The sequence below is a fragment of the Zootoca vivipara genome, chromosome 11 (assembly GCF_963506605.1).
Source record: "Zootoca vivipara chromosome 11, rZooViv1.1, whole genome shotgun sequence".
In the NCBI taxonomy this organism is placed as follows: Eukaryota; Metazoa; Chordata; class Lepidosauria; order Squamata; family Lacertidae; genus Zootoca; species Zootoca vivipara.
In genome coordinates this window covers 25,210,600-25,282,688 of record NC_083286.1, presented here as the reverse complement: position 1 = coordinate 25,282,688, position 72,089 = coordinate 25,210,600, and positions in this window count along the sequence as shown.

The window sequence follows — 72,089 nt, the reverse complement described above, 5'->3', positions numbered from 1 at the left end:
AGTGGAAGACAGGAGTGCCTGGCATGCTCTGGTCCATGGGGTCACAAAGAGTCGGACACGACTAAACGACTAAACAACAACAAAATAGCATTCACACACACACACACACACACACACACACACACACACACACACTGACCTAGAAGATTGGATACTCAATTTGGTATGAGTGTAAGAAGAGCATGTGGGACCAGGCCTCTGGTCCATCTGGTACAGCATCCTGTTCTCACAGTGGACAACCAGATGTCCATGGGACATCTGCATGCAGGACCTGAGCACAATTGCCCTCACTCTTCCTGCAGTTTCCAGCAGCTGGTATTCTATGAAAGGCTAGCTATGAAAGGTAAGGACCTGTGAGTACAATCTACTCTATAACTGACAGTGGAAATCTTCTGGTTGTGCCAAGGTGAACTAGTCGTCTGTGGTCAGGATATTTTCCTAGGGGAGGCATACACTAATATAATTGACGCACAGTGGGATCTACAAGCAGGGGAGTCCTTAAGATTATACAAGCCCCAACCAGCAACAAGCTGTCGAATGTGTATGCATTTTCTATTACATACTGAAGTATCTACTCTTACATCGAGAGATGAATTTGTACACAGAGATAAGCAATAGCACCTCTAAGCTCCCACTTCTTATGTCTTGACTCAGGACATGAGTATTTTTATAATACTGTTCCACACCTGCTTGCATTTGTCGGTCAATTTTCTCCCATTGAATTTGCTTGTTAAATTTGTATCCTGCCTTTCCATGAAATGATGCTCAAGGCAACTAATGGCAACTATACAAATACAATACAATAAAATAAAAACACAGAAATAAAATACAAGGTAAAACTGCAGAGAAATAAGGCAGATCAGCATACATAAACACAACCACCTAAAACCAATTTATGCCACATTTTCAAGTCAGCTTATGAGATAAAGAGCTGTCTAAATAAAAATGCATTTGCTTGCTGGCAGAAGGTCATCAGAGATGTGAGTACTAGGTCTCATAAGGAGTTGCAAAGCCTGAACAGCGACTGAAGAGGCACTCTCTCAAGTTGCTGCCAAATGTGCTTCAGATGTTGGCAGGACATATAGAATGTATAATCTGGAAAATGAATATGAGAAGTAGCTGTATTTAAGGAATCTACCACTTCGCATGTGGAAAAGAGCACCTTTAAATGCCTCTTCCTCCAAGGAATAGCACCCCTTTTTATGGAGACATAAATGCATTTGTGGATGACTGACATGTTATAACCAGATACTTGGAGAATGCCCTAGAAATTTCCTGGGCCTGTTGTTGTTCAACATCTTTATAAACAACCTGGAGGAATGAGTTGTTGTTGTTGTTGTTGTTGCTGCCGCCTCTGTGACAAACCCTCCAATATGAAAATAGGGACATCCATAATAATAATAATAATAATAATAATAATAATAATAATAATAATAATACAGTAATGATAATAATAATAATTTTATTATCTATACCCCACCCATCTGACTGTGTTGCCCCAGCCACTCTGGACGGCTTCCAACATATATAAAACACAATAAAACATTAAACATTTTTTTTTAAAAAAACTTCCCTATACAGTACAGGGCTGCCTTCAGATGACTTCTAAAGGTTGCATAATTACTTATCTCCTTGGCTCAGGGGTTGCATAGCTCTATACCCTCCAACATTTTTCTGATGAAAATAGGGACATCCTACCATACCCTCCAACATTTCTCCAATGAAGATAGGGACATGTCAGGATCAAATCAGAAACTGGGACGGCTTCTGTAAATCTGGGACTGCTCCTGGAAAATAAGGACACTTGGAGGGGCTGTTGTGATAACCCCAGCCACTACACAAATTCCAACCTTCATCTCAGACCTTTTCTCAAGTCTAGCAACCACCACTTCAGACTAAGAAAAGGGACAAATATTTCTGTGTTTAAGGGCGTCCGGTCCAGCGCCAGCGCCGATCGGCGGGGTCTTTGTCTCGCTCCGAGACAGCCCGTCTTTGCTAGAGGAGGGAGGGCAGCGAGAGCAACGCTGCACCCCATAGAACCCCGGGTCGAGCGTCCCGGGGGCAAAACTGCTCGGCAGAGCCCCAAATCGGACTCCCCAACTATCCGGCCGCCCTAGTAAGAGTGCCGGAGTGAGAAGGGTCGAAGTCGCGGGGGCCATTTTGAGCACCATCGTCGCTCTAGCGGAGAGAAGCTCCGAGCCGGAGGCGGAGAGCGCTGGATTCTTCCAAAAGAAAGAATTAGAAATCAAGACTGTAAGTAAGCTCTCAAATTTGGATTGGATATTGAATATTAATTTGGATTAATTTGGATTTAGGAGAGAGGGAGACAAAACGGAAGCCACCCCCTCCCACCGGTAGCTAAGGAACAGTAAAATAAATACCCGAAGCCACGAACTGAATGGTTAAAAGGTATCCTCAAAGACATAAAAAAGTTCTCCCCTGGATGCAGGGTAAAAGGGGAGAAGGACGATACCCTGCAGAAAGATGAAAAAGAATGAGGAAAGCCTTTTGTTTCCCCGGGAGCCGGCAGCCCAGACAACCCAGCGAGCTGACGAGGATTTATAAATGAGCTTTATTTTATTTAGACTTTTAAGAAGCTAGGAGTATATGCTTTTGAAATGTTTGGATTGTGAAATGTTGGTTTGGATCTTTGTGAATATGGAATTGGAAAATGCAACTACTTTGCTGAGACTGGGAAAATAAGCAGCGACCATTTTCCACCCCACACGATAAGTAGTGACCTTGATAAGACGGAACTATGTCAACAAAAAGGTACTCGCCTGAGTTCCAGCGGATTGTTTTGACAGCCATGTGGGAACTAAAAATAGGACTATGCCGAGATGAGACTCAACAGCAAGAACTAAAGCAGCAATTTCAGATGGTGATTGCTGAATATGATTTTTCAGATGATGAAGATACTGAAATGGAAATGGAAGAGGAAGATAGTGACAATGACAGCGACAGCAATTTGGATGACTTTGACAATGAGGTGGATTCTGATTTGGAGTATGAAGATAACAATGATGATGACTGGGACAATACAACACAAAATGAAGCACACCACAAGGGAAAAGTTGACATTGTTTTACAAAAAGAGAAGCGGAGTATCCCTCCTTTGAGGAGGGAACGACAGGAACCAATGGAATTACAGATTTCCCACAAGGAGAAGGACATGAACAACTTAAGAAGGGGAGAAACTCAGGGGGGGTCTCATGGATATTTGGGGGGCAAAACATTGGAAAAAGGGGGTGGGGTGAAGGAAGAATGGGAGTGTAATTATTAGGATGGATTATCAAGATCAAATTAGGATTGTCGACTACGGAACTTGCTGGATTGGAGGGAGGTAGCCGGAATTTGGGGAAGAAAGGTTAAATTGGGATTTGTTAGAGTGCAAGAGTTGATTATGGGAAAAGTTAAAATAAAAGAAGTCTAGGGATTTAAAAATTTTAAGAAGTCTATTGAGGGGGAAAAATTAGGCAAGGGAAGAAAAATTGGATTATGAATTATAGGGATTAAGAGATTTAGTGAAAATGGTATTAGCTAAGTTTAAAAATTTTATGAAGAGGAAAAGTAAGTATTTTATAGATAAGGAAACTGTTAAAGAGGATAGTAAAGGGATGAAAACCGGGAAAGGGGGGAGGTAGGGGAAGCCCATAAAACATGGTTTATCAATGTAAGTTTGAAAAAGATTGTTTTTATGTTTGTTTTCTGTCTTTTTTCTTTTTTATCATTTTTTCTGAAATTTTTTCTTTTTTTAGTATAGATTTTTTCTTTCTGGATAGCTGGGTGGTTGTCTCCCTGCTTTCTGCCCCTGGAGCTCTCTGGTGGCAGGAGGGGACTCTGGGGGGGTGGGGGAGGGGGGGGACATAAACTCAACCACAAAATGGACCATCTTCAACTGCCCACCTGCATGGGATTCTCCTGTGGCAGGGGAGGGCCCATGGGAGGGGGGTGGAAAGAAGGTGGAAAATCTGACTATGTAAGTGTCTCTTATATATATATCTTTTTTGTAATCTGTAAAATTAATAAAAATTAATTAAAAAAAATATTTCTGTGTTTAAACCTTGACAAAAAAAGGTATTAGGAATGAACGTGTGGAGAAGCAAGCACAACTGTTTCCCTATAATAATAATTTGTTATTTATACCCCGCCCATCTGGTCGGGTTCCCCAAGCCACTCTGGGCGGCTTCCAACAAAATATTAAAATACAGAAATCCATCAAACATTAAAAGCTTCCCTAAACTGGGCTGCCTTGAGATGCTTTCTAAAGGTCTGGTAATTGTTGTTCTCTTTTACCACTGGTGGGAGGGCATTCCACAGGGTGGGTGCCACTACCGAGAAGGCCCTCTGCCTGGTTCCCTGTAACTTGGCTTCTCGTAGTGAGGGAACCGCCAGAAGGCCCTTGGTGCTGGACCTCAGTGTCCGGGCAGAACGATAGGGGTGGAGACGCTCCTAATGTGGCAGGCAACAGTTGGACATCCCTTGCGAAGCCAAAATATATTTTCTAGGCTTCTGAACAATCAGAGACCAACTCATTCCTGCATGTATTATACAGACATCTATTCTTTTCAGTACACATTGGATGACATCTCATTACCGTGTCCATGGGGATGGGCTACAGTTGAACAGCAATGAAGGGAAGAAGGGAAAGAAGCAGACAAATGGAAATAGGTGAGGCAACAGACAAAAGTAAAAATCCCAAAGAGTAGAGAGACAAATTTATACATTGATTATTACACATATAGCTCAACTGAACTGAATTGGACCAATTCAGGGAGATCTAGGCTTCAACCAAGTCAAATGGAGACAGCCCTAGATTGCCATGGGTCAGTTTGGGTGGCTCAGGGTGATTTGGGTCTATCAGGGGGTGGAGTGTTTGTGAAGCAGCACGCAGGGGGTCAAATTCTCCACTCAACAGGTGCTGAGCACTTGTAGGGGCACTTGTAAAGCAGCACCCACAGGACTGAAAAGTCTTGCTCTTCACCAGGAGAAGCGGAAAGAGTCACAGTGCTTCCTTCTCCTGTCCCCTCCGGAGAGTATGTTAAATTTTCCAAACCCTAATTAAAGATTAGCTTTCCCCACCCCATGTTTATTCTCACAGGAACCCTAAGGGGAAAGTGAGGCTGAGAGAGTGAGTGGCTGAAAATCAAGTCCAAAAGCACACCAGTGCAAGTAGATCAATAGGTACCACTGTGACGGGAAGGTAAACGGCATTTCCATGCGCTCTGGTTTCCGTCACGGTGTCCCGTTGTGCCAGAAGTGGTTTAGCCATGCTGGCCACATGACCCAGAAAGCTGTCTGTGGACAAACACCAGCTCCCTTGGCCTGAAAGCGAGATGAGCCCCTCAACCCCATCGTCGCCTTTGACTGGACTTAACCGACCAATGATCCTCTGCCTTTTTTTTTTTTTACTAAACATTTTTCTCTGGGGTCACACTTTCAGAATAAAAATTTGCTTGTGCAACACAGAATTTATTGATAAGAAATGCCTTAGGGAAGAAAGAAACAACTGCTAGCAGTGCCTGATATATAACACAGAGCACAATATGTTCATGAGAGATCCAGATAGTATAAAACAATGCAGCTACGTAAGAACATGAATCATTCCCAAAATATAATATTGGCCTTGAATCTTCCTGTCACACTTGACATCCTTTCCTGCCATACCCTTTGAGAACCACTGCTCCATCCAACTATATACTCAAGATGGCACAAATCCATATTCAAAGGAATGTTGGAACTGGCTCCAAACCACTCACTCAACAATAGCCTATTTTTACAGCCACATGATTGCCACCATCTGGCTATTATTTCACTATTAATTTATATATGCTACTCAGTAAAGCTAACCCCAGCCTTCTACTGACAGGGTTAATCAGATATGGGATATAGTACCATGCAATTTATATAATGTACTCTCTCTGTGTGTTACCATTTATTGGGCTCTGTTGAAGTTGGATGTACGAAATATTATATGTACAGATTGTATAAAACCTGGCCTAAAACTTAACATTTGGCTTAAATTGCAACTTTTAGTCCAGCAGGCCATTTGAAGGTCACATGCTCTAAATCTAATTAGTTTCTTTCATATATCACATGTTTTTATGCCCTCATCGTTCAATAGGAAACTCACCTGTCTTCATGCTTCTCCTCAACATGCAGTTAGTTACCTGTATACTTAACTCAAAAGCCAATAAAAACCACACACAGATGCCTGTGACAGATGGTGTAGCAGATATTGAGAAATATCTTTTGCTATAAAATTAGCAATATTGACAATTATGGAACACAGTCCGTCAGAGTAGAGTGCAGAGAAATGTCAAGGGTTTGACTAAGAGAAAATGGTCCTTTTTAAATATATAGGAAACAACAAGCTGACATGGCCTGAAGCTGGTGGGTTTATTAACCCAATGGGAATATATTCCATCTCAGATTGAAAACACAGGATGATACTGTTGTGACTCCCTTTGGAAGAATGAGTTAGGCGGGTAGATTACTTAGGAATTAAGATTTCTAGAGTCCGTTGTAAGCAGGAATCTTAGAGAATATCACACATATGTTCCAGATCCAAAAGCTACCCCAAACGCAGGGTGAGGTGAACAATCCCCTTCTCACATCAAAGAATATTTGGGCTTACAGTGGTGCCTCGAGTTACAAACACCTCAGATTACAAACACTTCAGGTTACAGACTCCGCTAACCTGGAAGTAGTACCTCGGGTTAATAACTTTACCTCAGGATGAGAACAGAAATTGTGCGGCAGCAGCAGCAGCAGGAGGCCCCATTAGCTAAAGTGGTACCTCAGGTTAAGAACAGGTTCAGGTTAAGAACGGACCTCCGGAATGAATTAAGTTAGTAATCAGAGGTACCACTGTACTAATCATTCACTGAGAACACTTCAAAATTTAAGATGGTCTTTGTTGCTCCCACCCCATCCAGTCTCTTCTTCATAATAAAGGAAGTGTAATTGGTAGTCTGGCTCACTTGGTGCTGGCTGGCTGGCCGGCCTGCCTGCTGGACAAATTCCACAGCTTAAAACGATGCCCCAGAGCACATCTAAAGTGTCTCTATTACAGGTGTGAATTTCAGGCCTATTTGGGCCTCATAGTGTCCCCAGACCCCACACTCCTCCGTTGCTGCAGGGGGCACAAAAGTAAGAGACAGGTCAGGGTCATCCCTCCCATTAGGTGGAGTGAAGCGCACATGCCTGGCAGCAGATGTTGAGGGATTGGGAGCAGACAGAGGTATGCACGCTAAAGAGTCTGGCCTCCTGCTATGCAGCCCTGCGGCCCTCATGTGCAGTAAAGAACTCTGTCCCATCACCGTGTGGAAGTAGAATTCAATCACCAGTCTGGAAGCTCTTGATCATGAAATGTGGGGAGGCACCATCATGTTGTTCCCCTCAGGCAGCAAAATATTTCCATGGCACAGTAGTGGAGGGTTTTGTTTTGTTTTGTTTTGTTGTGGCAAGCTGCCACAGGATGTCTTCTCGTTATTCAGCCAGCATTCTGGAATAATGTACGAAAAATCCCCTTAAACCAAACACTTTTTCTTCCACCACAAAAAAATCTCACTTTTGTTAAGGATCCAGAATGGACCCACATTATTTCCATTTGTGTGGTGTGTGTACATGCATTGTCTTGTGACTCTGCGTGGAGGGGTTGGTGGACATGGTTTGGGAGACATTTATTTCCCTTTGACCAGTGCAAACTGTGAGTTTGTAAGCTAAGTGCAGAGGAGAGAGAAAGATGGTTCTGAAGAAAAGTACAGCTCGTGGCAGCAGTCATTGGCTGCAGACAAAATTTCAGCACATAACCAGGTTCACCATAGCCCAAGCAACCATGTGCTTCCTCCTCTGATCTCCTAAACTCCCACAAGATTAGAATTCCAGAATACTAGCTCTAAACACCTGCATGGGAACCTACATCAACTGAGGTGTCAAGTTTGGACACCTCTGCAAAACAAAGTTACTGTAACTCCCATTTGGACTTCTGAATCCCCCCCACCCCACAAACACAAGAGATTAGAATTCAAAGGGCAAACATCTGCAGACTGAATAAAGGGAGTTGTCATTTGATTATTGATAGCTAAGCAGCAACACTCCACTGTGGAAGGAGCTGCATAATAATCTACACTTGGCACCTATCTGAATCCATGACATTAACCATGAGAATGCAAAGCTTCCAACTTTTATGTAGTTTTATTTCCATCTATATGGGGAAGAGAATGAAAGGACTGGGAAAGAAGGGAAACAGGAAGAGTGTTTGGGAACTTGGGCAGAGTTGATAGTTTGAATACGACTGCTAATCTCAATGTGTTAAAAAGACTTTAAAAAAAGATATTCTGTTCAGTGATGAGAGTGAAAGGAGATCAGTGGAAAATGGAATCTATTTTAGAACATGAATTATAATCTAGTGAACTCATATACTCGAGTATAAGCCTACTTTTTCAGCACAAAAAAATGTGCTGAAAAAGCCGCCCTTGGCTTATGCTCGAGTGAGGCGGGCGACAGCGGAGAAAGGCACAGGACTGGGGGTTCGGAGAAGCGCTGTGCTGCGACTCTCCAAACCCCCGTCCTATGCCTGCTCTGTGCATGGCGGTGTAGAGGGAGAAGCGGTGAGGAAGGGATCCTTCCTCCCCACTTCTTCTCCCACCCCGCTGCTGACAGTTGGAAAAGGCATAGGATGGTATTTATTTTTATTTTTGAAATTTACCAGTAGCTGCTGCATTTCCCACCCTTGGCTTATACTCTAGTCCATGGGTGTCAAACACAAGGCCCGGGGGCCAAATCCGGCCCGCCAGACCTCGTCATGTGGCCCGCCGAGCGCCCCAGCCAGCGGGACCCAGCAGTGGGACCTTGCTGCTGAAGCGCCGCACCAACAAAGCGCTGACAAACAGCTGGGGCCGGGGAAATGCTTTTTGCCCCTGGGTCCCTTCGCGCTCTTTTCTGGCGCTGAATCAAGGCGGCGACCCCCCACTTCCCTTTCTTTCTTCCTCTCTCTCGTTCTTATTCTTTCTTTCCCTCTACTTCCTTCCTTCTTTCTCCCTTTCCGTCTTCTCTCCCTCTTTCTTTTTCTTTCCTTCTTTATTCTCTTCCTTATTTACTACTCTTCTTTCTCTCCCCTCTTTCCTTCCTTCCTTCCTCTCTCCCTCCCACTCCCTCTTTTCTTTCTTTCTTTCTTTCTTTCTTTCTTTCTTTCTTTCTTTCTTTCTTTCTTTCTTTCTTTCTTTCTTTCTTTCCTTCCTTCCTTCCTTCCTTCCTTCCTTCCTTCCTTCCTTCCTCTCTCCCTCCCACTCCCTCTTTTCTTCCTTCCTCCCTCCCTCCCCTCCCCCTCCCTCTCCCTCTCCTCAGAAACATAGGATGCTGCTTTATACTTCTGGCCCTTAAACCCTGGAACCAGGAGAGCAGCTCCAGTGAGTCAACCTCAGCCAGTCCCTTTGGTGAAGGGTGGTGGCTCACTGGCAGAACATCTGTCCTGCATGCAGAAGGACCCCAGCATCTCTAGGTACCAGTAGCTCTGCAAAGGTCCTGCATGAAACCCTAGCGAGCCTCCACCACCCAGTGCAGTTACCAAAAATCATTTTTCAATAAATTGTACAATAATTGTACATTTGAATATCTACTTGCCATTATTCTGACTATGTTTCTGCTTTCAGAGCTAGTTATTACTTACATTATTACAAAAAAACAGTAATAATTGAATGCAGTGACAATAATTTATGATAATAAAGAGTGGACACATAGTCCTACAGATACAACCGGCCCTTTGAGGGTGGCCAAACTGCTTATGCGGCCCCCGATTAATTTGAGTTTGACACCCCTGCTCTAGTCAATAAGTTTTCCCAATTTTTTTGAGGTAAAATTAGGTGCCTCGGCTTATATTCGGGTTGGCTTATACTTAAGTATATATGGTACCAAACAATATAGCAAAGACAGCCTGAGGAGGCCAGGGACATTTTCCTATTAAATAGTGTTCAGCATAACCCTAGGATTTAAAGCTTCAGGGGTAAGATATTTACATACTGGCTTTCTGACAGCAAAGCTTATCTCTGTTATTGAAACAGTGATCCTGTGTGTCATTTTCCTGCTCCTCACAAATAGCTTCTTAAGGCTGCAATCCTATACCTGGAGGTAAGTCCCGAGATCCCTAAGAAGTGACTTTACCCGTCCTACCTGGAGATGCCAGAGATTGAGCCTTCGAAAATTTCTTACTACTTTACTCATTTTAAGCATTTTACCAGAGCAGCTTACAAAAGATTCATAAAAACAAGATAGTCCCTGCTCACAGGTTTTCAATCTAGAAGAGAAGACCCAAAAATGGAGGGCAGGGGAGAGATTAGGTGGAACTAGGAAAGACAAAGCAGGTGATCTACCACCGAACTACCACCTTTTCTTAACCTCTGTGAAATTTTGGAAATTCTACAAGGCAAAAGTAGATTGTGGGCTCCTCGAAATAACCTGTTTATTCAGCATTCATTCTTACTTGCTTGCATAAAGCTTATGTGGTGGTTATATTCTATGTGCGCTTTAGATCATTTGTTCTGATTTGTTTTGTTTATGGGGTAGTTATATTATGATGAGCATTCATTCTGCATCCATTCTGATTTGCTTGTGCGGTGTTTATACATCTTCCCATTTATCATTCATTCCTTTGCACTGGGGATGGTTGAGAAATTTGATCTAGTTCATATTTAAAGGGGTCTAATTTGCAATATCTGAAACAATATGCAAACCAAAACAGCCATCCTTTGACATTTGCACTTCCTCGTGTATATTAAGGGAAATTTGAACTAAAATGCTGGATAGTTTCATAAGATTCTTCTTAAAAGCACAATCACAAACTGATGTGGATAATTGAAGGTTAGAAAAATGAGAAACTGGAAGAAACCAAATTTGATAGATTCATCTACACCTGTCCCAAACATTTCCCAGTCACTTTCCAAACCACAAAAAGCATGGTGTTTTTAAAAGTGGATTAGTTGTGCTAGGGTGACAGAGGCCGGATCTAGACACATCAAAGAAGTGTTTCAGTTTAAAGTGTTGTAAATTTAAACAGGGAAAACAGGTAGAGAAAAACTGGGCTCCACATCGCCATCTGGTGGCACAATGTTATATTTCATATACAACACATATAAATTGCTGCTTTTTTTTTTACCAGTCTAGCTGAGTCCAGAATGGAGCAAATATGCAAACCTAAACTCGCAGTATGCACTTGAACCCTTCCTGCAGAATACTACAGGACCGCCTCTCCTGGTATGCCCCGCGGAGGACCTTAAGGTCCACAAACAACAATAATCTGGAGATCCCGAGCCATAAAGTGGCTAGATTGGCCTCTACTAGGGCCAGGGCCTTTTCAGTATTGGCCCCAACTTGGTGGAACGCTCTTTCACAGGAGACCAGGGCCCTGCGGGATTTGTCATCTTTCCACAGGGCCTGCAAGACAGAACTGTTCCTCCTGGCCTTTGGGCTAGACTTAGTCTGACCCCTGTGTTTTTCCTCCCTCATGGTTTGGATTTATGGACTTCTTAAAATGAGGCTGCATTTTAAATTTTAATATTGTATTTTAATCTGTATTTTAATTAATTGCTTTTTATTTTTTATTCTAATTTTATTGGTGTTGGCCGGCCTGAGCCCGGTTTTGACTGGGGAGGGCAGGGTATAAATTATTGTTGTTGTTATTATTATTATTATTATTATTATTATTATTATTATTATTATTATTGACAGCCTGAACGCACCCTTAAGAAACATTTGCTGCTGTCTGCATCTGAACTTGGAAAACTAGATGGGCTCTAAACTGAGACTATCCTACCCATTTGCATGATGAAGCAAAGGTGGGCAAGTTTCCTCAAATGATCTCAGTTGCAATCCATACATGGGCTCTCCCCATATCACTTCATCTTTTCTCCTATATTTCCATTGTGGTATTTGCTCATGAATGCAGTCTAGAGGCAAGCAGTTATTAATTAGATGACTAGCCAAAACAGGAAATTTTGGGCTGGTCTGTTGTCCCAGCTAGACTTCCTGGTTCTGGTTAGTACCAGACTAGATTCTTACAGCAGGTCCGTCTGTTGCCCAGTGTTAAAGAACCATACCACAACCAGAAGCTTTAAAGAAACACATAGAGCCCCCACGGGACCCCCTCCCTCCATGACATAGTACTTGCAGTGTAGCCTGGAATAGGCTGGTGGCTCACTCCTCCACAGTAGGACAGAGAGTAAGATTCCTGTTGCCAGATGTGTTAGGTTGAAGCCTTTCTACTTTACTGTTCCAAAGTACAAAACCATTAGATGGAGTTTTTTGCCTTGCAGATGAGCCCCTTTAAACCGGTCAAACATAGATACTCTGTTTTCCCAAGGTACTGCTTGTACTCCGGTAGAACTTCTTTATCATCCTCAACAGAAATTCTGCCTAAGTAAAACTTCTACAATTGTGTCTTGATTGGGAAACACTGGAGCTGCAGAGCCTGGTTGGCAAAAGGTCATAAATTTCCCAGCAGAACACCATTTTAACGAGAAAGTGTTTAGAGCAATTCCATATAACAGCAGGGAAGGTGTCCAGTTGTGATTAACAACTTTCTTGTGCAGAATCTTCGCCGGAGTGAGGAAATTGTGCCATTTCATCTTGCCCTGTTACATTGATGTTTATTACATTCGATGATCCCTTTCTTCCCAAGCAGCCACTGTGTTATTGCTCCTTTCATCTTAAATTTATTTTTTGCGGCTGCTGTGTTAATCTTCTTGTTACTCACTGTTTCAGATTTCTCATTGTGATTTACTTCTGTGTTATTATTTCTTACACATTTTTTTGTTTCAAAATGATTGGTCCTTTGGGTTTATGCTACCCAGCTCCCATCCTCCAGTGTGGTCACAAGAGTCCCCGGCTTAAAACAATTGGTTGCCTATTGATTTATGGCTGTACAAGTATCATATGTGAGGAACTCAGCATTCTGCTGGCACTGCTAATGAATGTATTCATCATGCTTCATTGCTATGATGGCAGTGTGGAAGGAAGAATGGTGGGGTTGGGGGAAAGGTCTAAGGAAGTGGAATTAACAATCCCAATGACTCTCGAAAAGCTGTTCATGCATTAGGACACCTTTTTAAGATACCAGTCAAAGGTGACTATGGGGTTATAGCGCTCATCTCGCTTTCAGACTGAGGGAACCGGCATTTGTCCACAGACAGCTTTCCGGGTCATGTGGCCAGCATGACCAAACCGCTTCTGGCACAACGGGACACTGTGACGGAAACCAGAGCTCACGGAAACACCATTTACCTTCCCGCCACAGCGGTACCTAGTTACCGGTATCTACTTGCACTGGCATGCTTTCAAAGTGCTAGGTTGGCAGGAGCTGGGACAGAGCAACGGGAGCTCACTCTGTTATGGGGATTTGAACCGCCAACCTTCTGATCAGCAAGCCCTGCACCCCCATATTGGTCCATGTACCTCAGTACAGTCCACACTGACTGGCTTATGCTCTCTAGGGTTTCTGTCAGGGGATACCAGGGATTGAACCTGGGACCCTCTGCACGCAGAACAGATGCTCTTTCCCTAAGTTCTGGCCCTTTCTTGTCCCATCCTGTAGCTTCACAGAATATAATGGAAGGGGGTGGTGCCCTTTGTTTCTTTTCTCATAGTATTCTAATGACTCTAGAACTGGCCTTCTTTATTTGAAATTTCTGCATGGCAACCGCCTCGTGCTTTGTACTGTACAGTTTGGTCCCCTATTCCATGATCTGAGGACAGCCTTCACCTCTCCCACTTTTCGTTTCATTCCCAAAGCTTAATGGCTAACTAATGGCCTGAAATATCTTTCCATTTGTCTTCAGCTGTTTCACTTCCTTTGTTCATAAATGATTTTTTTTATTGCTTTCCTACAGCAGCTGGACATCCTGCGACCATTAGAAGGCATAATTATTATTATAAATGTCAAAGAAAAGGCATAGAAATCATTTACAATTTAATGCTAGAGAACCACCGGGGCATGAAGTCTCCCCGTAAGCCAGCAGCTCCCACTCCAATCCTTAATCCATAATGGTCAATGACGTTGCCGGAAGGGACTCTAACCCCTGTCTGAGTTTAGCCAAATATAACAGCAACTTATACGGCCCCTTTTGTAATTGCATAGTTATTAGTTTGCATTGGAGTGGCGTTTCCTATTAAATTATGCTCCCCCACCCCCCACCGCCACTGGTACTTTCATCAGGAACATTACATGTGGCACATTCGATGAAAGCTTAATATTTTATAGTATGTTTTTTGTTGTTGTTAAAAATAAATGTCTCGCGGTAATGCAGGTTTTCTCAAATAAACTCCACCTGCTACAATATATTTCCCTCTTCTGATCCCAATGCACCAGTGTAGACCCTGAGACATATGCTTCTTATACGTAGGAAGATACTGGAGTCGCAGAGGCAGGCAGGCAATCTTTTATTAAGAGGAAGCTTTTATCTCTGGCTACTAAAGTTTCACTACATCACTGGCCTTTAGGGGGCATGTGCAGCAGATCATTTGCATGATAATTGCTCTCACTGTCGCTGGGGAGCTTGACTATGTGGAATTGCTGTCATTAGTACTCACGAATAGAGACAATGATCACCCCAAACTGGGAACACAGCCTTACCACGCTAAGCTAAGCCCCATCACAGATTTGCTGTAACCTTTTATTGTTTGGGGGAACTTGGAAATCAAAAGCTGGCCAGATATTGCTATCAATAACTGGCTTGATGATGATGAATTTGCTGCACTTGGGCAACAAGAGGAGACAGGACAAGAGAGAAGGGATTTTCCTTTTCAAAGGGTAGGTTAATGTTTGAAAAACGTGTGCCTAGAAAAGGTGGATAATCCCCTTCCCCTGGAGGGAAGAAGCTGAATAAACACCTCACAGAGAATATTTCAAGAGGAGTGAAGCTTGAGAGCAATGGCTAGACTAGCTAACCTTTTAGACATCTTCCAGATTAACTCTGTGGTTCTATGAATAACTAATCGTGCTATTTCTAGTTGCGCAACTCACGTGATTGATTGCTTAGATGTGTTATGTCTGGTTCATTTCAGAAATGCCCCGTACGGACGGATATCAGTAGCAGCAACTATAAGGTAGCTGCAAAACTAGTTTGCATATGCAGTTATGCTCCACCACGGAAGACCCTAAGTTGTACGAGAGATATTGTAAAATGATATCAAGATATTGTAAAATGATATCAAGTGTTTACATCTATCAAGTCATTCGTATGTATACCTGTTCACACAGATCGGACACCTGTGCATGAAACAGGGGGTGCCTTTCACAGCACTCAGGTCTGTGAATAAATTATGTCCAATCACGCTTTCGGGCCGAAAACCTCCTGCCCTACTATTTGGCAGAGTGAGGCAATCGCCTCAGGCAGCTGACGCTAAGGCACACAGTGGTGGCAGTCACCCTCGCCATTCCTTCCGGATGCCCTGACTCTTCATTTATGTTGGAGATTAGGACTATGTACCCCACCCAGCCTGCATTGCACCCCTTAAATTCACCTGGTATCCTCAGGTGTAGTGGAGGAAGACCGTTTTGAAGTGAGAATCAACTGCCCATCCAGTCAGCTTCATGTTCCTCAAAAACCATTTCATGACAGTGGAGGACACTATTTTCTTTTCTTCTTATATGATGTGGCAGCAGGCTTTTTATACCAAATTCTTGTAGAAAGATCAAAGGCTTTCTCCTATACAATAATCCCAGTTTTGGTCGGAAGGACTCATTTGTGTGAAATGAGTCATGCATTCAAATGCTTTTAGGGTTGGCTCCTATGTTCTGAAGCTGGTTTCTTGCACAGCCTTGTTCTGCTCTCTAATAGGGGTCCAAGCATCCTCCTATGGGCAGCAAGGAGAACATTCAAAGGAGCCAATTTGCTCTTAAGAAAATGCACAGGGAATAGCTTTCTTCCATAACTTTATTGCACTTTTCCAAGCCCTCATGTAAATGGAATGGAAGATGAAAGTCTCCTTTATCTGGCGAAAATCTGCTTACAATGACTATTTTCATGCTTTTGTGCCATTATTCTTGCCCTATATAGCTTATTCCCCAGTTAACTCTCTTTTTACCCAACGATTCTCAAACCAGTTACCTAAAATAGAAAGCAGCAGAAGCTGGAAACTGGTTGAATCCTCACTGGCATATCAATGAAACCCATCCTACATTATGTATTGTGTCTTAAATTATGAGTTAGCCTCTCTGTGCGTATAACTTTATGGACTTTTTCAAAGCAGGGGTGGGGAACCTCAGGCCTGTAAAACAAATGTGGCCTTCCAGGCCCATTCAGAGCTTGTCTGAGGCCAAGAACCTGATCCTGTACTCCACCAGGAGCCAGTGCACCTGGTATAGTACTGGATGAATGTGATCTGTGGCGAAGACCCCGTAAGGAATCTCGCTGTGGCATTCTGCACCCGCTGGAGTTTCTGGGTCAGTTTCAAGGGCAGCCCCACATAGAGTGAGTTACAATAATCAAGCCTGGAGGTGACCGTCGCATGGATCACAGTGGTGAGATCAGGGCGGGAGAAGTAAGGGACCAACTACTTAGCGCGGCGGAGATGGAAATATGTGCCTTTGTTGTAGCTGCAACCTGTGCCTCCATAGAAAGGGAGGCATCAAGGATTACACCCAAACTCTTGACAGAATAAAATAAAAAATATTTAAGCTGATGATGCCCACTCCTCTGCCTCCCTTGTCCTTGCAGCTCCTACCCACGCACAGTTGGCAGTGTGGGCATTGCTAGTAGAATTGTGGGAGGTGAGGGTTATTGATTGGCCTGTTAGATTCCCTTTTTTTTTTTTGCCTACTCCACACTGCCCTGATTTCTAATTGGCCGTTTGGGGTGTGCTCTTCTGGGATAGCTCAGTTGATAGAGCATGAGACTCTTAAGAGTCTCAGAGTCGTGAGTGCAAGCCCTGCATTTGGGGGGGGGAGAGATTCCTGCATTGCAGGAGGTTTTACTAGATGACCCTCATGGTGCCATCCAACTCTATGATTCTATGAATTTCTATGACTTTCTTTTCATTGGCATTTAGTGTGAGCAGGTGAGTAGAGTTTAAGAAAGTAAGGTGTAAGTGTCCTGGGGTGAAGAGCACTTTCCAAACACCTCCCACTGGATTGTCAAGACCTTGGTGGGCGGACTTTTGAGTCTGGAATGTACAACTTGAAAGATACAACCCAGATAGCGGGGGCAACATGCACAAGTTAGCTATTCAAACCCACACTTCCTCTAGCAAGGGATGGGGAAATGCCCTTCCATCCTTCCTGCTGGATTGCCAGGGGGATAGACGAGTGCATTCTCATCTCTCATGCCCGCCAACATTTCTCCGATGAAAATAGTGATGTTCTATTCCATAATAATAATAATAATAATAATAATAATAATAATATATTATTATTTATACCCCACCCATCGAACTGGGTTGCCCCAGCCCCTCTGGGCAGCTTCCAAAATATATGAAAATAATAATTAAACATTAAACATTAAAATACTTCCCTATACAGGGCTGCCCTCAGATGTCTTGTAAAGGTTGTATAGTTACTTAGCTCCTTGGCTCGGGCGGTCGCATAACTCCAAACGGTTTCAACATTTCTCTGATTAAAATTGGGACATCCTACCACACCCTCCAACATTTCTCAGATTAAAATAGGGATGTCTTAAGGAAAAGCAGGACATTTCAGCACCAAATCAGAAACCGGGAGGTCCCTGAAAGATAGGGACACTTGGAGGGTCTGACCTCTGTTATCTATCATATTACACCTGTCTATACTTTTCTTATTTGGTTGAAATGGTGGCATAATGTAATGTGATGAATATATATGGAAGGGAGCCTACTCCACACCAAAATGTGCATCTACTATACCTGAACTGAAAGTGAAAGGTGAAAAGCAGTCTCCGTTAACTTCCCCTCATCTTGAACCCTTTGCAGTGTTTTCCTCTGGCAACTGGTTCCAGAAAGATTATCCCACAATTTTGCATCTCTAATGAGTATAGTGAGTCTTCTGAACTGGAACCAGAGGGAGCTGGGCATCGCTAACCCATTTCCATCTCTCCCTTCACGGGAATATTGGCAAAGTAATAATAATAATAAAAAAAAGCTAAACACAAAAAATAATTAAAATCATAAAGCAAGAACAAGCTGCTGAGCATATTTATCCCTATGGCTTTTAGTCTAATTTTAAAATGCCAGCCTAACAAGAAGAGCCTATGATCCTCTATCCTGAATTCATTATTTTTGCAGCATTGTGAATTATGCCTGGATTATCTTCTGGGTGAAAAGTATCCTTTGTTTATGGTGGGGGGAAAAAATAAATAAAAGAAGACAATTTGCATGATAAAGAAGTATACTGTTTGTTGTAGTTCATTTCTCTTCACATCTCATAACATTTTTTTTCCTGTTTATTTAGCAAGAACTTATTTATTTATTTTCTGTCTTTTGTGTTTTGTTCTGGCTCAATGTGGCACATTCTTGCTTTCTTAAAAGTGTGGAACAGGTGCAGCAGTTATAAATATTTCCCTCGTGATGCAGGCAGTAATAATTGGTAGCAAACACCCCAATTTCAGACAGCCTCTTTGCTGATTTGTGAACAGTTTTCTTCCCTCTAATAAATCCATTTCTCCTGAGTGACAGCCAATTAATTCACCTTCCCAAAGACCTGAGGCAAAGTCCCTTGCATTGTTGGCACCAAGTCATTATGTGATTTCCTGCCAGTGTACATGGTACTTTAAACCAGAGTGAAGAATTAATTTCAGTCTAAGAAATGGCTGCAAATTAGCCTAGCCCTGCTAGATTTAAAGATATTTTAAATACAGAAACCTACTTCTGTTATGTGTTCACTGATACTTCCATTGTGTCCCAATTCTGTGTGAAAAAATCCCCCCAAACGTAATAAATTTAGTGTTTCTTTTTTTACAAAAAGTGTTTTAAAGTACTTGCAATGTATTCTGAGGACAGCCTCTCTCTTGCCTTTATTCTTTTGTTATGGGTGCTAGGTGCCTGGAGAAGCTATCTTGCACAGCTCCCATTACACAGATTAAATATGGGTCTGCAATCTCCCCCTGGGATTGAGATGACATGCCATAACACTCAGAGATTGTACAGCATTCCTGATAGGTAGCCTCTGCTTAGAAACCTCTAATGGGGAGATACACCACCTTCTGAACATGCCTTTCCACTGTCAAGCAGCTTGTACCATTAGGAAGTTCTTCCTAATGCTTGGGTTTATGGTTTGCATGAACCCATTGGTTCCAGTCCTGCTATCTGGACAACAAAAAATAAATTTGCTCCATCTTCTCTGGGGCAGTCCGTTAAATGCTGATTTGCATTTATAATGTTTCTTAAGTGTTCTTCATCTGAAGATTCCAGGGTGGTGTGTTGGAAACTGTTCAGGCATCGTATGAATACTAGGGTGTGAGTGTGTGTAACAAGGTAAGAAAACAAGGTGTAATGTAAAACAAAAACAAAACAAAATGGCAGCTTGAATATTGTTATAATATTACCTCTTAATCACTTCTTCTGCAAGCTAAACATATCCAGCTTCAACCTTTCTACATGTGACTTGCCTCACACATCTCAACCTTGTACTTCTCTAGGGTATCCATCATTCCTAAGTGATGGTAGAGATAAAAGGCCTAACCCCAGAAAATCCTGGGCTTGGACTTGGGAATAATGTCCACAGAAACACCTCCAGGAAATCCTTGTTTCTTGACTGAGAGGATTTGCAACAGACTGGGATGTCTTGCCTGTCTAATATCAGAGGTCCAAAGTTGGTAGGGCCAAAGGAGGGTGGGCATAGTCTTCCCAGTCTCCTGACACACATCCCAAACAAGGAAGAAAACCGTGCCAGTCCTGGAGCTGACATAATGAATTTCCTTCTAAAAATAAACCAAGACAAGGAAAGAAGAGTGCAGGTGATTTCACTATAATTCTGCCCTGGCAATAAAAAACCCAGTTTTGTGTTGGATCAAGCAGTTCAACTGCCTCAGTTCCCTATCATCACTACTACTTTAGGATTGCACTGTTCATTGTTTAAAAGATAGGTGAAAAACTAGAACATGTGGTTTGTGTTATATCTTTCATATGTGTGGGCAATTAGGGCCCAAGAGGGATCAAATTGACTGCTTTGTATAATGCTTGGACGTGTGCCTAAAAGGATGCTAAATGGACTATAGCAAAATTTGTAAACCATGCAGGAGAAATTACTTGTCTTTTAGATTTCACTTATTGATGGAATACACCAGAGCCTTTATGTGCTATTTTATCTTCTGCTTATTAATTGCCAACATTTAGCCTACTACTCTGCACTAGTGGGCAGTGCAGTGGGGCTGCACCTTTTAGCTGACCTCCTTTGTGCTGAGTCTCTGCTGCATACGGGGACAGAGAGAGGTTGGTGAGTTCAGCCCAGTGCAATCGTGCCAACAGGAGGACCAAATTGTTACTGCTACTACTTGTTATTGATCCGTGATTTATCCTATCCCTAGCAAGGTAACATTCCTGATACAAGACAATACTTCCTTCACCTGTCAGCACGGTTCCTTCAAAATATGCAGGTCCACCTACGCCTTGTGGTAAACTCAGCCTGTGCGGGGGATCTTTCTGTAGTGTGGAGATCCTTATTCAGACATATATGAATACCAGGGTATCATTTTAAAAAACCCGCAAAACATTAAAACGCCAGAGAAAGGCATAGGCAAGCTCAGGAGAAGAATCTGAAGGGCTAAATAGAGAAGCCTGGTTGGGCCCTCCCAACCTCAGGTTCCTGTTTTGTACTCTAATGTGTTAAATTTCTGCTTTGGGGCTTGATTGGGCTCCTGTCAATCTCTTCTAATTCTAGCTGCTGGCCCTGTTATATTCCTTTTGTGCTCCCATGGAGTTTGGTCATAAAGGAGCATCTGAAATATGTGGCCCATTCCCTGGCATCAGGGTGGGGGCAGTCTCAACCTCTTGCCTCAGGCCAAGCTGTGTAGGCCAAGCCTTAATGGGACTGAACACACACCCAGAGGTGGGAGTACAAGCATGAATTTCACTGCTGCTGTCCATGGTGCTGGAGGGAAAGCAAGCAGTGAGGAGGAGGCCTGAATTCATGCATTGGGCTCACTGGGTTGACTCCAATTCTAGTAAATGGATGGAGCTTTTCCCTCCATCTGGCTATGTTTCAATAATGTAAGGTTGTGTTTGAAAGACTGGCTATGTATTGTTTTCTACATGGACCACAATACAAAAGTTCCCCAACCCTAAATCTCAGGAAATACCATTTTGTAATAGCTTGGGGCCATAGTATGGTGCCCCCCCCAAAGAAAAAGAAAAATCACTTCAATTGTGTTTTAATAGATCAAAAATATACATAATAATTCATTGTGAGCAGAAGGCAAAAAAAACTAGTTAACACATCCAACATATTTTGTGTAAAATCAATTTTCAGAGAGATGTAGATCATTCCTCGATTTCAGGACAGCACATTTTACTATGCTGGTATGTTCAGCTTTTCCTGCATTTGCAAAACAGCCAAATCAAAGTATAGTGTTTTCTCAAATGTTTTAAGTAGTCATAAAAGTCACTGTCATCATTATCTCCTTCAAGGTCAGATTAAAAGCCATCCTCACTTGTCACAATGTTGTGCAATTGCTGTGCATGCCAAATCATTTTTCACTCAGGTTCCATAGTTTAACTGTGTGCAGTGAAGCTTTTTAATACTGAGTTGGTAGGTTTTACACTGTTATTGTATATGAATGAGCCTTTTGAAAAGAAAAGCAAGCCTTCAGGCAAGGTGATATCTCTGTAAAAAAATTGTTAAGATCTTTCTTCCCTAGTGTAAACATCTGATACTGCGTTGACCAAGGTAAAATTGCTAACTCCTCAGCCAAAGATGTAAGTTATAGTGGAATACATAAAAACATTATTTAGAGCTACTACAGCCTTTTATTAAAGAGAGGGGATAGACATTGCACTTCCACAATCTCCACATGTGGCCGTGTAGGCTGTGAAATTCCTTGTAAAACCTCTGGCACTGAGAAAACAATGAAGGTTGTGACCCTCTCTTTAGACTGGACTGCATTTTATGAAGTCAAATATAAAATTCCACTTCATACCTGTCAGATCCTGTCAAGTATGAAATACTATTGCATGCCAACTATCAACTAATACCAGGAGTCAAACACTGAGATCAGTTATCATCAATTGTCAAATTCAGGTAAGAAACATGAATATATTGCATATGTTGACTACTCAGAGAATATTCAGTATCAAAATTCTCAGAGGACAATTTTGAGGAGAGTTTTCTCTGCAAAACATCTCAAAGAGGTGATTTCCAAATGAAGAACCCCCACTTTGCTGCTGCTCATCAGTTTCTGGCTCAGCCGGACAGAGATGGAGAAGATTGCTGGTGAACTGCATGCATGGTTTCTGTACATGTGTGCTGTGTGTATGCATTATGTGCTGTACATGTGTGGTATGTGTGTGTGTGCTATACAAGTGTGCACATATGTATGTATATGAAGGTGTTGTGTAGTGCACGCATGTGTGAGAGTGTGTAGAGTGGCCGCATCCACCATCAGCTCTGGCTCTGGTCTCTCTGGCCACACCCATTTTTCTTTGGCTCCACCCACTGATGAAACACAACCCCCTAGAACTCTGGCTATGAGTCAATGTAGTCCTCAGACTGAAAAGGTCTTTCCATCCTCGATTTATAACTTCCTTTTAAAGCAGTTCACATGAAATAATGGAAATAGTTAACATTTCATACAACAACTAAGCAGTTATGGTGACATAACATGATCTGCCCCATGCTTCTCTTATGCCACTTCCTTCTATCATATTCCACATAATTAAGCCAAGGGCCTGCTCATGGATGCCTTTGTTGAGTTCCTGCTAATAGGCATTTTGCCGTGTGAGTTTTTCCTCTTTTACTCCAGGGACCAGCGTGTCCTTTTGTCTGTCTGTTCCCCGATCTCCACTGTATATGCCACATTTTGATTCCTGGCCTTTGCACGGTGAGGTACAATAGGCTACTTTGCCAGGAAAAAGAAAAACCTTAGCAAATGTCAATTACATTTCAGCACATTCGCCTAATACGGAAGAGATAAAATGGGGAGGGGAGGAAATTGTGCAAATACAGTTCTTCCACACTCTCTGCTGATACTCTGGAATGTACGTTGAGGACACCCAAGGACATAGACGATTGCTTCAGTGGAGCAGTATTTCCTAACCAGAACCCACACCTAAGAAATCTTTCATTAAAGAATTCCCCACTTAACAGTGCATCTGTATTCCCATCGATGCACTCGCAGGGAGAGAGGATGACAGTTATCTAGAATGATACTGAGGTGAATGACTTTCTAAATCACTCACTTGAGGTTGTGGCAGAGAATGCAAAATCCTTCCATGCGGTTGTTTGTTGGGTTGGATGGAGACTGGCCAAGTCAAAGCACAAACCTGATTTATGTCTAGCTGTTCTGCTGTTCCTATCTTCTCTTTAAAAACCGTCGACGCAAAAAGCAGCATATAGCCGCTTATTTTACATGGCAAGAAAACGGTTCAGCGTGTTCATTCTAAAGCTGTTCATATTTCCAAATGGTAATTTCTTCTTTGTCCTCCTCCTCTTCTTCTTCTTCCATGTGCAAAGAGAAAGGCTTGGTACAAAATCAACCTTTAGTTGTAATGAGATTGCATTTAAATTAATGCCAGTGTCAGAGGCTCTGTAAAGACTTCAGTCACTGAAGCGCTGCAGTTTAGGGGTTTTTTAAAAGCAGTTTTGTAGACATTGCTTTGCCATGCAGACAGTACGAGCAGTTGTTAAATCATTCCCATCTGTGCACATGGAGGGTGTGCTTTCTGTGGCGGTGTGCATTAGTTGCGTTGCTCGCTCCCCTTTCAAACCCCATTGCATTCCTTTAAAAAATCCTGCAAGTTTATTGATATTCTGAAAAGCTAATAGCTCAGAATTCATTATATTGCCCTCATTGATATTGACACATTCATCTACCCCAAGCTACACTGAGGTCTGTGTGTTGGCTTCCCACAGGCATCTGGTTTGCAGCTGATTTGCCACGAAGCATGGTAGATGGGTCTTTCATCTGACTTAGCAGGGCTCTCCTATTTTTTATGATTGCTATTTTTCTTATTGCTAGTGAGCTTTCTCTCTCTTTTTCTTTTTTGCAAGTCATATAATTGGAGCAGGAAAAAGGAGATGTGCAAATCAAGTAATGCGCAAATGCATTGAATTATTGGGGACAGGGAGAGTGAAGCTCAGACAGAGGATATTTTGGTAGGGGCTGTATCCCCTGTTTCATGAATGAGTCGCTGTGAAATTTATAGAAGCCCTCTTAAAATAAGGCAGCCTCATTCAGGAGATTAGGGGCCTCCTGATGTGTCTTAAGTGTCTCTCAAATACTTTACAACCCTAAAAAAAGTCTAGTTCTTACAGTCCCTTTTTTACGACCAAAATACTGTACCATCATCTCATCAGACCAGTTAAAATATAAATATTCCACCAATATGACTTTATATGAAGAAGGAAGAATACCAGTGACTGGGACTATAGCATGTTAATGAACAAGCTTCTTTCCAAATACGCTGTCTCCATGGTTCCATATTATTTTTATTGTTTCACAGAAATTGCATGTTCCTTTTTAGCTCTTCTTGATTTTTACCTGTTCTCGTTTTTTAATCTCTTGACCTCACATTTCCATCTCTGAGATATCATTTTCCTCTTGACTCAACTAAATATGAAAATGTAGTTAAAATTTACTGCAAATGACATCAGTAGGCATGCATGCAGAAACAATCCATCCCCAAGATTCCTCCAACTATTAAGAACAGATTAGGTTTTTTAAGATTCCCCAGATTTCTATTAATGCGTCACTTTTACGCTCAGCATCATCGATAATAGCTTCCGTCGGAGAGAAAGTAAAAACGAAAAGCTGGCTCCCTAGTAGAGACAATGCCATCATCCCTGGCATTTGATAATGAATCCATATTTAATTCAGGCAAAGAAGCCAGCGAAGCCCAGAAAGGGCATTATGGGTTATTCATTTTGTACAATAACTGATGTGGACAGCTTTAGTAGAAAGAAGGAATAGAGAGAATTTTGAAGAACTTTTTATCGCGTTGTGCTGATGACGAGCCCTTTGCATTTGGAAGTGGGAGGAATTGAATTTTCCTGCTTCTATCACTTGCTAGCCATTGGCTGTAACCCTCAAGACAGCTTTCCCCAACCTGATGCCACATGCAGAAGTTGACTTCATCTGCAGTTGAATCTTATTTCAGGACTGTCAATAGGACAGTGTTCTTCACCACGCTTGAAGACAGCGGCCTAGTTATGAGCAATCACAGCCCTGTCCTCTAATTGAAAGATAGGCCTCCCAGCAATTGCCACCTGACATGGTCACCTCACTCTAGTTATAGAAGGGTGCTTTGGGAAGGCTGCCTTAAGCAGAATCATCCACATTGGGAACACTCCAGATGCTAAAGTTAGGGTTGCCATATTTCAAACCAGTTCACCATGGGAAACCCAAAAGCTGTTGAGCATCTTTTAGACAAATGCCAAAAAAAAACCATGATTTTGGGGTTGACTTGACAAGGATCCAGGACAAACCACTCCCTTCTGAAAATTCCCCCCAGAAGTCACTTCCCAGAGGTATGGCAGCACTAAATTAACTATTCTATAACCCCTTCATGGATCACTGCCTTGTCGTAGCGAAGGGGCTTAAATAACTTAGAGAAGTTATGTTTTGACCAAACGTGATCCACCTGGAGAAGGAATTGGCAAGCCACTCCAGTATCCCTGCCAAGAAAACTCTATGGACAAATACAACAGGCATATAAAAGTTATGACGCTGGAAGATGAGCCCCTCAGGTCGGAAGGCGTCCAACATGCTACTGAGGAAGAGCGGAGGACAAGTACAAGTAGATTCAGAGCTGATGAAGCGGCTGGGCCAAGGCCGAAAGGTCGCTCAGTTGCGGATATGCCTGGAAGCGAAAGGAAAGTCCGATGCTGTAAAGAAAAATATTGCATAGGAACCTGGAATGTAAGAACCATGGATAATGGTAAGCTGGATGTGGTGAAAAATGAGATGGCAAGAATAAATATTGACATCCTGGGCATCAGTGAACTAAAATGGAAGGGAATGGGTGAATTCAGTTCGGGTGACTATCATATCTACTACTGTGGGCAAGAATCCCGTAGAAGAAATGGAGTGGCCCTCATAGTCAACAAAAGAGTGGCAAAAGCTGTAATGGGATACAATCTCAAAAATGACAGAATGATCTCGATACGAATCCAAGGCAGACCTTTTAACATCACAGTAATCCAAGTTTATGCACCAACTACCGGTGCTGAAGAAAGTGAAATCGACCAGTTCTATGAAGACTTACAACACCTTCTAGAAATGACACCAAAGAAGGATGTTCTTCTCATTACAGGGGATTGGAATGCTAAAGTAGGGAATCAAGAGATAAAAGGAACAACTGGCAAGTTTGGCCTTGGAGTTCAAAATGAAGCAGGGCAAAGGCTAATAGAGTTCTGTCAAGAGAACAAGCTGGTCATCACAAACACTCTTTTCCAACAACACAAGAGACGACTCTACACATGGATATCACCAAATGGGCAGCATTGAAATCAGATTGATTATATTCTCTGCAGCCAAAGATGGAGAAGCTCTATACAGTCAGCAAAAACAAGACCTGGAGCTGACTGTAACTCAGATCATCAGCTTCTTATAGCAAAATTCCAGCTTAAACTGAAGAAAGTAGGAAAAACCACTGGGCCAGTAAGATACAATCTAAATCAAATCCCTTATTATGGAGAAAGCTAGAGAGTTCCAGAAAAACGTCTACTTCTGCTTCATTGACTATGCAAAAGCCTTTGACTGTGTCGACCACAGCAAACTATGGCAAGTTCTTAAAGAAATGGGAGTGCCTGATCACCTCACCTGTCTCCTGAGAAATCTCTATGTGGGACAAGAAGCTACAGTTAGAACTGGATATGGAACAACTGATTGGTTCAAAATTGGGAAAGGAGTACGACAAGGTTGTATATTGTCTCCCTGCTTATTTAACTTATATGCAGAATTCATCATGCGAAAGGCTGGACTAGATGAATCCCAAGCCAGAATTAAGATTGCCGGAAGAAATATCAACAACCTCAGATATGCAGATGACACAACCTTGATGGCAGAAAGTGAGGAGGAATTAAAGAACCTTTTAATGAGGGTGAAAGAGGAGAGCGCAAAATATGGTCTGAAGCTCAACATCAAAAAAACCAAGATCATGGCCACTGGTCCCATCACCTCCTGGCAAATAGAAGGGGAAGAAATGGAGGCAGTGAGAGATTTTACTTTCTTGGGCTCCTTGATCACTGCAGATGGTGACAGCAGTCACGAAATTAAAAGACGCCTGCTTCTTGGGAGAAAAGCAATGACAAACCTAGACAGCATCTTAAAAAGCAGAGACATCACCTTGCCGACAAAGGTCCGTATAGTTAAAGCTATGGTTTTCCCAGTAGTGATGTATGGAAGTGAGAGCTGGACCATAAAGAAGGCTGGTCGCCGAAGAATCGATGCTTTTGAATTATGGTGCTGGAGGAGACTCTTGAGAGTCCCATGGACTGCAAGAAGATCAAACCTATCCATTCTTAAGGAAATCAGCCCTGAGTGCTCCCTGGAAGGACAGATCGTGAAGCTGAGGCTCCAATACTTTGGCCACCCCATGAGAAGAGAAGAATCTTTGGAAAAGACCTTGATGTTGGGAAAGATGGAGGGCACTAGGAGAAGGGGACGACAGAGGACGAGATGGTTGGACAGTGTTCTCGAAGCTACGAACATGAGTTTGACCAAACTGCGGGAGGCAGTGGAAGACAGGAGTGCCTGGCGTGCTTTGGTCCATGGGGTCACGAAGAGTCGGACACGACTAAACGACTAAACAACAACAACAATAGCCACTCAACACTTTTGACAATTTGCTGATGTGCTAATAATTCTTCCCCCCCCAAAAAAAAACTTTAAGGTTTTTCTAAATTCAAGGGGAATAAATTCAAGGGGTCTAAATAGCCTTTGAAGAGATCTTTTGAAGTGTATCTTGGGGGTTTCTTTGGCTAACAAATTGGAATAAGAGCTAGTTCCTGCAGTGATTTGCCTTTTAGTTCTCAGGACAGATTCTGGTGTTAAAGCAGACAAGTATACCAGAAAAAGTTTAGATTTAGAGGGGGAAATACAGTGATTATTTTCATAAGTCATTATCAATTTTTTAAGCTGAATTAGCATGAGCCAGCAAGGTCAAAGAAGAGACCCACACCCACAGAATTGAGCCCATTTTTAAAGCTGGAAATTGAGGAATGTGTTGTACCTTACATTCTTGGCAGAGATTGAGTTCCAACAGATATCAAGGTAGTTGAAGTCTCCCATGACTACTATATCTCTCCTTTTTGAACATTTGGTAATCTGCTCTAGGAAGACATCACCCAAGTCTTCAGTCTGGTTTGGAGGTCTATAGCAGACACACACAGTGAGGTAACTGTAGTGAAACCGGGAAAGCCTCATTTGCCCAAAAATTGGTTTATGCATAAATGTGGCATTGTGGGACAAGTGGAATTGTAGCATTCTGCAAAAGGAGCAGCTGGCTCCATTAAGATGAATTCCTTTTCACCTCTCTGTGTGAGCTAAATTGTCTCCTGACTCCAAAGCAGGATGAGATGCAATCTGATTTATAATGCAAAGTGAGAACTTGTTACAGCTGCTAGAATGGGATGTGGATTGGGGTTGTAAAAGACCCAGGAGGTTATCAAGCCCTTTGCAATTTACAGGCCTGGTACATGTCAAAAGAGGCTTGGGAATTTAAGGAGTGTTCCGGACTCAAGGTCTCTGAGACTAAACAAAGTTCAGCTGTGCTAAGTTTCTGACAATCATGAGATATATGTTCATCACCCTGCTATTGGTAAATTCATAATTAAACGCACAAGGGGATTGGTCCCTAACCTGTGTCTCACATGGGGATCTCAAAGAGAAAGGTTTGGGGAATTCAGGTGTTAATTGCTCTTAGCTTCGGCTCTTAGCCATCGCTCTTAACTCTTCACCTTTGCTCTTTGTTATGGCTTTTTGGCTGAGGGCGTCTGGCGGGGTCCCTTTCTTGATCGCAAAGACTGTTGTGAGTATGTTTTTAGTTAGTTATACTTTATAATGTTTTTATTTTCTGTTTGTAACCTTCCAAGAATTGTGTAACCTTTTAAGCTGACTTTTGTTTTAATAATTCCTAAAAAGGGACCTTTTGTTTCTTGTGCCTTTGACTGGGGAAGCTAAACCAGTGCCTAACCTTTCGGACACATAGTGGCTTTACCTGTGGAATCTCTGCCTGCGTCAGGGTAAAGTGGCTCAGGGCCATGTAACCCGGTAAAAGTGGGATTTTCTTCCTTAAACCCCACTCTAGGGCTGCACAGAGAACAAGGAAGTGGTGGCAGTTCTACCTTTTGGACTTGTGCTTTTGTAAAGAATGGTATCACTCTTCCCCTTCTTTCCCAGTTCCTCTCAGTGTCTAGAAGGACTGGATAAAAAGGGTGGAGATTGGTAATACTACAGTAACTGTTGTTTCCTTATGTAACATTTTGTTTACCCATATATACTCAATCTGCCTTCCATGTCAGAGGCCATGAATATCTTTACAAGTGTATACATCCTTTACATATAATACTACTGTTCCCCCCTTCCTGTTTGGTCTATCCAAGTTTGTACCCTTGATTTCTATATGATTTTTATAGAAGGCTGTGTATATATGCTGAAAAGAAAGTGAGGAGGAAAGGGAGAAGGAGAAGAACCATAGGGACAACAGGCACTGCAGTTCTTTGGATCCTTTTGGTTGGGGACAAGCTGTGAGATCTGCATGGCTGGTGAGACTGTGCAAGAATGAGGTTTTTATGTGGATGATTTCTAAGAATCTATTTGAGAGAAATTACTATACATTGTGGATGCAGCTTCTAATTCTGTTATTTTGCTTAGTTATTAATAATGGTGTTTTGTTCAGTTAATCATATTTTTGTCTTTTACTTTTATATCTATTTTTATGTTTAATATTTTGTTTCCCTGTCAGTTATGCGGGTTTAAATATATATTTGGCATTTCACTTTGAGGATTTTTAATATGATGTTTCAGATACACTTCCATTTGTAGCTTGATACTTTGAAAAGTAATTTTGAAATGTGTCCTTTAAAAATATATATATATACATCTCCCCTTAAATTTTCATCTGATAGCACTTGTGCTCTGAACATGTTCAAAGGCAGCTGTACAAAACAGTCCCTTATCCTGCCAACAACTTGCTCACTTCAATAAAAGACATTCAAATTGTCAGAAATCAAAGCAGGAGATTTATTTCATATTTATGTTAATAAACACAGAAGATGAAAAGCAGTGCAAAGATGAAGCAAACAGTTTGGGGACATTTGTTGTCAAAGAGACAAGAACACGAAAATGCATATGTGAAGTAATATTATTGGAATCATATCCAATATTAGACAGTGATAAGGTGAACAGACCATAAAAGGTTCAATCCCTGGTTCTCCTCCTCATTTCATCCTCACAACAACTCTGTGAGGTAGGATAGGCTAAGATATGCTGACTGGCCCAAGGTCACCCAGTGAGCTCCATAGCTGAGTGGGGATTCGAACCCTGCTCTCCCAGGTCATAGCCCAACACTCTAATCATTATGCCACACTGGCTTTTAGGGAGGCATTAATTTGTCTAATCCTGCAGGAGGCCTCATTGGGGAAAGTGCACCTTGGTTTCAGACCAGTTTCAGTTTAAGAACAGACTCCCAGAATGGATTAAGTTCGTAAACCACTGTATACAACTTTTCCCCCAGCAAAAAAATATTCTTGACTTCCCGCCTCTTCTTTCTTTTTTAATTCTTTTTATTAGCTGTTTTACTATACATATGTTTTTATTATCTAAACTTCACTATCATTCAATCTCTCAGTAATCCACTGTTTATAATACATACAGTCATACCTCGGTTTAAGTACGCCTCGGTTTGAGTATTTTCAGTTTAAGTACTCCGTGGACCCGTCTGGAACGGATTAATCCACTTTCCATTACTTTCAATGGGAAAGTTCGCTTCAGTTTATGAACACTTCAGTTTATGAACAGACTTCCGGAACCAATTGTGTTTGTAAACCGAGGTACCACTGTACATACATACATACAGCCCGTTGCCTCTTCAGTATCCAACCATTCCTCCCCCACCTTTATCCTCTGATCTGTCTTCAGTGTCCCACCACCATACCAGGGACTGGCTGGGTGACAAGGAGTGGTGGGAGGCACCAGTCGAGGAACCCCCCATGGGAGTCACTGAGTGGGAAGGCTCAGAGCCCACACACTCCTTGTCACCCAACCAGTCCCTGACAGAGAAGGGCAAGGCAGCAGGGAGCTCAGCACAGTGCAGGTGCGGCAGCAGAGCATGGTGCCCCTCTTGATAACCACCAGCAGCAGCACAGCTATGCGAAGCCAGGGCAGCTCTGCAGCCCCACCCAAGCTGCTATGCCAGCCACTACTGATGCAAGCATCAGTATATCAGTGCAATCTCTCTTCAGACACTTGACATCCACACATAAAGGCGCTCTCATGAACGAGCCAGGTAAGCCTGCTCCCTAGATTCCAACACCTCTTTCTTTTCTTTTTTTTCAAATAATATTTGTTAATTTTCAAACATTTCAACACAAAAACAAAAAAGCAAAAATAAAACATAATCAAAAAAGAAAAAAAGGGGGGGAATATCAATTCTTACATTAACTTGACATTGTGGACTTCCTCGATTTCCCCCCCCCCCCACTGGGTCCATTTATTAAATCTAAATTAAGCAATTTTCCTTTATCATCTTAAATCATTCTAACACAATTTTTCCATTATTTCACAACCAATTCTAATCTACACAAAGGGGGGGAAAACATTGACTATCCTCAACCTATAATTCATTAATTAATCCAAATCTGAATTTATTTTCCCATCCATCTCTAATCCTTCCTTTAGCCTCACAATTTATACCCCCAAAAGTTTCCATACATTCAAATATTATTTCTTCTATCATGATAACCTTTAACCACATTTATCTAATTCTACCCCCCCCCTTCCCCTGGACTCCGGATCTCCCAGATGTATCAACCAGCTCCATAAAACGTTCCAGCTTCGGACCATCTTAATCAATCAGAAAATAACCCATTGTTGTTCCTCACCCTATTCCTACTCTTTCGCCACCTGTCCACCACTCTCCTTTCTTTGTCCCCCTGCTGCCCCTCCCCCAATTTTCTAACTGTAGCACAGTACCATCCACATATGTTTCCACTTTTCAGCCTTATCTCAATTTTCCCCCTCAGTTAAGCTCAGGCCCCAGCATGGATCCTGCCCTCCCTCTCTCACTGGGAGGACATTATCCCATGCTGGTTCTTCTTTGAGGACTCCTTGAATTGAACATAAGTCTTGTTCCCCCTCTCCCACTGGGGGAACAACATTCCATACTTCTTCCTCCTCTTTTTAAAGTTCAGTTATATTGTCCAGGACTGATGGTCCAACACCTCTTTCAAGCACCTGACAGGTGCTGATCCCTGAAGACCTTCTGCTGTTGGGTGTGTGTTGCCATGGGAGGGTGTACGGTCAATGGATGTAATGGGACTACCCAGCCCATTCATTAGAGCCCCTTCACACACTTGCCATGAATGCCTGAGGAGGTCTATTGTATCTCCCATTGCTTAGGTGGATGGGAAGCTCTTGCTCCTCCACCCAAGGAGACCCTGAAACGGGGCAAAAACTTCATAGAACCCTAGAGTTGGAAGGGATCCTGAGGACTATCTAGGAATGTGCAGCTGCCCCATATGAGGATCGAACCTGCAAGCCTGGCATTATCAGCACCAGGCTCTCTAAACAGCTCTCTAACCAGCTTTAGTGAATGAATTTGATGTGATATTCTATTAGTCCATATAAAACTGTTGCTTTACTGAGTTACTCTTTCCAGCAAAGGGGGGGGGGAGGGAGAGGCAAATTAGACTGGGTGAGTTTCTTCCCATTTCTGTAAATCAAGAAGCATATCACTTAAAAGCAGTATATGTAATAGATGTTTTTTCAATGAAAGAGGGTGCTGAAATGTGCAGTCAGCTATTTATAGGTGAAACCACAAAAGCACTCTGTTGATATTAAACTCATTTCTCGCCTTTTGTATTATACAGCATAATGGGAGGAAAATCTCAGCAAATAATTCAGTGTATCCTGAACACATTGGCATGTAACAACTTCTGGTGTACTGTTTCCTGCAAGCTTTGCCACAACTGAGGGTCAATTTGATGTGACAGTGGCATGACCCACGTGTTAAGAGTAGTGCTGTGCCAAAACCTAATCTCCAATTTCTCAATAGTTTTCTTCCCCTGTAAAAGTCCACCATTTTAAAACTTTTGGTGGTGGGAAGTAAAAATCTCTGCCTGCATCTCCTCCTCCCCACATTTAAAACCATGATTAAATACGCAGTCACTCTATGAGTCCCTATCCTTGGATTCCTCTGGGTGGACAACTCTGTGGGCAATCTGGAGATGCCCTGGCCCACTCCAGGAAAATGTTGGATTAACCAAAATCACCCAATGGTTTGGGATCAGATTTGTCTGAAGCCAGTGGACAGCCCTACAATAAAGGTAAAATTGAGCACATGCTAGGGCGGTACTGACTTTCCCCTCATCCTGCAGTTTGCCACTGAAGCACTTTTCACTTGGTAGGGGGAAAGCAGCTGGGGCAGGAGATTTGAGAGGGAAAGGATGTACATATGCAGCAGTGAGCCACAGTAACATGAACCTAATACAGGACAGGGGAACTAGTCACTCTCCGGATGTTGGGAATTGATCCCTCATCAGCCCCAGGCAGCATGGCCAATGTTCAAGGATGTTGGATGCTGCAGCAACCACAAGAAGGTGCCAAGTTCCCCATCCCTGATCAGCTGCCACCCCATCTGGGTTCACAGTATAAATTGGGCCCCGAGATATTCAATCATAATATCTAATTAGACCGATATTCACTAATTGTGCAATGCACCATCCTTTTCAACAGAAATGTGCTTAACATAGCAGCAGGACTTGGCGGAACAGATTTACATACTGCATCTCTCTTTTAAAAATAAAATAAAATAGTAACACTAACCATAAAAATGAGGTGTCCGTTCTGGTGTATTTTCTTTGTTATAATAATTCAGTATGTGATGCGCTGTTATTTTACCATACTTTTAAATGACGTGTCATATCTGGGTTTTACTCTTTTTATTTCTTTTGGATAACAACAATGGTTGTGATCTAGAAAGCAGCAGGGGAGAGCAGATGCTGTCTGTTTTTGCTGCTTTGCAACGTACCTTTTTTAAAAAAGCTGCAGGGAAGAAGTTCAGAAGGTGGCTGATCAGAAAAAGAAAATAGTATTCATGCTATATGCACAGGCTAGCTGCTAATAATTAAAAGCAGTAGCTTTTTACCAAGAAAAATCCAGCTTTTGAGATACGAGTGTTTCTAATGGAGGTAGTCCTTTCAGTGAAATTTTACCTCAGCCAACTGAGGTAGGGGCTGGAACCATATCTGTTGGTGAATAAACTCTATTCCAATTGCTCCGGCGTAAACAAAGTGTGGTGTCCCTCTGCTGTCCTCCACAATCAACATGGCAACTTAAGATGTAGAGGTATCCTTATCAAGGCCAGGCATGACTCTGGAATGAGGACTTATAATAATTTCTCCGTTATTTCTAAAGAGCTGTTGGAGCAGCACTCTCATAGATGAGAGGTAACTGAGACCAAAGGGAAGTGGTATCATTTCATAAATCACCATTTCAAACCTTGATTGTTTTATGAAGCAACTAAAACCAGATGCAATTACTTATATTATATGTGCTGGTTTGTAGCTCCACCTCGTACTTTTGCTTATATAGGAATAGATATATATAACTTACTGCCTGCTTCATCTATAATTTAATACTTGGATCTTTGGTATTTGGCTTGTGGTGAATTTAGAACAAAACTATATTCAACATCGTAGTTTTTTAGTCCTTCTTCTGAGAGAACCATTTCCAACTCTCAGAAGACACGCTACAAAACACAGAATGGAATAACAGCCTGACGTAGGGGGTTGTATTTTTTAGTCTGCTGGAATTTATGGTAATATATCCTGGAAATATATTGAATAGATTTTCTATATTTGGGTTGTATGCACATAAATTATTAAACAATAGAGACACACCTCAGCTGCCAAGGACTGCGTTCGGGCATACTCAAACAATTTGAGTCAACTAGCAGGGGGTTTTGACTTATTTTTTCTCTGAATGACAGAATACACATCCTTCCCCAGGCCTTTCTAAAAATCTCTATGATGAATACTTCATTCCAACTTAAATTTTCACTTCCTGAAACTGTGTGAAAATCAAAACACAGCCATCATTCAGATTCACACTTCTCTGAATTGTTCGGTAGCATTCTCCCGCACAAACATGCATTTATGAGGGTAAAGCAGTACTTTTTCTGGGGTATTGCAGGTGTATGCATACCCCTAAACATTTTCTGAACCTAGTATGGTGAATCATCAGTTCCATTGCTAACCCCCAATGGCAGCCTCATTTCCTGTCACGGGGTTTCCTGAGTCTCAGATGGAAGTGAGCATTTATGGTGATTTTATTGAGTCAAAATGAGAGTACCCTTAAACATTTTAAAAAAAATTTTATAGAAAAAAAGCACTGGGGTAAAGCATACATAAAAATGAAAATAACATGTACTAATTAATTATATTGGGGAAATTTTCTTTGTAAAAAAATAAATAAAAGAATAGTGTGAAATTGCAAACAGAAATGTGTATGTTTGGAGACATTCACAAAATGTTGGTGAATTTTCATGGAACACTGAGTACTGAAAAAATAAAATAAAAAAAATTCCTTCAGTAGCACCTTAAAGACCAACTAAGTTTTCAGTAACACCTTAAAGACACAACTAAGCATGAGCTTTCATGTGCATGCACACTTCTTCAGATACACTGAAATAGGAGTCCCCAGGCGCTTATGTGGAGAAGGGGTGGGGTGGGGAGGGGGTATCACTCAGAAGGGTGGTGGAAGTGGGTGATTGACTGACTGATAGCTGTTGATGACTGAAAACGACTGCAAATGGTTTTGCATGAAAAAGCAAGGGTTGAGATTGCTGAAGATCGCTTTATCATGTATAGTGAGATAAGAATCCTATGTCTCTGTTCAAACCAGGTCCCTCCATGGTTTTGAGCTTGGTGATAAGTTGTAATTCAGCAACTTCTCTCTCCAGTCTATTTCTGAAATTCTTTTGTAGTAAGACAGCTACTTTGAGATCTTGTATAGAATGTCCTGGGAGATTGAAGTGTTCTCCTACTGGTTTTTCTGTCTTTTGGTTCCTGATGTCAGATTTATGTCCATTGGAGAGAAACCAAAATTGACATGTTCGCCCATCCCTAGCAGGGAGCTTGAACAATTGCTGTTAGAAGAACATGGGCCAGTCTTCCAGGCTAGCAATGCAGGAAACGAAAGAGAACAGGAAGAGCCAGTGAGGAGCTTCATCAGCACTCACTATGAGTGACTTACCACCCTGGCCACCTTTCGCTATACAGTGGCACCTTGGTTCCTGAACTTAATCCGTTTGACTCCCGAAACAGTTCAAAAGCCAAGGCGCGGCTTCCGATTGGCTGCAGGAACTTCCTGCACTCAATTGGAAGCCACAGAAGCTGCTTAAGACATTCAGCTTCTGAAAAACATTCACAAACCAGAACACACACTTCTGGGTTTGCGGCATTCAGGAGCCGATTTGTTCAGGAGCCATGCCATTCGACATCTAAGGTACCACTGTACTAATATAATCCTTAGATAATGTATTTGCCACACCAAAATGTCACACAATGAAATTTGGATGATATCTCTAGAGTGTTTTGGCCCAACAACAGTGTTATAACTGCTAATAAACAATGGTAAATTCATCTTTACCTTAGCATGTGCATTTGCAATACATGTGAATTACTCAAATCGGCAGAGGTGACAAGTGACAAGGCCTGTCAAGGACTAATAGGGAGAAATTATAGTTCTGTCTTGGTTGTATTTATTATTGTGCTTTTTATTTTAATGTAAGCTCCCTTGGGGACTTTGGTGGTGAAAAGTCAGGATAGTATTTTTTAATTAATGAATAAGTATTAATTATTTTACTTGGCAACTAAACCAAGAGCCATACAACAACTAAAACAAGGGTCACAAAATCATGACACAAAGCAATCTGTTGACCTATAATTACTGGCAGCCATACAGTTGATAAATCCCTATGTAGATGAAGTTAATCATTTCAGTTAGATTTCCCCATTCTTAAAAATATAAACAAAAATGTTAAATTTTTAGTGGGAAGTTTTTAAAAAATACCACTGGTGTTGCAGTTAATAGAGAAATGGATTTTAAGTGTTCTTCTAGCATTCTGTTTTGAAATGCCCACAAGATGCACCTAGTTTTTTTAGAGGAGAAAAAAAATATTCTGAATCGAGGAGAGTGATCCCCGCAGAGGCTTGGGAGGGAAGCTGCGCACCTGCCACCCATATGGTTGGTGGGGCGCAGCCTCTGCAGGGATCGCTCTCCTCCCGCAGAGGCTTGGGAGACTTTCCTTCTCCCCACTTTTTTCTCCCCCTCCCCAAGCAGCACAGGCCCCTTTTCCAGCCTCCTCCTCTCTGTCCCTTTCGCCCAAACTCCTCAGGCGATGTCTGCAATTCCTCCCCTTCGCTGCTGCATCTCCTTTGCCTTCTACCATGACTCTCCACTCACGGCAACCTACCTCCTCTCCCTTCGCCCCGCGTCTCAGTCCACCTCCTCTCTCTCAGCCGCTGCCTCTTCCCACCATCCTCCGGCCAACATCCCCAGAGCCACCAGGGGAAAGGGGAGGCTGGGAGTGTGAGGCAACGTTGCACAGCCTGCCCGCCGCTCCCAAACCTTTCTGGGGCTTCAGGGGAAAGGGGAGGCCACCGGCAACCTGGGAGGGGCGGGGCAACGGCACGTGCCGCACTAGGGCAGTTTGGCTCCAGGGTCCACACATTTGCTCCATAAGATGCACATACATTTCCCCTTACTTTTTAGGAGGAAAAAAAGTTCGTCTTATGGAGTGAAAAATACGATAATTTCTGCAACATTTCTAACGAGCCATGTTTCCAAGGGTGTGGGGAATCATTAAATTTAAGAGCTTGCTGTATCAAGCCAATGGCCTGTCTAGTCCAGCAGCCTGTTCTCACAGTGGCTGACCAGATGCTTGTGGGAAACCTGCATGCTGGATTTGAGCACAAGAGCATTCTTCCAAGCTGAGGTTTCCAGCAACAGGTACAGAAACATTGCTGCCTCCACTCCGGAGGTTGAGCATAGTCATCATAGCTAATAAAAGTTGATAGCCCTCTCTTCCATGAATAATCCTCTTTTTAAAGTTATCTAGGTTGGTAGCCATCACTGTGGGAGCGAGTTCCATAGGTGAACTACGTACTGTTTGAAGAAGTAATTTTATCTGTCCCAAATCTTCCAACATTCAGCTTCATTGGAAATTCATGAATTCTGGTGCTATGAGAGAGGGCATTTTCCCTTTCACAGAGCTCCAGTTCTCAGAGTTCTCTGTGAAAAAGGATTGATGGTTAGACCTCTGGCAATTGTAGCTCAATGCGGAGACTATGGTTGCTGTTATTCACTTAAAAAATTGAACGTTAAGACTTTTACCAAAATGTGGGCAGAAGGATACCAGTACAGAGTTTGTATGATTATGATTACCGAGGAGGAGGAGGAGGAGGAGGAGGAGGAGGAGGAGGAGGAGGAGGAGGAGGAGGAGGAGGAGGAGACATTGACTTGCACTCTGAATGAACAACTCTGAATAACAATTCTAATCACCCTTAACAAACTACAACTTCCAGAATACTTGGTGTGAAGCCATGACTTTTTAAAGTGATATCATAGTGCTCTAAATGTATGGTGTGAATATAGCCTTACTGTCACATCCCATACTTCAAGCAATCTACTTCCTTTCCTCACCAAACACAAACCCTATAGAGGGTTCAATATACCTCCTTAAAAATGCCAATGTGGGGCTCGTGCTCCACACCTGGGAGGCAACTGATCCCAAAATACGCCCTTCTGTCATTCAATCTGCTCATCCAAAATGTCTTTTACTATTTATTGTAGCCTTCAGGCTCCAAACTGTGCCTAATGCAGCCCAAACGATGTTTGAGCAAAAACATCCGGGGTCTGTAAATGAAATGATAAGCTGTTCATTAGCAGCACTAATGAGACATGCTGAAATCCAAAGACTAGATGGTTATTCCATTGAAATCTGTCTGACTTTGATGAAATTTCTCCTGGGGGCTTTATCGTTCCCTAAGTTGTCTTTCTAGAAGGGAACAGTGTTATAACTGGGCAGGACAATCCTATGAAGTTTCTTAAACTGCATGGCATAAATAGCGGTTTTGATGCAAAGGCTAATTTAGATTTCTAAACTTGGCCGAAGCAGCAGCCGCAGAAGACCCACATGCTACAAAGAGTCTCTAGTTGTGGTACTAATAGGAAGTTCAGACAACCACACACAAATGCTTGAATATTGTAATAATATGTGAGGCATAAGCAACGCTTATGATGGTTGCTGCTTCATGCATGGCAGAGAGACATTCTGTAAAATACCTACTTTTGAGTCACCACCCTATGATCAGTGCTGGTACCAGGCTATTTTGCACCCTAGGCAAGGCTAACTACTTGCACCCCACACCATTTTTTTTATTGATAACTTCAATTTTCAAAAAACAGATACCTTCTAGAAAAAATGAAAAACACAGGATTTGAAACTGCTAAATTTATTTTTACATTGCAAGAAAAAGTGCTACGACAATCTGGTTATCTTTCTCGAATACAAAGTAAAATGGATTAGTGCACAAATCATTTTGAATAATCTTGTGAATTGTGATGGTTTGCATGTCAGTCTCTTACAAGTTTCAATCTCAAGCCCATTGACTTTTCACTTTGCATGCCTTTACCTTTGCAAATTTTGTCACCTATTCCTTCAGGTCAAGAGCTGATGATTCGGCGTGTTCGGTTGACATAGTTGCCAAGCCAACTGGTGTCTTGTGCAACATTGTTGAACGTACGTAAGTTTCTATAAGTGCTCACCACTTGCCACTGACCCTGGAAGTGTGAGAAGCTTAGAGCAACGGGAACATTCAACATATTCTCCAGGAATTTTTGTTGTAGTATGTGGAGAAGTAGTCGTTGTGGCATCACACACATTCACAGCACAAATATTCAGCATCAGTGTCTTTATTTCCATTGTGCGGCGATGATCCCCCCCAAAAAAAGAATTCTTGCAGTCCTTAAGTATATCGTCAATATTTTTTTTTGTTGATACTGTATATATCATACAGGAAGCCAAATAGGAAGTTATATCATTTCAGCAGTGGGAATCTCTCCTCAACAGATTGTATAGCCATGTCTAAGACAGTATAGTAGAAACCTACTTAGAATTTCTGCTTTGGAACTTGCAGTTATATATTACATAACCTCCAATCAATGCTACATATATACATAAAAAAAACAATCCTAATGTATGAATTACTTCAAAAATAAAAATTCTTCAAAATATAAAATAAAAGTAAAATGTTATCAGTAATTTATGAGATATAACTAAAACTGATCTACTGTATATAAAACGGTGTCCCTCAAAGGTCAGTATTGTGCACTTCTGAGGTCTGTGCCCTAGGTGGCTAGTTAATTTAATGACAGCACTGGCCCTTCCTATGGCAGAATGGCCAAGAGTTCCTATTTCCCAGGGACAGTTATGGAATTACAGAAACTGTACCAGTTTCTGATTTGATCACGGAATGTCCTGCTTTTCCTTTGGACGTCCCTATTTTCATCAGAGAAATGTTGGAGGGTATGGTAAGGTGCTGTACCATAAGTAGAATTTTCCCAGATGATCTATATGATTTTAGAGGTCTATACAGAAGCAGGCAGTCTCTTAGGTAACCTTGAGCCCAAGCTGTCCAGGGCTTTACATATTAACAACAACACCCTCAACATGGCCTGGTACGTAGCTATCTCAACCCAGGTGTAATATGTTTGTGTTCAGGTGCTCCACTCACCAATGTGGCCATAGTTTTCCACACCACTGTGCAAGCATAGCCCCTTTACACACCAAATGGCAAGGACATGACTGCTATGCTTTTCATTGTGGGGCCCTGCAACTCATCTCACATCTTCCTGCAATTCTTGGGACATCATCGGAAACCCTCCTCCATTATTTCACTTTCCTAGCTACATCCACAGCCCTGGGGGTTGTTGCTACCTCCTGTCCATCACCACCATAAATACTGTATGGTCCTTCACTGAATATGTGCTGGAGCAGGCAAAATCAGGTCCTAACCCAGTGTCCGTGTGTTTTCACTTCACCATCACAATCCTTGAAGTTGATGCACCCATACAAAGGTGGTAAAACAATTTTGTTTAACCATCCAGTTCAACTGTTTTTGCAGCCATTTCACAGAACTGAATAGTTTTCACTTCAGACATGTTTACAGACTAAATGCCAATACTGAAAAATGACTGCACACTATGTATAAAGCGGGAGTGACTAATGCAATGCTGGGTGTGCTCTTTCAGTTGTGATATTGGCAAGGGTGATTGGTGCTCCCCGAAAGCAGTTCAGAAAGGGAGGTGGTTATTTTCTATTTTTACCCTGAAGATCAAATGAATAGAGGTTTGGGAGGAAGTGCTGTGTTTCTTGCTTTTTGATAACTGACTACAAAGATTGCCAGCCCTCCTCACCTCTCCCAATATGCTAGAAAAAATAGTAATCAAGGCCATATCTGAATACTCCGCTGAGGCAGAGCAAAACAACAACCCCCCACAAAATGCTAGCAATCAAAAGAAGCATTTTTAAAGTGCTTGCCAACCACAAAGGTCAAGGATGATGTTCTGTTTGAAAAGCATCTTTTGTTTTCTAAAATGTTGTGTACTTTCCAATTTAATATCATGAAACTTTACCTCTTTGTTCCTTTAGACATAGGAGAAAATATGCATGAGAAGACCATTTGGCTGCAACGTAGCTGGAAGAGGAATCAAATATAACTGTGAGGAAACTGAAATAGCATCCATTTGAGCAGGTGAAATAAAGGATGTATCTCCCGAGGCTATTTTTCATTATTTTATTTCATAACCTTATTAATTCCAATTTCTGTTTACTGCCGGCTGTACTGAAATGATACCTTATTTCAATGCCAAACACAGTGCAAACACCTCTCAGTAACTCTCGCCTTGCCCTGTAGGACAGCCTTACTCAAACTGGTGCCTTACAGATGTGTTGCTGGAGTGCAACTGTCCATCATTCATGACCATGCTGCCTGAGACTGGTGGAAGTTGGACATCCAACATCTGGAGGGTACCAGGTTAAGGGAAGCTGCTGTAGGATGTGTCTTGGTTTGTTTGTGAGAGACATCTCTTGCTATTGGTTTGCAATTGCATTTTTATCACTGGGCAACTGCTCTCTGCTTGCAGAACTCTGAAGTCTTTATATTGCAGTACATTGTATTCTCTGGGTCAGTGTTTGTTGAGATAGACAAATAGGTGGTTCTGTTTTTCTCTCTGATTGTTGCATCATGAAAATGTCCCTCTCTAAAGTATCCAAGGCCATTATGTATATTTCAGTCGAAGATCAGTTCAAAGTGAAACTCATGATTGCAAACTCTCGGCTTATAAACCCAGTAAGTGGAATGGGAAACATGTATCAAAAGGTAAAGATAAAAGTCACTCTTCAAAGCCTCTCCCTTTTCCATCTTCTTCTATCCTGGCTAACAGAAAGCTCTAAAAATCTTACCATTTTTTTTTAAAATCCCCCCTTCTTTATTTCTCTGAAATCCACATCATAGAAGATGCCTGCTGGAAATAAAATGCATTTTTATGGTAAAATTTCCTTTTTTGTCTTGATGATGTACATTATCTGAGACAAGGAAGACCCCTGCAGAGAGAAGACTGAGTGCTCTGATTTGGCAGCATTACCCCCCACCGCAAACAAACTGTCAAAGCAAGGCAAGAAAACCGAAATGTGTATATTACAAAACAAGCATGTCTAATCATTTGCTTTTGCCCTTTCACACTCAGAGGTTTCTGTACAGATAAATATAAATGCAATCCAGATTGCTGGAACTCCACTTTCCCCAGTCTTTTAAGGCTAATAATAAATAACACAGAAGATACATAAGAGGAGCTTCTGATCTTTGCTTTGTTAATAAAACAAAAGTATGGGAGTTACCAATTTAATTGGAGCAGTAGTGTCTTTTCTGAGGGCGGGGCATTAATTCTTCCTTCGAGCCATTTTCTCAACTGCGTAGCTGGCACTCCTGTTGATGACTTTGCTTGCTGTAGGTTGGCAAAATGGGTAGGACTATTGACACAAATATTCCCAGGTGCCATTATAGCCTTGGGGAGCCTGGATGGCCTCATGGTTTTCCAAAGATCTCTGCACTACGAAGCAGATCAGATGGCAGCTGGAGTGTAGGTGGTGAAAATCCCATGACAAATACAATGGGCACAAGTGCTTAACCAGGCATCCCCAAACTGCGGCCCTCCAGATGTTTTCGCCTACAACTCCCATGATCCCTAGCTAACAGGACCAGTGGTCAGGGATGATGGGAATTGTAGTCCAAAACATCTGGAGGGCCGAAGTTTGGGGGTGCCTGGTTAAGCACTTGTGCCCATTGTATTTGTCATGGGATTTTCACCACCTACACTCCAGCTGCCATCTGATCTGCTTCGTAGTGCAGAGATCTTTGGAAAACCATCAGAGCAGTAACAACTATCAACTCAAGAGGCTCACTGCAATAGTTTAGGGATTTTGCAAAACTAAACAAAGCTTTGCAGAGCTCCCGCAGTTGACACCGCAAATGATACGGGCCCCGTGACAGTGTTTGGAGCACAAGTCAAAGGTTATGGGCAGGGCCGTCTTGAGCAGATCGCGCGCCCTGGTGCTGAGGGGCGGAGATCGCTCTGCCGCCCGCCCCGCCCTCGCAGGGCGCAATTGGTTTCCGCGCTGCTTTGCCGCGCGGCGCCCTCCTTGCCAGGCCGGCACCCAGCTTACCAGCCCCCCGCCATGGTGCACTGTGCCACCGGGGGTCTATGAAGAGCCGGCCCTGGTTATGGGATCAGTTTCAGTTATTGCAACTTGAGGATCTGGACAGAACATCAGCAGCCTCTTTCAGCCGTTGCCCATCAGACTTTTCAGTTCTAGCAGATACTGATGGACTAGATGGGTTTGAGCAGTGGGTAATAATGACTTACTTCAGGAGTAATGCCCATCACATTGAAAGAAGTGGTGGTCCAGCTCCTGTTGGAGAGTCTGTCCCAGGATTCTGAGGTTTTAGATAACTGCAGCCCAGTCGGATATCTGTTTCTTGGGCAAAGTGAACTGCAGATTGAGACATATTATCTAAACCCATTTCAGTCTGGCTACAGGCCCAGTTATGGTGCTGAAACTATTGTGGTTGCCCTGATCGATGACCTTTGTTGGGAAAGAGACAGGAGTGTTTCTTTCTCTTGGTTATGAATCGTCTAGACCCTTATTTGGTCTGGATATGATAGATTTCTGCTGCTATTTGCATTTTCTGATCTAACCTCTCTGTTTTAGCTGGTGGGGGGGGAGAGAATTCAGAAGTTCAAATGAAACTTAGTTCCTTTGTTCTTCTAACTTATTTCTTTATTTTGTATCTTTTCCCCATTGCCATGCTTTATTTCTGCCCCGCTGTAATGTTAGAGGATCAAAAAGGTGTGAGAAGTTGGCTCGGAGCAAATTTAAACCTCATTTTGCAAAAAGCATTGACAGAAAATGCTACAAACAAAGAGATAACTGAATTTGGGGCAGCTGCTGCTCATGGTAGCAGACAAATGACTGCATCTTGCACTCATGGGGAAATTGTTGACATGGAAAAGAAATAGTTCATCATGTGGATCACATTGAAGATAGGCAGCCCAGACTAAGGATTGGAGAATCTTTACATTTCAGTTTCTCTCCGTTTCTCAGATTTCCAATCTTAAATTCAGTTGTCTACATTTCCGTTTGTGATTTAGTTATTTATTTTAAGAGGTCCTCATAAAAATTCACCAGCATTTTAATGCAAATCTCTCCTGATAAAATCTTGTTTATATGCAATTTTGCCCAGCATACACATTTGTGCAAACATTTGTTGCGTGTTATCATTCTCCTGCCAACCTAGCAGTTCAAAAGCACGTCAAAGTGCAAGTAGTTAAATAGGTACTGCTCCAGCAGGAAGGTAAACGGCATTTCCGTGTGCTGTTCTGGTTCGCCAGAAGCGGCTTAGTCATGCTAGTTACATGACCCGGAAGCTGTACACCAGCTTCCACAGCCAGTAAAGCGAGATGAGCGCCGCAACCCCAGAGCCGTCTGCGACTGCACCTAACAGCCAGGGGTACCTTCACCTTTACTATCATTCTCTACTTCAGAGTAAACATGCACAGGATTGTTCCATGAGAAGATTCTGCTGACAATGGAATAGAAGTTTTGCAAGGGAAAGGTTTGTGGTAGTCTGTAAGGAGAAGATTTCAACCCAGAGAGTTTCCTTGGTTCCACTTCTGTAGTTCCATAGAAGCTGATAAATCCTTCGCTGTAATTATTCTATCTTTATATCATAATTCTTTGCTGCTCCCGCTTTACCTCAGCTGCCTTTTGACATTGTGTAAACATGCCCTGACTTTAATTCCTAGAATTGAGGAGCATGTGTGCATTTCTGATTTGTATGCCATTCAGCTTTTACAATGACAAAGTTATAACTTAATATACATTAGCAGGAAGAAAATGGTACATTGTGTGTTTCTATGCGAAGGGCAACTGGGGAAGAAAATTAAGAGAAGCTTGGGCCGACCGATATTTATATACTTTGCTGAAGAAATGCTCATAAGATAAGAAAGGACTCCAAATTACTGCTTAAGCACTGAACACAGGTTTTTTTTATTTTTTAGAGATTGGCTTTATGATTAAAAGAGGCTTCTCAGCAGCAATCCTAGTAGATAACAAGTTTACAATGATAAATGCTAAAGGCAATGGTGAGGTCATGTCCTGACTGGTTATATCTTGCTATCATATCAAAATGCACATTCATGACTTAAATCCCCTTGAGGTTGCATTCTTTAATAAAAACCATTGCACCCTCCCACTTTCAGACTTACCCTTCTTTGAATGCAAAAAAGGCAAGTCAATTTTTTTATTGCTTGGTTTACCTCAACCTAAAGGGTCTCTTGCCATTTAATTAAGACTTTGGACGAATATGCTCTTACTGTCAGTGCAAGTGTTATGTAAGTTAGTGAATAATGTACAATGTGAAAGCTTTCATTCAGGGAAAAGAAGATTGATTTTGTTGCTTTCTCGTGAAACTCACCATTTTTCTGTCTAACTTGCGTTACAAGTTTGTTATGGGGGGGGAACCCTCTTATTTCAACTTGTGCTCCTCCTTATAGGAAGGACTGGACACAAATGTGCTCAAAAAACTAGATTTCATATTTGATTTACTTGCAAGATTTTCAAATGGCTTGCTATCAGAAAACATCAAAACGAAGTACAGAAATTAGAAAATATATAACATTAAAATCAGTAGAATACTGTAAAAAGCAGTATATAAAAAAGATAGGTCTGTGTTCAAAATGCTGGCAGTGGACAAAATAAATAAATAAACAGAATTAATCTGCTACAGATTGCTACCCTGAAAACAACCGTCTTTATGCCAAATAGCTATGTTTATTTTTAAACAAACCTGTAGGGAATAAAGGTTACTATGGTGATGATAGTAAATATCACATCGCCCTTCGAATTCTGAACACCACGCAAAGTGGAAAAAAATATTATAAAATGGCCTCTCTTTACGTTCAGTCAAAGAATCGTGGACCCATAGGTTTGTAAGAAATGAAAAGACCAATGGCTCCAGCCCCTTCTTCCTCTACTTCATCAGGGCAGGTCTATCCCGATAAGAACTCCCCAAAGACCAACCTATGCAATCCAGATCAGTGTGCCCCAAGGAGAGAGCAAGAGCACAGAGAGACAGGGTCACCATCAAATGTAAGCATCCTTGGGCAAGTGCTGAGGCCCACAACCCAATAGAGGACCCCCTGCCAATCTCTGGATCCTAGGGCCCTGCTGTCTCTGCCTGTTCATCTGAACTCTTTGAGCAAGCAAGCTGTGGGAAGAGAAGGACCAGTTCCATTTGCACACCTTGTCCTCTCTTGCTTTCTCTGTGACATAAGTGTATGTGCAGTGGCAACAGTGGCAAGGAAAAGGTAGATGGCCTTCAGGCCCCACCCTTTTCCTTTAGTTGTAATTTGATTTAGATTGTTTTTGACTTTTAAATTGCTTTAAACCCTTCTCCCCAGAACCTCACAGTAAAGGGCAGAAAAGAAATCAAATTACTAATAACCCAAAAAATAGAATGCAGGCTTCCTCAGCCTCGGCCCTCCAGATGTTTTGAGACAACAATTCCCAGCATCCCTGACCACTGGTCCTACTAGCTAGGGAACATGGGAGTTGTAGGCCAAATACATCTGGAGGGCTGAGGTTGAGGAAGCCTGATGTAATGGTTCAACTCAGGGGGATGACCCACGCATATCTTGGCCAAGGAGCTCCCACACCTAGAACTGCCATTGAAGACCCCACAGGAAAGAGAAAGAAAAGCAGAAACTTCAAATAATGGGACAAAGACATGTATTATAAAGACTACAATTCCCATCATCCCTGACCACTGGTCCTGTTAGCTAGGGGTGATGGGAGTTGTATTCCCAAAACATCTGGAGGGCTGAGTTTGGCCATGCCTGGTTTAAACCCTTACAAGTCTAGGACCCAAAAGCTAATCTACGTTGAGACTTGAAAGAGATTCCTTTGGTTCCAGCACGGTCACCACAAGACCTCAGACACAAAGCGGCCCACCCAAAGCTCTCAAAACTCCACCACTTAAGTTAATTCTGAACTCTTTGTTGAACTATTGTAACTCTGTAATTGCAAACTGGTCAACTGATCCAGCTATGTTAGGTATAGATAGAACTGCATTCATGCAAACTCAATTTACATCATACAAAGAAACATCTTAAACAGAAGCAGAAATCGCTTCATTGTGAGGGCTTTTACGTGAGCAGTGTCTTATGTCTAAACAAACTGCAGAGAAAACCTTCCATTGATTGATATGAATATGTTGCAAAAGGAGGTGTTTGGCCTGAAAGCCATGATTGGAACATTGGTGGGGTTAGTGGAGTTGGGGATTCTGAAAGCAGTGCCACAGACAAGTTGCCCTAGCAAAGAAAATAAATAAAAGGATGGTTTGGTGGAACTCCAAGACTGGGAATACCCAGAGCTTGATGACTCCTCCAGATGATTTAACAACCCAACAGCTAAATGATATTTTTTAAGATTGGGATATGAACTCAGAAACACATTTTCCTGCTTGAAAAAGAGCCGAGTTTGGATGATGCATTTTCCATTTTATACCTTACCCACTCTGAGCCAAGGATTTTGATTATAGATGAATGCTCCATCTCTTACACTCAAAGGAATGATTATGGTTCCCTGCTAAAATTAATACTAACAACTTCCAACATGGAATCTACTGATGAAACACTTGATGCTTCTGCAGAGCTTCTCACTCCTGCAACAATTTAGTCTGGAGGAAAAGAAGAGGTCTTCTGAGGTAATAAAAGTGATCATACATAACTGACCAGCAAGGAATTTTAGTGAAGAATGAGAATAGACTCAGAACTCCTAGCAGGAATGGTTCCCATTTGCAAAAACAGCATGTCAGAGCATGTTATTTGACCAGACTTATGTCTGTTGCATTAAGAAAACCTTTCATGGAGCTCTGGTTCCAAGTGATGCCCACAGCAGTTATGGGTGGCTGCAGGGCCGTCTTAAGTGTATCTGGCGCCCTGGCACCGTGGTGCGAAGATCCCTCCGGCAACCCGCCCATCCTGTTTCACAACGCAGCTGTCTGACGGGCACAGCACACAGCGTGGCTGCCCGCTGTCGGCCTGGCGCATTCTGCCACCCAGCCTTGCCTGGCCCTGGGTGGATGGTACAATATGGTTGGGCCACTGTGGAGAGGACCAGGGGATGCTAATTGAAAATTGATATATCGTTTTAAAATATTAATTTAATTAATATGTACCCGGTATTTTATTTCAAGAAGTCTATAATGTGAATATTTCATCCATAATTTTGTTCTGAAGCTCCTTAACTTGTCATGTGTAATAAAGGTGATTGATTGATTGATTGATTGGTACAATATGGTTCCATATGATGACAGACTCTGCACATGTGGACAGCCTCAGGTGGAACATATTACACCTTACTTGTTGATCTGTCCTTTATACAGACATCCAAGAGACCGATTCCTGAAACCTTTGCTAACTCTGGGAAGCAGGCTTACTGTGGCTGAAAAGGTTCGTTTTTGTGTGTGCAACACTAACAGATTTGTGATACATAGAGTGGCTCTTTATGCCCTGGCTGCAAGAAAGATTAGAAAGAGAGAGCTGGACAGCATTCCAATAAATTGCACAGGAGATTTGGAGATCTAACGGAAGTTAAGCTAGGTATGAGCTAGCAGATGATATTTATGAATTCTGACTCCCTTTCTTCAACTCATCGATGCTTTGTTTGATGTAATTGCTGTATGCTGTATGTTATGATTTGCAGTGTTGCAAATTGAAATGGTAGAAATTGTTATGGCCTTTGACTAATACAATAAACTTTGTACTGATTGATTGATTGAGCCAAGAGGAGCCTGATTTCAATAGGGAGTGATCAGGAGGGTATATATTGCAGTCACATTTTCCGTGTTTGTCTACTTCTATTTAACTAAACATTTGCTGCATTCCACTATCATTGGTAGCAGCTGACAGCCCTGTCAGTAATAGGTCATGGCTGCAAAAACAGGAAGATCAGCAGAGATTCTAAGCATTCTCTCCAGTGAGTGCATAGTGACCCCATCAGCTTGAAACCATGACCTACTATTTAGGAATCCCAGGGCTAAGCTGTTTGGGCACAGGTACCCTCCATTTTAGCTACTTGGCTGCACTGCATATTGAGACTCCCCTGTTTGCTTTGGTCTCATTCTCATCCCTTGAAGAGAGAGGGTCAAAAGCAGCTTTTGCTAATGCCGTTTTGTATGGGTGTGCACATACACAGAAGGGGAGTCAAGAGCAGGGGAGGATTACTTCATTTCTAGCTCTACCAGTCTTAAGCATTTCCTCCTACTTTAAATAAGCTCTTGTTGGATTTTCTACTTACCCCTAATGGTTTTGAAAAAAAGGAATCTGATTTATGCTGTGGATTTACTGCTGTGTTATTTGGAGGAGGGTTTGTGGCTGCAGCTCAATAATTCTGCCTTAACAAACCTTGCAGAACCTTTTGTGTTGGAGAAGCAGCAGTGGGAAATATCAAGCACAAGGACTTAAATCACTTCCCCCTCTTTAATACATTTTTTTCTTCTGTCTCTCTCCTGAGTTCTCAGAAAGCACAATGCAGAACCCATTAAACACCACCCGTAAACATCTGTTTTCCAAATGCTATCAAATGAATGGCAGATATTTACAAATTGTTTTTAAATGGGTGAGCCTTTTTTATACTGTCCCCTTGCAGTTGGTATGGGATCTGTGGCCTGCGATGTTAATGGGGTTTGTAGTTAGAACAGTGCAAGACTTCTGCATCTATCAAGATTCAAAGTGCTCAAGTGCTTCCTTGCCTAGTGATTTATTGCTTTCTCAAAATGTCTCTGACAGCCATATGGCGTCTCTGTTAAGAAACTATTACAAGATTTAATGTGCACACATAAAGCTAATATGATCATGTGGCTCACGACAATATTCAGGTTCTTATTTTTCTTTACAATATTTCATTTAAATAACAGCTATCATTTTGGGATCATAAATCATGTAGCCAAACATTGAGAGATGAAATGACTACTCTTAGCATTCAAGAAAATGGAGAACATAAGATACAAGGAGGAAAGATAAGTCAAACAGCCTTCTTCTGACAGGTATCATAGGTGAACCTAAGCACGTATAATGCTTGATGGTTTTATTAAGTTTTTAGTTATGCTGCAAGCTGCCCAGAGTGGCTGGGAAAACCCAGCCAGATGGATGGGGTATAAATATTAGTAGTAGTAGTAATAGTAGTACTCCACTGAAATGAATAAGAATGGTACAAAATCGTGGCTGTTCTCCTGGGCAGCTTTTGGTCATTTTCAATGAGACATACACAAGAGAGTTCTTCCCTGAGTCTCCAACCTTGAGCAATCAGTTGCCCGTGTTTCTATCTTACAAAAGCAATGGGTGCCAGGGACATCTAGGCAGATCATATCACTGAAATCTAGAGGCGTGTATTGGCTCTGTATGCAGCTTGAAATATGAATAGGGGTGATTTGGGTTAGGTTTCTACAGTATATGCTCAAGTCACATCGTGCCATTAACAAGGTGTCTGAGTTGAATCAGGCACTCCCTAAAAGTACCAAGTTACTCTGCAGCCTTGGGTGCCCCCCCAAAAAAATTGTATTTTGTCATTTAAAATAATATGACAGCTGTCTTTTTTTAAAAAAAAAAAAAAGCAAGGCCAAACTGCCTAGAGAAACACACTGAGTTCAAGTGGTGAGCGGATGGAGAAGATAGGGGTGGAGTGAAGAGATGGCTAGATCTTTCATTTTGATAGACATCTAGGTTTAATCATAGTAGATTATAGTCTGTGGGCTGCCCAGTCGCAGAGATATGGGGTTGGGATGCTTGCTAACTTTCCTGATAAATTAGAATAGGGTCATTCCTCTTGGCCATGAAAAGGCTGCAGGGCTTTTGTGTGATTTATTTCTTCCTTTGATTTTAATTCTTGTCTGTTTTCCAAGCAACACCTACTTCAATTATTTGCTGTTCCTTTCCATTCATTTTCTCCTTTTTTCCCTTAGGTTTTTTTTGCAGATTTCTCTTAGACGCTCTGTCCCCACCACCCCCAGCATATACATAAGTGTATTTGTTACTTTTATTCATTTCCAGTCATTTTGTTTTTCTCCTGGTTTAATTTGCTTGTTCAGGGCTTTACCCTTCTCTCTTTGGTTTTAGAATACCAGTTGAATTATTGTTGTCTCATATTATTTAAATTTGTATTAAGGTTTTCTCACCTTCCCTCCCTATGACTGATACTTTCCCCCCACTTAGCTGAACCTTCTTGTCCCTGAAATAAGCTTCCAGTTGTGTTGTTGATTTCCAACCCATTTCTTTCCACTTACCTAAGGAAACCTCCTTTGTGTCACCAGCTTTCTGACTGATTACTCACAAAGCACTGGGGGATGAAGTTAATTGATTTCTATTTTACCCACCTCAAAACTCAAAAGTCTGACTTTGCAAGAAAATCACTTCACCTATTATTCTGAAAGTTGTCAGGCTTCATCTCCTCAGAAAGGACAGCCGCTCTTGCAAATTGCACCCAATTCTGGCAGAAAATTTAAAAAGTCATTTTTTCTTTTCTTTTCTTTTCTTAAAAAAAACACCTTTAAAAAGTTCCCTGCAACAATAACAACAATGACCTTAATCCATTATGGAGGGATGTGTTTCCCTGCAAATTTCATCCACTTCTGTAAAATGGAAAAAAGAAAGAGGATATGACCGTTTTTAGATTTTGCATTATTGTCCATAGAGGAAACAGAGATTTGGATTTAACAGATGAGTAGAACACTGTAGGGACAGATCGTGAAGCTGAGGCTCCAATACTTTGGCCACCTCATGAGACTCCCTGGAAAAGACCCTGATGTTGGGAAAGATTGAGGGCATTAGGTGAAGGGGACGACAGAGGACAAGATGGCTGGACAATGTTCTCGAAGCTACGAACATGAGTTTGACCAAACTGCAGGAGGCAGTGCAAGACAGGAGTGCCTGGCGTGCTATGGTCCATAGGGTCACGAAGAGTCGGACACGACTAAACGACTAAACAACAACAACAGAACACTGTTCTGATTTGATCAATTTGAGCAATCTGGTAAGGTCTTGTATGCATCCAGACACTATATAGTAATGTGGTGTTTAGTCTTCACTTTGTAAAACATGTCTCTCTTGCTCTCTTGTCTCAGACTCTTCTCAGAATTAGGTAACAACTTCATGAAATGGCCAAGTGAAGGAACAATAGATCTGTTAGTCTTTAAGGAGCCACACAACATGTTTTGCTGTTTTGTTGTAATTCTTTACACCACACAGGAACTTGGCAATGGCTGATGCTGCTCTTAGAACAAAAAAGATAAATGAAACATTTTAAAAGTTAATTTCATATGCAGATGCTTTTTTTATATAAAGTTCCCTGCTGCAATATGACCTTTTTTCAACTGCAACTTATGCAATCACAGAAATAAATGTAAAAAATGCTGAAGTTAATAACAGGAAAGAAAAGGTGAAAGTGAAATCATTTCATTTCACTTTAAAATAATGGCTAGTACACTGGGCAGCATACCCTATAATTAAGGTGATATTGAACATTCGTTCCACCTTCAATTTTAAATTACTGTCACATGCTGATTTGAAAAGGAGGTTCAGGAATGGGAGGTAAGAAGGTAATCAAATAAGTGCACCTTCTATATTTTTCTTTCTTAAATGTGCTACTTGAATTTGGGACATAGGTGCTGAGATATATACTATTGAGATGAAAATCCACAACCAGTAAGCAGCACTAAGCATGCAGCAGACTGTAAATTCTTGGAGCATTTGCGTGTGGAGACCCTCTATCCCAGGCCTAGAAATAAATTCAGACATGACTCATATTTTTGGTTTGGTTTTTGGCAGAATTTAGGCCACGACTTTATTGATTACAAATCAAATGAGTGGTTGCATAGGCTCTGACTCAGGGCACACCTGGAGTTAGCAGGCCAGGTATACACCTGGGGTGGGGTTGCCCGACTGGCGCACGTTAGCCGGGCCCTGATTCCCCCACGTGTGCCCAGAACACTGGATTAGGGCAACCCCACTTGGGGGAATACCAACCATCGGTCCATGGATTCCCTTAAGAGAAGACCTGAATATATAATTATAGGGTGGTATGGGATCATACCACCCTATCAGCATGAACCAGAGCCTATCCACCAACCTTACAAGTTGTGATGATTTGCTACGCGGCAGGCGAAACCCAAATGGCAACAGTCAATCAGCCAAGTGGGGAAAATTCCTGCCGTGCCCCTGCAGCAACGGCAGACGACACACGACGGCATAGCAAGGTCAAGCAGGTGTTTCGATGCAGCTCAACCGGAGAAGGAGGATCTCTAGGGTGAGCTCAGCGTTTAAATACAGGTCCATCTGACTCTTTGATTGGCAAGCCCTCAGGCCAATTGCACCCAGTCAGATGGACCACCAATAGGGTGTTGTGGCTGCTCCAATTGTCCCGCCCCAACACCTAGACCTGGTCTGCTGGGACCCACCGCAACACGTGCCCTCTCTTGCAGGGAGGACCCAATTTGATCCCATGCCAGTCTCCCTGGACCTGCCCAACACATCTCTTAAACATGTGAAGGTTTTAACATTTTTTGAGAGTCTATCCATAAAAAATATAAACTGCTTTTAAATTTCAAAATGATGTTTTAGTACTGCCGTGGATACAATAAATGTTCATAGAGTTGGAAGGGGCACCCCAAGGGCCATCTAGTCCAACCCCCTGCAATGTAGGAATCCTGCCCGCAGCCATCCCTGGATGGGCTTGAACCACCAACCTTCGGCTTAACAGCCAGATGCACTGGCCCATTGTGCCATATTGGTTTGTTTTTCAAAAGCAGGAGGTACAAAAAGTAGGTCTGAACACCAGAATAAATCCCCCCCCCCCTAGACTGAGAAATGCACATGTATACTATGTGGGTGGCCTTGTATGCATTTCTACATTAATCAAATATAGCTGTTTGGATTTGAAGAAGAGTTTGGATTTGATATCCCGCTTTATCACTACCCTAAGGAGTCTCAAAGCAGCTAACAATCTCCTTTCCCTTCCTCCTCCACAAGAAACACTATGTGAGGTAAGTGAGGCTGAGAGACTTCAGAGAAGTGTGACTAGCCCAAGGTCACCCAGCAGCTGCATATGGAGGAGTGGGGAATCAAACCCGGTTCACCAGATTCACCCGGTTCACACTGGCTCTCACTGAGCTGTGGCTCAGAACCATAATATCTCAACGTCCACCTCTCTCCATAGGAACCTCCCTAGACCCTGAGATCATCCTCTGTAGCCTTCCTTCATTTGCCTCCTCCACATGAGGTCAGGAGGGTGGCAACATGAGAACAGACCTTTTCTGAAGTGGCTCTCCTTTTGTAAAATGCTCTCCCCAGGAAGGTTTGGTTGGCGCCTTCATTGTACACCTTTAGGCATCAGGCGAAAATGTTACTCTTTAGCCAGCCTTTGGCAGATTGATATCCGATGCCCTTTAAAAATATGTTGTGGAAGAGGAGTTACCGAGTTGTCTTTTGATTCAGGTAGGTGGCTGTGTTGGTCTGACGCAGTCGAAATAATAAAAAAGAATTGTCCTGTAGCACCTTAGTTGGTCTCTAAGGTGCTACTGGACAATTTTATTTATTTATTTCAAGTTGTTTTTGTTTTTATTATGTATTTGCTTTTTATATATATTTTGAATTTATGTTATGAACCGCCCTGAGATCTATGGGTATGGAGGGGTATACAAACTTAATAAATAATCATCATAATAATGTTGTTGTTGTTTTTGCTGGCCAATCACAGGGGAGCAAATTACTAGTCATGCCTTCATCTTTGGCAATGCAGTTCACCTGTGTAGAGAAGTAGAAGGTATCAAATCCAACAAAGGAACCCACCTTATGCTTAATCAGGACATTGGTCCATCTAGCTCAGTATTGTGTACACTCAGCACTCTTAGCAAACTACAATTCCCAGCATTATTTGGAAGAGCCCATGACTGTTGGGCAGTACGATACCACTTTGAATGAGTGCAGATCTTTTGCCCTGTAACCATGGATAACAATTTCCTCCACTTTTTAATATGGTTCTGGCCAAGTATTTTGTGCCTTGATTTGGCACTGTAAATTAAGCAACTTGCTTCACTGCAGTTTTCTTTTTTTTCACTATGAGACAAAACCAACAATAAATGTAATCATCCTCCCTTTAAGTACCCAGTACGTCTCCAACACCCACATGTAGTAAAGCAGAGGGAGACAAAATTATATTCCCCTTCCTCATTAAGTGTTTAACAGTTCCAGGCTAGAGCATCTTCCAAGTGTACTATGAAACAGAAAGCAACAGATGTTGCTGCCATTATTGCTAAGAATGAGAAGGATCTCGGGTAATGCCACCACTTGAAAGAAAACAAAACCATGCATTTTACTTGACTTTAATTTGCCAGCTTGACCCTGCAAAACACTGACATTTGGGGAATGTGTGGCTAAAAGACAATTCTGTGTATCCAACTATTCAAAGATGCCATCGGGGTAAAGACAGAAGGGTTTGAATAAAGATGCTTGGTGTTTTTAAGGACATTACTGACTCTCTTTATGTCAATAAAGTTTGCAGAGTGGTGCCATGAAAGCAGTTGGTGAGAGAGTGTGGTATAAAATTGCCTGAAATTGGTTTTGATAAGTGTATCTTGAGGACAAGACATAATGCAATATAAACAGAGAAGTGACTCAGATCAGTCTACCAAAGAAAATTACATTCTGCCCCCTTGAAGCTAAGCAATCAATATGGGAATCTGCTTCATAAAGTCATGGCGCTTCCAGCATAAAAAAAAGCTAAAGGTCATCTAGTCCAACAAATAGCAATAAGTCAGGTTCCACAAGTTATATATTCGTAACTTTGAAATGTTTAGGTCTGGAGGTCCCTGACTTCTGTATCAAATATAGAAATTTAACAGCCTGTTATCAAGAGTGTCAAATGCAAGAATCAACAGGGACCAATATGTAGAATAATGGAGGTGTTTCGACTCCCAAAACGTTCGCACTGTGTTCTGATGAAGCAGCAGCTGAACCCTTTATTGGCATCATAAAGAAACATTCAAAACAAATTGGCCAGTACTGTACAATCATGTCGCCATATCATCAGTACAGTCACTTGCCTAAAGGAAGAGGAGGCCAGCAATCAATTTCACCTCTGTGGGTCTCCAACAATGGCAGGGTATTGTAATGAACTTCAGCAGTTGTTGTTGTTGTTTAGTCGTTTAGTCGTGTCCGACTCTTCGTGACCCCATGGACCATAGCACGCCAGGCACTCCTGTCTTCCACTGCCTCCCGCAGTTTGGTCAAACTCATGTTGGTAGCTTCGAGAACACTGTCCAACCATCTTGTCCTCTGACGTCCCCTTCTCCTAGTGCCCTCAATCTTTCCCAACATCAGGGTCTTTTCCAAGGATTCTTCTCTTCTCATGAGGTGGCCAAAGTATTGGAGCCTCAGCTTCACGATCTGTCCTTCCAGGGAGCACTCAGGGCTGATTTCTTTAAGAATGGATAGGTTTGATCTTCTTGCAGTCCATGGGACTCTCAAGAGTCTCCTCCAGCACCATAATTCAAAAGCATCAATTCTTCGGCGATCAGCCTTCTTTATGGTCCAGCTCTCACTTCCATACATCACTACTGGGAAAACCATAGCTTTAACTATACGGACCTTTGTCGGCAAGGTGATGTCTGCTTTTTATGATGCTGTCTAGGTTTGTCATTGCTTTTCTCCCAAGAAGCAGGCGTCTTTTAATTTCGTGACTGCTGTCACCATCTGCAGTGATCAAGGAGCCCAAGAAGGTAAAATCTCTCACTGCCTCCATTTCTTCCCCTTCTATTTGCCAGGAGGTGATGGGACCAGTGGCCATGATCTTGGTTTTTTTGATGTTGAGCTTCAGACCATAATTTGCGCTCTCCTCTTTCACCCTCATTAAAAGGTTCTTTAATTCCTCCTCGCTTTCTGCCATCAAGGTTGTGTCATCTGCATATCTGAGGTTGTTGATATTTCTTCCGGCAATCTTAATTCCGGCTTGGGATTCATCTAGTCCAGCCTTTCGCATGATGAATTCTGCATATAAGTTAAATAAGCAGGGAGACAATTTCTTTTTGGGAGAAAAGAACTTCAGCAGCAAATGATCAAATAGAGGAACTTAGCTACTGTCTTAGTCAGCTCCTGGTCTCTCCCCTGTAATAGGAAGCACTTCTTTATTGCGGGTTAAACAGAAATTGAAGGTAATTGGGATTAGATTCCTGTGTCCAAGTGAGTTGAAAATAAAGAGGGGAACATGTTTTTCTCACAGCTAGAATTAGTTCCTGATGCTCTATTTCCCATAACCTGGTTTTTAACATGGCTTTGGCGATTGGCACCTAGGAGATCCTCTGAGAGCCCAAGTTGTCGTATCTTTGTGCAAAACAGTTGTAACCCTGGGGAAGGGTTTACACACCATGGCACAGAACACAAAGAACACCTCATCTGCAGATCTGACCAAATACAGAGGAATATTTAGATGGTGGCTCTCTAAGAACTGTGGGCTTTAGGAAGGGGTTTAGAGAAAAAGGCCACACTTTGAATTGGACCAAGTTGCTTATATACAGTTGGAGTGATATGCTCCCCCAGTCCTTTTCCTGGTCAGAAGTAAACCCCAATACCCTGTACTGAGTAACCATGGCTAATTGAAAATGAAAGTGAAAGTTTTCAATATTGTCTCCATAGCAGCAGTGGAGAATGAGAGCAGAGTTTATGGTTTAGCATTATGCACAACCAGACCTCTAGCTTGAGCATTACAGTACAATTGCTGCTGGGAAAAGGAGGTGGTTGGGGTAAAATACAATGACTTTGCTAGAGGCCTGCCTTCAGGAGTGAGCCAGCAGTAAATCACACTGTGCAAGTTGGAGCTAACTCTTTATTAGCAAGAACATGATCTGCACAGATTTGGTAGAGTGTGAGGCCTAATGAGTGCAGCAGCTCATCTCTAGTATGTCTTGCCAAATGGAACAGTTGCTGAGACTGAAAGTCCCAGTTTCCCCACAGCCATCTAAGTCCCCTCCTCTCTAGCATTGTTCCCAAGCAATCAGAAACTGTGCCTGCATGAAGCCAACCTCTTCGCTGCCCTTTCCATGCCTCTTCTGGTTCTGGGAGACCAGAGGGGTGGGGGACTTGTCACAGCAGGAGGGAGGGACATCTGTGACTCTTCACCACCCTCACTCATCTCTGCCTCCTGGCCTCCCTCCAACCCTGCTTCAGTTTCTGCCTCTGATTCTGGACTTCTTTCTGTCACAGCCTCTCCCAGCTCACTAAGCCTTCCAACACCCTTTTCTCCGACACCTGCTAGCTAACAATACATTGTGGAGCTTTCTAGAACCAAGACAAGGCCTAAGGCTGATTACTGTTTCCCTTTTTTTCTATGTCGATAGCTCAACTGTAGGGGTTTATAAATCCCAGAATACAGTTCAGCCACAATTCTTTAAAATTTAATTAGGTTAGGATTGTTAAAAGCTAGTAATAGCAGACTCATTAAAAGCTGCCTTTATCTCATCCCAAGCAGTTGAAGGATAGCCATGTTTCTGTGCAACAATAGATTTGAAATTTTAATATTGCTGAAGGTTGAATCGCTTTTCCTCCACATTTTGTACAGAGATTTATTGTTTGTATCCCAGTAAGGACTTTAATATAAAAATGGCAAAGGACAAACACTTAAAAGTAAAGTTCAAAACCTTTCTGTCAGGTCCACAGAGAAGAATAACTAAATGCCACTTTTAAAGTGTGCTTCTTGCTTGATATTAGCTGAAATATCAGCCAGATAGCTACTGTGCAAACATTTAGTGCATTTGTCCTTTGTGCTTTAAATATTATGCCTGTTTTATATATTTGCAGGCAGTCCAATGACATATGGAGGGTTGAAATTCTGAAATAATAGTAAACCATGCATACTAATAAAAACGGGGTGCAAAGTTCTTCTATCAGTGACTTAACACCAAATACAAGCAGATTGGACACTGAAGGAAGTCAGCTGAAAAGTGACTAATAATAATAATAATAATAATACAAGAAGGGTAGACATGCTGCAACAATTAACAAAAGCTAGCCAATATGTCTTGAGACTTATTAAAGACTAAGGGAGCTTGGTAGAAAAGCTAGTGGGAGCTTGATAGAAAAACTAAAATAGAAAGAGTATTCAATTATAACAGCATAAAGGCTTTCTCCTTTAGGTATTTCTTTTTTTATTGATTGTCTGTGTCTGGTTTATTTACTACAAATTATTAAATATTATCTCTTTAGTTGACCTATGTTGGGTTAACTCCTTCATTCTTGTCTCAGCAGAAGATACACTTGTGTATCTTTCCCATCCCAGCTCAGCCAGAACCCAGTTGGCTGAGCTGAGCTTGGTGGGTCTTAAGCATAACTTACACCAGCTTTATGTCAGCTTCTTGTGTATGGGATTACTACTTAAGACTGCAATCGTAATCACACTCACCTGGGAGAGAGTCTCATTGAATTCAATATGACTTATTTCTGAGAACTAAGGTCTGAGAACCCTAATACAGCCCTAATGAAACTGCAGAATAACCTGAATGGATAAGGAAAAGGAAAATCATTAGCATCAGAACTCAAAATGCTGATAGGCACTAGATACAAGTTCTGTCTGGACTGGCCTGTAGCTTAAGACCAAATCCCTACAGCAAGCTGTAACTCACTTTACAATTTTTCAGGAAGAGTAAGTGAGTGAGGTAACTGACCTGTAAATGAATAGCATTATGGAAGTTACTGACCATATAATTGCCACTTTGATGATGAAATGTGATGCTGAGTAAATAGTCAAAGCTGCAAAAATCCAGAAGATTAATGTATCGGACCAGCTTACAATCATAAAGTCCATTGAACGCAATTGTGCTTACCTTGAGGTAAGTGAGGTGAGGGTTGTAGCCTCAATATCTGTAAGTAAAGGTAAAGGGACCCCTGACCATTAGGTCCAGTCGTGACCGACTCTGGGGTTGCGGCGCTCATCTCGCTCTATGGGCCGAGGGAGCCGGCGTACAGCTTCCAGGTCATGTGGCCAGCATGATTAAGCTGTTTCTGGCAAACCAGAGCAGCACATGGAAACGCCATTTACCTTTCCGCTGTAGCGGTTCCTATTTATCTACTTGCACTTTGACGTGCTTTCGAACTGCTAGGTTGGCAGGAACAGGGACCAAGCAACGGGATCTCACCCCGTCGCAGGGATTCGAACCACCGACCTTCTGATCGGCAAGCCCTAAGCTCTGTGGTTTAACCCACAGTTCCACCTGCATCCCCTCAATATCTGTAGCTACTCTCTAATAGGAATCACTTCAGTGGGACAAATATTGCATTTGAGATCAATTCTATAAAAGTTGACTAGTTAAAAAGAGGAAGGAACCAAATGTTGATCAGAACTTACTGAATTTAGTAGGATGGTAGCTAAGCCTGCCTATCTCTCAATTAGTGTCTTCCTATTCCGCACAAAGCCCAAGAAAATGTACCCCTACAAAAAAAGTCCCTGCTAATTATCCTAATAAGTTTAGTTGGATGCAAGATGGAACTTGTAACAGAGACTTATTACCATAGAACCTTAGAGTTGGAAGCGATCCCAAGGGTCGTCTAGTCCAAACCATTGCAATACAGGAATCTCAGCTAAAGCATCCATGACAGATGACCCTCCAACCTCTGCTTAAAAACCTCCAAGGAAGGAAAGTCTACAACCTCCCGAAGGAGACCGTTCCACTGTTGAACAGCTCTTACTGTCAGAACATTTTCCCATATGTTTAGTTGGAATCTCCTGCAACTTGAAGCCATTGGTTCAAGTCCTACCTTCCAGAGCAGGAGAAAACAAGCTTGCTCCATCCTCCATGTGACAGCCCTTGAGATATTAGGCAACCAGAAGAAATCAGTTCTTAGGCAACCAGAAGAAATATATTGGGGAAAATAGCACCCTCGGACACACAGGGCCTGAGATTAGAAATTCTGGATCATCACATTTCGTACAACTTGGAAACATACAAGCAGTCATTAGAATAACTGTATGTGCTTTTTATGCCTTGTCACCACCAGGAGATGAACTGCATATTTTGGTATGACCAGCATACCCAAATATGCTGAACCATTTTCAATGGTAACTCTAGCTCTCTCAATGTGTCACTCACATGTAGAGGGCCAGTATAGGGGAAGCAGACCTTGCTGTGTGTTTTGTCTAACCCCCACCATCAGTGTGCTGAGCATAACTTCTGCAGGAGGGTAAAGAAAACTCTTTGCATGATTTAGCACTCAGGTCTGTCAAGGTTCTTCCAGGGCTATCATGGCACCAAGAGAGTACATGCAAATAAAAGTTATGCTTTCTCTTCAGCTGAAAAGTTGTGCTTAGCACAGAAAGAGTGGGGTTGCCTGAGTGCCCATTAAAGTCCAGGGGAAGACATCATTAGTGTAGGTTTCATGAAGTAATTCTTCCCAAGGGAGTTCAGAAAGTGTGGACAGCCACAGAGGCTGAAGAGCACTGGATAAATGTTTACTGGTGAAATGGAAATGAAGCAAGCACAGAACAGATACAAGTCCCTTGGCACCTCACAACAATAAGGCAAAACCTCACACTTGCTGAAATTATAGAGTGCCTTCATAATGAGACAGAGGAGGGAAACATTTGAGGAATTGGAGGAGAGATTCTTCCATGAGACAAGAGGCTAACTTCTCACAGAAATGAGCAGAAATATGTTGCTTGCTGGTGTAATATATGTAGGCACTATTGCAAAATGCAGTAGCAAGAGTAGTCAAGGAAACCCATGGGGTGGATCCAAAGGTGCCACCATCAGTTCATGGAAAGCTTCTTGTAGAAGGGAGGAGGTAATTTTCCCACAGGTCTCACAGTACTTTGGACAGTTCCCCAACTTCCGGGAGCACATTTGCATGAGGAGAATCAGAAAAAGAGAGAGAAGGTAGTATATCCCTACAAAAGCCAATAGTATCCCATTCCAAGAGTGAAATTCTGCCCACCAGGGCCAGTCCACCCATGAGGCAAGGTGAGGTGACCACCTCAGGCAGCAGGATCCACAAGAGTATCAAATAGCCATGTAGATCTTTATTTCCCCTTTGTTCCTGATGCAGATCCTCACTCACCCCTTCTTCCTTGGCAAGGAGGGAGACACCTCTTTGTAATACCAAATTAGAATTTGAAACAATAAACCCCTTACTTAACAGAGTGGTGTTCTGGCTTTGCTGCTGTACCACTGACCCAAAGGCATCCAAGCCATGATTAATTGCAACCCACATTCCATAACTAATGTAAAAGTCATAGTAGTTTTATGGTTTCAGTCATCAATCTTGAAAGTGATGTCACTTTCTGAGTTTTTCCCATCCCTGTGGCAAAGACAAATTGAGTTAATTTTATCACTCATTACTTTGAACCCTACAGGAGACTATTGTTTAATTTGTACTTTTGTTTATTTCATCAAATCAGTCCTAGAAAATACAGCCACAGACAATTGTACCATGAAATACACATGTGGGTGTTATATTCTATCTCTGGATCCATGCATCTGGGGAAAAATAAATCTTTATTATGATATAAATAGTGGCCCAAATATGTCTGGATTAGCAATACTGTCAGTTTAATTCAATAGCTATATTGGTACATATTCATTTGCCGTTGACGTTTAGTTGTTGCCCAAAAGTCAAAATGCTATGAATTTTTGTTTTAAAGAAAAAGTAATGCATGCATGATTTGTTAGCTAATGAAGTTGGAAGTTAGTTCAATTAAGAGATTTGAGGAATTAATGGGGAAAAAAACTATAATGAGCTGAGTATAATTCTGCAGCTCCCAAGGCAGTTTACAAATTCAGGCAAGTTCTTGAAGTAACTTCATCAGCTTGGAGAGTAAATTGGACTAAACAAGCCTACAAATTATAGGGTTGTGATTTTATATAAACCTACCTAGTATAAATAAAGTTAGGCCAATTCATATGTCAACAGATCCCACACAATCACCTTTTTGAAGGTGTGAAGAGGGCTCTAGTTCCTCAGGAAAAGTACATTGTTTCACTAGAATCTTGAAGAAAAAAAACATTTCAATGTGGAGTGAGCATGTGGCTCTCTAGATGTTGTTGGACTACAGCTCCCATGATCCTTGCTGATAGGAACCCAACATCTGGGTGGGTTCCTCACTGCGACATACACTAACAGAATAAATGTAGTTTTTATACCAACTTTTACTAACCTTCATTTCAGCAAATACCATTGCCACTAAGCAATATACATTGACAATTAATTGCTTGCCCTCCACTTTTCAGAAGTCCTTCTCCTCTAGACTTCAGCTTCTACATAGTAAGAATGTCTGTCTGCTCGTGGTCCACTTATACCCTTTTTCAAGAGAACAGAAAATATATTACTCATGTTCATTTATAAGGCTACTTCATTTTGAAAACCTGGAAGACAGACAGGTTTCTAATGCACACAGTATGATAAATTTGCTTGTCTGCTTGCTTTATTATTAATAATCTTAGCAGTGCAGGTTTTTCTATTTCTTTTAATGCTCATTTCATTTTCATGGCCATTAATTTGTGAATTCAAATGGGGAGATCCTCATGAAAAGGACTCTGTTTAACATTTTATGTTGTGTACTGATTTGATTTATGAGACTGTGCAGCATGAATATTGTTCTCTAACCTTTCCTTCTGTTGAAAGCAGTTTGAATTTCATTTTCTTTGTGCAATTTAAGCATAGCTGTATAGGATGGTCTTCGTACATCTTTGTAATTATTCCAGAGTATGACATGTTGAGAAAAGTGAAAGAGCATCTTGATGGGTTCAATTAGACTAAATAATAGTTTTCTTTGTTTTAGAGTTGAAGCACCTAGAGAAATACAACAAATGCTTGTCTTCCATGTGTGACAGGACAGGTCAGTGAGGAAGGACATTCATATGTCCCTATCCTCCCATGTGGTGCTGTGGTTAAACCACTGAGCCTAGGGCTTGCTGATCAGAAGGTCAGCGGTTCGAATCCCTGTGACGGGGTGAGCTCCCGTTGCTTGGTCCCAGCTCCTGCCAACCTAGCAGTTCGAAAGCACGTCAAAATGCAAGTTGATAAATAGGAACCGCTACAGCGGGAAGCTAAACGGCGTTTCCATGTGCTGCTCTGGTTTGCCAGAAGTGGCTTTGTCATGCTGGCCACATGACCTGGAAGCTATACGCCGGCTCCCTCGGCCAATAATGCGGAGATGAGCGCGCAACCCCAGAGTCAGTCACGACTGGACCTAATGGTCAGGGGTCCCTTTACCTTATCCTCCCAGCAGTGGAGTTTCTGCCACTTACCAGGAGGGTGAGGGGGGAGGGTGAGGTGGCAGGCAGGCCAGCACTGTGCAAACACATCAGTGGGAGCTTCAGGTTGGCTCTGCCACCATGCCTACACAGCACCAACCTCCTTGCCACCTTTTCCCTCATAGTAAATGGCAGGAACTCTGCTGCTGGGAAGCCAGGTGCCTAGTACTGCCCTTCTTCCTCAACCTCTCCTGCTGTATCTTATTGCCTGCTGTATGTTATTGCCAAGGCAATGCCTTTATTGAGCCCAACAAAATGTCACATAATAGCATGGAACTCCTCATCTGGCTAGATGACAAAGCAAAGATGGAGGAGAGGAACCAGGTGGCTGATGATGTAGCCTTTGGTTCTGTATCAATAATGTTCCATGTAGGCTTCAGGTTGAATATAGGGATGCTAGGAAGGAGATACATACAATGGTTGATCCCCCATTATTGAAAATGTAAGGTGCACCTGTTGCCAAGGTCTGTCTCCATCCTTAGTTACACAAGACACACAGATTCCTTGGTAGGTAGAAAACAAGAATAGACAGTTGTTAGCAAACCTTGAACATAATTTTAGATAGTGTGTTAGGTACTTAAAAAAACTAATATGGTTTTGGGAATCCCCCCCCCCCCAATGTGCTAACATGGCTTCCTTTACTTTGTATGTGACATGCTATCCCATGGCATAACTATGTTTTGTATGCTCTGTGTATAAATTATATTACAGTGGTACCTCGGTTTTCAAGTGTCTCGGAAGCTGAACCTTTCGATTTCCGAACGCCGAAAACCCAGAAGTACCGGTAAATGCTTCCATTTTGAATGTGCCTCGGAAGTCAAATGGCTTCTACTGTGTTTTTCTTCTTCTTCCAATTTTCTCAATTGAAACTGCAGGTTGCCCTTTGCACCTCAGTTTCCAAACATTTTGGAAGCCGAACAGTTTCCCGGAAAGGATTACATTTGAAAACCGAGGTACCACTGTATCTAAAACTTAGCAACACGTTTCATCCAAAATTCATAAAGTGTTCAATCCAGTGCATGGCCCTGAAAAATGTTAGAGCTCCCGCTGTGTTCTTGTTCACCTGGACATCCAACATCAATGAAAGCAGCAATACGTCATTGAGAGTGGATCAGTACAGAGGCTAGACTTCTTCCCTTCACGTCTCACAACAGTTTAGATTTGCTGTCCAGGGAGTGAAGCCACACTGGCAATGGTAGTTTAGCTGTGGAAATGATTCATGTGAATGCTCTTTCACACCGCAGATAGTAGGGTTTCAGCTCACCACCTTCCTTGAATTTCTTTCATATGTAGAGATGGGGAATTTGCAGTTCTCCAGATGTTATTGGACTACATCTCCCTTCTTTCTTGACCATCAGCCATATTGATTGAGGCTGATGGGAACAGAAATCCAACATCTTGAAGATTTCTCCCCATCCCTGATCTAGGAGATTGTGAATAGCAATCTTTCCACATAGCACTGATGCTGTTGTTGTTGTTTAGTCGTTTAGTCGTGTCCCCTCTTCGTGACCCCATGGACCAGAGCACGCCAGGCACTCCTGTCTTGCACTGCCTCCCGCATTTTGGACAAACTCATGGACAAACTCATGTTCGTAGCTTCGAGAACACTGTCCAACCATCTCGTCCTCTGTCGTCCCCTTCTCCTAGTGCCCTCCATCTTTCCCAACATCAGGGTCTTTTCCAGGGAGTCTTCTCTTCTCATGAGGTGGCCAAAGTATTGGAGCCTCAGCTTCAGGATCTGTCCTTCCAGTGAGCACTGGGGGCTGATCTCCTTCAGAATGGATAGGTTTGATCTTCTTGCAGTCCATGGGACTCTCACACAGACACCCCATGATGATCTATGTAGATGATCTATGCATAGCTGCCAAGTTATCCCTTTTTTTAAGGGATTTTCCCTAATGCTGAATAGGCTTCCTCGCGAGAAAAGGGAAAACTTGGCAGCTATGGATCTATGTATTTATTATTTTATATAGCATGCCATGGCAATACATAGGTTTCCCAAAATGTGGCCTCCAGGCCCATCACCAGTTTTCCCAAACATACCCGTTTGTTTAGATCCTAACTTCCTGATTATCAGAATTTCCCACAGCCACACTAGGAAAGACAGTATCCTTAAATCAACTTACATTTTCTTGTTGGGGTATAGGTGCCTTATTTAGGATTCATGGAAACTTCAGCCAGTGTTCACAACTAGGCAGAGTTCATTATGCATACACGTAAACAAATCCCAAGTGAATTCATTTGATATAAAATGTTCTTTCACTTTATTCCTCGTGGACGGGTGGATAACAGAAAAAACACCAATCAGAGGCACCAGAATCTTGACAGTTCTTTTCTGAAAGAAAGAACTCCACTCTCTTAGTTGCAATTCCCACTAATGCTGCGTTCGTTGGAAATGACAGGCTGTTGCTGCCACCTTCTAATTTATACAGGTATGATTATAGCAAATGCTGCAAAATGGGTACCAAAGATTTTTGTTTTATTATGTGTAAATATGACTTTCTACTTCTGAGCGTAATTTTTTAAAACACTGGAATTTGGAGACCCATTTGGAACTCTAAAGGGTACGAAGGCAGACTGTCACACCCGCCCCTTCAAATAACACGAATTGAATGTTCAAGCTTGTGAAGATATGCATTTCAGAATTGCTGCTGACAGGTTTCCATTGGCTGGTATTCTGTGATAGGAACGTGACATGCCAAATAGAAAGATGTACGATTTTGAAACATGTAATAAATGAATCTTCATTTCTTCCATCAGATCAGGTCAGCAGTGGATGGCATGGATTAAATACAATATTACAGGAAACTGTTCATTTTACTAGTTTTGTCAGATTTAAGTCAGTACAGAAATGCCATCTGCAGCACAGTATATATAATCCCCTACACACACACATTCTTTCCTGAAACAGAGATTTCCTTAGAGCAGAAAATGATACAATGACATCTCTAAATTACATCTTCTGTTGCTACTTGCTACTTTTAAGGGGAGGGACTTTCCCATGAAAATGTTATTGTTTTTTCTGACCCTGGCCCCCCTGCTTTCCTTTTGCAAACCTCCGTTTTGTTCTCACCCAATGCTCAAACCATATATGCGCAAGCAGTATTTGCTTTATATCATCTTCCTATGGGATGAAAAAACCGGTAACCGGAGGTTAATGCTTAGTTCTGGCAGCAGTTTTGGGGGGATTCTAAAGCTTAATGGAATAATAATAATTGAAAAGTAAAGAGAACAGGGAGCTCCTAGGAAATGCTTGGAGGGACCGTTTCAAACAAAGAGTTGCAACTGCCCAATTTCCATTTTTAAAGGTGCTTTCATTGACAAGAATTAAATGAGAGGGAAGCAGGAGAGCGACGTCAGAGATGAGCTGTTCTTGCATCCAGGCAAAATATGTAGATGAAAATATTTAATGTCTCAATAGGGTACTTCAAGATATGGCGCTTTCAAAATTCCTGAAATGAAGCAGGAGCCCAAAGTGCATGCAAAGAAAAACATCTGCCAATGTATATGCAATGAGTGTGTTGCATATTTTTAGTACTTCAGTGAATGAGCATCATGTTGGTGTTTATTGGCTTAAGTTAATTTAACTTTTTTCTTCTTCAAAAGAAAGGAGTGCCCTTTGGTACCTATTCTTTCTCCAGCCAGAATTGCCACAAAAGCTGAAGAGTCCTGACTCAAAACCTTTTACAAAAAAAACTAATGGCTAACACTGATAACGGGACGCAGCTAGCGCTGTGGGTTAAACCACAGAGCCTAGGGCTTGCCGATCAGAAGATCGGCGGTTCAAATCCCATTGCTCTGTCCCAACTCCTGCCAACCTAGCAGTTCGAAAGCACGTCAAAGTGCAAGTAGATAAATAGGTACCGCTCCAAGCGGGAAGGTAAACGGTGTTTCCATGTGCTGCTCTGGTTCGCCAGAAGCGGCTTTTGTCATGCTGGCCAAATGACCTGGAAGCTGTACGCTGGCTCCCTCGGCCAATAACACGAGATGAGCGCCGCAACCCCAAAGTCGGTCACGACTGGACCTAATGGTCAGGGGTCCCTTTACCTTTACCTTTAACACTGATAACAAGTGGGATTTGTAACAAAAGGCCAGTGTGGAGTAGTGGTTAAAGGACTGGACCTTAGAGGTCAAGGTTCAAATCCTTCCCTATCAAATTTACTGGGTGACTTTGGGTCACTTCGTTTGCCTCAGTCTAATCTACCTCACAGGGTAGTGGTTAGGATAAAATGGGAAAGAACCATGGGTGTAAGTCCTATTCAGAGTAGACCCATTGTAATGAATGGACATAATCTATTTTAAGACCACACATTTAAATGGGTCTCCTCTGAGTAAAACATCACTGTGTCCAACCTTTAGCTCCTTGGCAGAAAGTTGGGATACTAATATAACTGTTGCAGTGTGGAGAGACGTTGTTTAGGGTTGCAGCCAAACTCCCTCTGCCATTTTCTATCCTTTATCTAACAGTCAGCCGGCATCACATCAACACTGGGCATGCTCAGTACTCATTTGGGTATTTGGCAGAGAGATTCTTCCACCCATTCCATCAGATCAGTGCAATGCGAAAGCAAGATTTGAAAATGGCACTCAAGTGCCAACATTATAATTAGGAAAATTAATGCAGCACACCACATTTCTGAAAGTACCTACACTCCAGGACCAGTTTTATTTGTGACTACCGTGTTTCTCCTAAAATAGGACGGTCCTCAAAAATAAGTCATGTCAGGCTTTTCATTAGTGGAATAAATATAAGACATCCCCCAAAAATAAGCCGGGAGTGGGAGCCGCTTCGGGGAGCGCAGCGCAGCGCGAAGATCCTGGTGCGAGGCAGCTGCGGCTGCAGGTGAAGCCCGGGATCTGCGTGGGCGACTGGGGACGAGCGCCCTGAGCGCTGCGGCGGTGGCAGTGAAGAGGCGCCTGATCAGCTGAGAAGCGGGCTGATCGGGCGCCTCTTCACTACCGCCGCAGCGCTCAGGGCGCTCGTCCCCAGTCGCCCACGCAGATCCCGGGCTTCACCTGCAGCCGCAGCTACGGTACCTCTCACCAGGATCTTCGCGCTGCGCTGTGCTCCCCGAAGCGGCTCCCGTGCAGCCGCCTCTTGCCGCGGGGACCGTGCAGCCGCTTCGGGGAGCACAGCGCAGCACGAAGAGCCTGGTGAGAGGTACCGTAGGTGTGGCTGCAGGTGAAGCCCGGGATCTGCGTGGGCGACTGGGGGCGAATGCCCTGAGCGCTGCGGCGGTGGTGAAGAGGCGCCCGATCAGCTGAGAAGCGGGCTGATCGGGCGCCTCTTCACTACCACCGCAGCGCTCAGGGATCGGCGCAGCGCGCGCTGCTGTCTTTGCGGAGGGGGGAGAGACGGAGCGAGGCAAAACGGTGTGTGTGTGTGCAGAGCACAGACTGTCCACCTCGCGGGGGTAACCTCCTCCTCCTCCTGCTGCATCTGGGTAAGGAAAAGGGGACTTCTCCTTCGTGCGCGCGCGCACAGAAGAGCACCCCCCATTTTGAGCCGCGCCGAGCCCCGACTCTGTGCAAGACCCAGCAAAGATGGAAGAAGGCAACATTTTCCATTCCGTCATGCCGCAGTTTCCGTTCTGCTGTGGTTCATCTTTTGCAAAAAAGAAAACCCCACTGCGTGCCTTGCTGTCCGCAATGGCAAAATACGGTAGCACAACTTACGTACCGGTAATTAATGAAGTAAATTATATTGTCCTTGCGTTACTCCAGCTCGTTCATTAAGATACAAAAAGGGAACACAATGCAAATGGTGGTTGTGTGTGTTTAAAGAACTTAACAAAAAAAAAATAAGACATCCCCTGAAAATAAGCCGTGGTGTGTTTTTTGGGAGGAAAAATAAATATAAGACGTGTCTTATTTTAGGAGAAACACGGTAGCTGTACCCTGCCACGCATTGCTGTGGCTCAGTGCATCAGTGTGTAAAATGGAAAATAAAGGAAAGAGGAAGTATACCTTTAAAAGTTTTAGAAGATCACAATACTTGTGGGTAGACAATGCTCCCCGGGACAGTCTGGATCACGGTGGGTGGTGCAGCCTACGGGACCTGGCCTGGCTCCCGGGGCGGCCTTGCTCTCAGTGGGTGGCACGGTTTCCGGGGTGGCCTGGCTCCCAGAGTGGTGCGGCTCCATCGTCCGGCCTGGCTAGGAGGAGGAGGCGGGATTATGGGACTATTGGCACACAATGGTGTCTATTCTTTTGATGCCCACTGGAGGACGCTATATTTTTAGACAAATTCTGGTTTTTACCTGTCACAGGTTTGATATCTGTCCACTCTAAGTGCATGCAAACACTTGCATACTCTCATGTGACGTTGTGTCCAAATTTGAGCGCAATCGGTCAAGCAGTTTCAGAGAAAAGTGGAATATAACAAACATGGAACTTTTACATTTCTGTATATAGAGATAAGCAGTGTTATGAGGGAGTTTCTTACTGAGTGAGTCAGGCATAGGCAAACTCCGGCCCTCCAGATATTTGGGACTACAGTTCCCATCATCCCTAGCTAACAGGACCAGGGATGGTGGGAATTGTAGTCCCAAACATCTGGAGGGCCGGAGTTTGCCTATGCCTGGAGTGAGTGATAAGGAATGGCTATCCTAACATGATCCCAACCACATGGTCCCAATTGTGTGAGGGAGGAAAGCCATGTTTCGCTCACTTGCCGTATCCCTTTTGTAGTCAGGTATGTATGACTCAGCTCTGATAAGCACATTCTCGGATCAGACCATAGATAGTATTTTCCACTTGTGAAAGTTGCTGCTCTTCCTTT